At 35.4% G+C, this 72,089-nt stretch overlaps 3 pseudogenes across 1 annotated transcript; 1 reads left to right on the forward strand and 2 right to left on the reverse strand.

Moving 5' to 3' along the window:
* Positions 1-18,211: 18,211 nt before the first annotated feature.
* On the reverse strand, positions 18,212-19,514 carry LOC149572163 (ethylene-responsive transcription factor ERF017 pseudogene; annotated as a pseudogene).
* Positions 19,515-21,756: 2,242 nt separating this feature from the next.
* LOC149572164 (uncharacterized) lies at positions 21,757-26,364 on the forward strand (annotated as a pseudogene).
* Positions 26,365-58,251: 31,887 nt separating this feature from the next.
* Positions 58,252-59,239, reverse strand: LOC149572165 (ethylene-responsive transcription factor ERF018 pseudogene; annotated as a pseudogene). Its single transcript, XR_016358948.1, has one exon. The product of XR_016358948.1 is annotated as an ethylene-responsive transcription factor ERF018 pseudogene (transcript).
* Between the last annotated feature and the right edge of the window lie 12,850 nt (positions 59,240-72,089).

A 72,089-nucleotide genomic window follows, 5' to 3' on the forward strand; every position in this document is an offset into this window, starting at 1 on the left:
TTGGATTTGAAAATTTTGTTGGTTAATTCTAACTGACTCAAGGGATGATTTTGTTTTTGAAAGTGTATTCAAGCTGACTTGACAAGGTAGATCATATAAATATAAGGTCAATTTGAGGATTGAATTAGAAGAAGCATGGGATTAAAAAAAGATAAGTTAAGGAAGTGAATTGGAAGGATATCAGAGTATTGGAGCTGATCGAGTTGCAAAGAACATTTTGATCAAGGAGGATCAAGTATTCAAGCTAGAACAAAGATATGAAATCAACAAAAATAGTTGCATCTTCAATTAGGTCAAGTCATTGTTACTATCTAATAATTGTAGCAGTGAATCAAATCTCCTAACAGAGTTAGCCTAATGACTATTTTCCAAATCCTCTAGCAAGGTGGCATTTCTAGATTGAATTGTCTAAAGACCTCTAGCACAACCACTTCTAATAGGGTGAATTAAATCCTTTAACAGGGTCACACCTAATAGTGTGTTTTGTAACCTTTAACAAAGTTGGCTCCTTATAGGGATCACTTCAGAAGAGTGAAAAATAGTAAGTAGTTGTAATTGGTAAGTTTCCCAAATTGGGTTTCCACATTAAATCTTGATGTCTCTTGTGTTCATGTTATTTTATTTGTGTTTCTACAACTAAGTTAACTAAGGTTAAATACAATAAAAATCTTAAGAATTTAATTATTTCAATGATTACTGAGTGACAGTAATTCTTAGTGTAAATCGAATGTTCCTATTTTAACCGAGTTACAACAGTATTTCAGTTTCAACAGAGTTTTGGTTTTATATTGTATTGACATCTCCAAGGACCTTGGATTTGTTTTTGGAATAACTAATTCACCCATCCCCTCTCAGTTAATACTTTTATATTTCCAACAATTGGTATCAGAGCTTTTGGTGCTTTCATAGAAGGTTTCAAGGACCTAAGCTAAAGATCAAGATGCCTTACAGAAGGGAGATTCCTAAGCTGGATAGAGATAACTTCCAAGCATGGCAAGAACTCATTAAGTTCCATTTGGCAACCATTGGTGACATAGGCCTGAAATATCTAGAGAAAAAATATGTGGCACCTATAGGAACTTTAAATATGGATCAGATTGTGGAAAAGAAGAATCATAACATAATGATGAGTGACATTGTGTCTACTCTCAACTATGTTGAATTTGATGGAGTCAAAGATTGTGCTACTGCTCATGAAATATGAAACAAGATGAAAGATATCTATGGAGGTGATGAAAATGTAAGGAGAGCTAAGGTAGAAAGTCTTAGAGGTTAGTTTGATCAAATGAAAATGAAAGAAGATGAGAACATTGTACAGTACAGTGAAAGAATCAAAGCTAGTTTGAGTGCAATTAGAGCCTCAAGTGGGAAAATTGATGATGTAACAGTGGTCAGCAAAGTACTCAAAACTCTTCTTCCTATTTATGCAATTAGAGTTTCAAATATTCAAGAAATGAGATGTGATCCTAAGAATGATATAACTTTGGATGCACTAATGGTAAGATTCATAGCCTTTGAGTTAGATAACTTTGATAACTATGTTCCAAACTCTGGTAACATTGAGTCTGCATTTCAAGATAAATTATCACTCAAAAACAAAGCTACAAAATATAAAAGTAAAGAGTCTCATAGTGAATAGGAAGATGGTTTTGATGATGATCTTGAAGTCATTGATGTTAGGATAAACCACAGACAGAAATAAAAAAAACTACATGCAAATATAACCAATAACAGAAAATGATAGAACACACAGAAATGAACACAAGGCACCAAGATTTAACGTGGTTCACCCAATCCCTGGGCTACGTCCACCAAACAGCAAGTTCGATCTTATTACAATCCAGTGATTACAACCTGATTACAATCTGTAATCCCTTACAACTCAATATCGCCGCAAGAACCAATTTCGTATCACCACACATAAAAATACCCAACCCTAAGCCCTTTTTATACAAGTATTAAACTGCTTTAGGGTTATAACATGTCGGCCATATGTTGGCCATAATATGTCGGCTACCATGTTGGCTACTTCCCAAAAAAAAAAAAAATTTATTTATGAAGTATGTATAGTACTTTCCTGATCAGTCACCACAATCTAACAATTGAAGTATTGCTTGCAAGAATATTTCCAAAAGGAAAAGGAAAGTACAAAGGCAAAATACCCTTTATCTATTTTTCTTATGAAGAAGTTGGTCACATTGCTGCTATGTGTCCAAACAAAGAAGGCAAAGAAGAAAAGAAGCGTAACAAATATAATGACAAGAAAAAATTCAAAAGCTACTAAGACTACATGGATAAACATAATAAATCTTGTTACATGGCTAAAGATTCTGATAGTAGTGATGAAGATGAAATGGTTTACATTGCCATTAAGGATGAATTAGACGATGAAAATACTAAGATGTCCCTCATTTCTCATGTTAGCAAGAGTGATACATGGATCATAGATAGTGGTTGTTCTTACTATATGACTAGTGATAAATGTAAATTTGAGCACTTGGAACATTATGATGGTGGGAGTGTCGGATTTAGAAATGATGAACCTTGTTATGTGAAAGGAAAAGGTTGTATTGCACTATGCAATGAACTCAAATGTGACAATGCTTATTGGGTTGAAGGACTGAAACATAATGTACTTAGTGTGGCACAATTTAATAACATCAGATTCAAGGTAGAATTAATGAATAGGAAATCCAAGCTGCTGGGTTGAAAAGGAAATCTAGTTGGGACTGGCAATCAAACAAGAGGTTATCTATTTTACCTAGATCTAACTAAAAATTCATGTTTCATAGCTCGAGTAGAAGAAAGTTGGTTATGGCATAAAAGGTTGTGTCATGTGAATTTTGATAACTTGGTCAACATAAGCAAGAATAAAATGGTTAGAGGCATTCCAAGCCTAAAGAAACTTGATATGGGCATGTGCAAAAATTGTCAAATTGGAAAGATGGGAAAGACAAGTTTCAAAAGAAAGAATTATCATTCTGAAGAAGTTTTGGAGATGGTTCATACAGACCTTTGTGGAGCTATTGGCATACAAAGATAATTTAGAGATAAGTACTTTATTTTTCTCTTGATGATTATTCTAGGATGATGAAAATTATGTATTTGTGAGATAAATTAGAAGCTTTTCAAAAGTTCAAGTGGTAGTTGGCTAGAGTTGAGAAAGAAATGAGAAAGAAACTAAAATTTTTAAGGTCAGATAGAGGAGGTGAACTCACCTCAAATAAATTCAATGAATTATGCAATGAAAGAGGAATCAAAAGATAGGTATCTGCACCTGGTACACCTCAGTAGAATGGCATAATAGAGAGGATGAATGGATCAATTATCGATTGTGTAAGGACACTGATGATAGACATGTTGCTATCAAATACTGGAAGAAAGAAATCAACACAACAATTCATACCTTAAACCCAGTTCAATTGAAGAAGGACTCAGATCAAACATCTTATCAATTATGGTATGGCTATAAACCTAATGCTTGTTATTTCAAAGTATTTGGAAGCAAATGTTATATCTTGAAGGAGTCAAGAAAAGGAAAATTTGATGTTAAAAGTGATGAAGGCATATTCCTAGAGTACTCCAACAAGAGCAAAGCATACAAGTGTTTGAATTTTTCTACTCACAAAGTTATAGAAAGTGCACATGTAAAGATTGATGAATTTGTAGAAGAATGTGAAGAACAAAGCATAAAAAAACCTAAAAAAGACAGAAAAATTATCTATTGTAAACCTGATACCTTATTGGATACAACTAGAAATTAATAGTCTTCACCACTCGAGTCCCCAAAATCTCTAGTTCAACCCGTGTTGCAACTAGTGCAACCTGAGTCATAGTTTGAAGGACCCAAGTCTCAATTAGAAGGACTTGAGTTTTAGCTAGTGCAAACCAAGTCATCTGTTGGACCCGAGTAACAGATAGTGGGACTTGACATGATTCAGAAGAACATTTTAAGAGAGGTGGACCGAGTGAAACAAATCCAAAATCCAAAAAGGAGCCTAGACTTGTTGGATATGTCAGAAGGCATCATTCACCTAAGAAAATTATTGGAGATCAGTCAGAAGGAACAATGACAAAGTACATGTTTTCTTACTAAGTTTGAACCTAGAATTGTTAAAGATGCATTAGAAAATGAAAGTTGGATTGAGGAAATGATTGAAGAGATTGATCAAATTGAAAGGAAGAAAACCTAGATTCTTGTTCCTAAACTGAAGGACAAAAATGTAATTGGCACAAAATGGGTATTCAGAAACAAGTTGAATGAGAATGGAGAAGTTTTAAGAAACAAAGAAAGGTTAGTATGCAAGGGTTATGCTCAAGAAGAAGGTATTGATTATGGAGAGACTTTTGCTTCTGTTGCTAGATTAGAAGATGTTAGAACACTACTTGCATATGCAAAAAACAAAGGATTCAAAGTATATCAATTGGATGTGAAATCAACATTCTTGAATGGAATCTTAGAAGAGGAAGTTTACATTGAGGAACCAGAAGCTTTTATCGATCCTAATAAAAGGGATATGGTTTGCAGATTATACAAAGCCTTGTATGGTCTCAAACAAGCCCCTAGAGCCTGGTGTGAAAGATTACATAATTATCTCATAAAGATTGGTTTTCAAAGGACTAATGATAACAACAACCTATACATCAAAGAAGGACTAGATAAGAAGATAGTGTTGGCATAAATATTTGTCGATGATACATTATTTACTAAAAATGATCACTTGTGTAAATCTTTTCCTATGGAAATGAGTAAATAATTTGAAATGTCAATGTTTGGAGAGATTAAATTCTTTGTTGTCTTGTAAATTCAACAGATGAAGGATGGTATCTACATTACTCAATCAAAATACAACAAGAAGATATTGAAGAAATTTGGAACGGAAGATTCTAGACTAGTTGGAACACTTATGTCTACTGGGCATAAGCTTTCCAAAAATGTCGATTCCAAGGAGGTAGACTAGACTACATATAGATTAATGATTGGAAAACTTCAATATTTGGTGCATACAAGACCTGATATTGCATTAGCAGTTGGTATGGTGGATAGATTCTCTTCTAATCCTAAAGAAAATCATATGATGGCAATCAAAAATATATAAAGATATATGAAAGCTACTGAAGAGTATGGTTTGTGGTATAAGAAAGGAGGTAACTTTGAATTGAAAGCATTCACTAATGCTGATTAGGTAGGAAGTGTTGATGACAGGAAGAGCACTAGTGGTGGAGCATTATTTCTTAGAAAGAGGCTAGTATCTTGGACAAGTAAGAAGCATAATTTTATCTCTTAGTCTACAACAAAAGCATAATATTTTACAACGACAATCAGTTGTTCCAACATTGTTTGGTTCAAACAACTATTGTCAGGTATGAAGGAGGAGATCAAGGACCCAGTTGTTATCATCTGTGATAACACTAGTGCAATCAACATATCCAAGAATCCAGTGATACATACCAAGAGCAAGCACATTGCAATAAAATATCATTTCTTGAGAGGATTGGTGCAAGATAAGGAAGTGAGATTGCAATATGTGAATACAAAAGAATAAAATGCAAACATATTTACCAAGCCATTACCTAAGGATGCATTTTTGTATCTAAGAGGTAAGCTAGGGTTCATTCCCCTATTTGAAGCTCACTAAATAATTTTTAGTGATGCATCAACAAAGAATTTTGAAGATAAGTCAAATTGATGTGGTATTGACAGAGAAGATTGCATATGAATCAGTACATTAGGTACATGGAAAATACATTGATTGTTGTCTTTGGCATAAGATGTCAAAGAGGGAGAGTTTTTCATATCAGAAATCAAAAATTTTGAGTTAGATGTCAAAAAGAAGAGTTTTTTGTCAAAGGGAGAAATTGTAGTCAGAGAAATCAGAGAAATAAGAGAGATTAATGTCAGAGAGAGTTCACACTGATAGAGGGAGTTCTCATGGATGAGAATCAGAATGAAACCAAGGATATTATCTTTACTTTTTTATTGCTCTAAAAATTTCTTTGTATCATGACACGTTGTGTTGCCATCAATGCCAAAGAGGGAGATTGTTGAATACAATTATTTAATTATATCTTGTCTCTAATGTTACACAAATGTCAAGTCTTTACCGAGAAATTAGTGACATTCGAGCTCACTCGAGCATTGAAGGAAATTTCCTATGTATGTCAAGTGTTCCAAGAAAGACAACATAAAACTAGTGTTAACCAAGTTCATTCGGTTACCAAAGGAAAGTTGGCATGGAACCAGTGTTAACAGAGCTCAATCAATTACCAAAGGAAGTCTAAAGAAAAGTCTTTTTTGATTTAGTGTTGACCAAGTTGGGTCAGCTAACGAAGGATTTTCCTATATCAACATATTGGATCTGACAGTTTTGTTGGTTAATTCTAGCCGACTGAAGGGATGAATATTATTTGTTTGAAAGTGTATTCAAGTTGACTTGAAGGAAAATCATACAAATATAAGGTCAAGTTGAGGATTGAATTGGAAGAAGCATGGGATTAAAAAAAGATAAATTAAGGAATTGAATTGGAAGGATATCAGAGTATCCAAGTTGATCGAGCTGCAAAACATTCTAATCAAGGAGGATCAAGTATTCAAGCTAGAATAGAGATCTAAAATCAAAAAAAAATAGTTGCATCTTCAATCAGGTCAAGTCATTGTTACTCTTTAATAATTTTAGCAGTGAATAAAATCTCCTAACAGAGTTAGCCTAACAACTATTTTCCAAATCCTCTAATAAGGTGGCATTTCTAGATTGAAGTGCCTGAAGACCTATAAAAAGGACACTCCTAATAGGGTGAATTAATTTTTTTAACAGGGTCACACCTAACAGTTTTTTTTGTAACTGTTAATAGGGTTGGCTCCTAATATGGCTCACTTCATAAAAGTGAGAAATAGTAACTAGTTGCAATTGGTGGTTTACCCAAATTGGGTTTCTATGTTAAATCTTGGTGTCTCTTGTGTTCATGTTATTTTCTTTATGTTTGTACAACTAAGTTAATTAAGGTTAAACACACTAAACATCTTAAGAAGTGATTACCGAGTGATAGTAATTCTTAGTGTAAACTGAGTGTTCCTATGTTAACCAAGTTACAACAGTATTTTAGTTTCAATAGAGTTTTAGTTTTGTATTGTATTGACATCTTAAGGGATCTTGGATTTTTTTTTTGGGGTAACAAATTCACCCCTCCCTCTTAGTTACTCCTCTTATATTTCCAACAACTGCAGCAATTGTCAACTAATCATTTAGTTCATTTTTAACATAATACAATGAAAATTGAATGTAGTTTCATAAATATATTGTTAATACAAAAGACCATGACTTGCCTTGATGTAGGTATGCCAATCATGTGTTTTTAACCCTTTCCCAAATTCAATTTTCTTTGATATGATATTTGCTTATATTCACAGTAAATCCTATAGGAAATCAATTTTTTCATATGACTTCTTTTATGGCATTAGTTTGTTGCTCCATTAATAACCAAGGAAGGACACTTGTATTAATCTAGTCTCCATTTCTATTTGATTTAATGATATTTTTCATTCCATGATTGGAATCATGAATGTTACTACAAATTTTGGCAAGTTTTTTCTTGTCACGCCTTCCATCCAATATTTTCCACAGTGTCTTTGTTACATTCTTTCCATTATGCATAGTATCAAACAAATGCACAATTTGCAACTACTCATAGTAGAGAAGCCTACTAAATTATTTGGGATAACATTATAGTCCCTTTGGAAGATGGTCAATGATGCATTGATGAACTTCATGATCATTAATTACATAATTAGCCAACAAAACACAATCAAAATATATAATTTTCAAACATAAATCATTAGGTGGAGCAATACTACCTCAAATTTTATTATATTCCAACTGCCATATGTGAGGTGTCATTCTTTGTGGCTTTGATGTAGTCTCTTCTTTCCCATTGAAAAGATGTTTTTCAGCACTTCAAAACTTATGATTTATGTGGAGGAAGTGTCTATTCTCATCAAACACCTACTTTCTTAAACTTTTGGAATGATGAGATTTCATCCTTGGAGCACACATTGGACATGAAAACTTTCCCTTTGTTTGAAGACCTACAAGATAATGATACGATTGGATTAAATATGTTCATTTTTGGAATTAGTATTATTGTGTACAACTAGATTTCAACTTAATATACCACAAAAATGTTTCAACCATGGGGCATCATGAATTGTCCACACAAGTATTGCATGGAATTGAAATTATTTTTGTCCAATTGGTCTAGAGATATCATACATAGTGAAACCATTCCATAACACTAGCAACTCATCAATAAGAGGTGCAATATATATGTTCATATCTTTCACTTGGTACTTACCAAGTTGAATGAACAACATCAGATGATTATTGTGGTCATTTCACTCCAAGACTTTAATTACATGTAGATAAAAATAAAATAATAAAATACCTAGAACAGTCATTGCCAACATAATGTGGTCCCTCTTTATTGACATCCATGGTGGAAGGTTATTGTTGATAACAAAAACATGCCACACCAAGTAAACAGATCTCATATCTCCAAATGGATTGGCACCATTAGTTGCCAGAGAAAGCCTAATATTTCAAGGTTCTTCTTTAAAGTGTGGCACTTTTCCTCTATGTCCATAAATATTGAACCGTCTATAGGCATTCAAATAATATCATCTTGACTTCTATTATGTGCATGGTAATCCATAAATTGTACCAAGCTATTGCACCTAAATAATCGTTTAAGACGTGGAATAATGGGGATGTAACGAAGAACCTTGTGAGGCACCTTTTTTGTCACTTGATCATCTCGATAGCTTCTCATATGACATTTGGGGCATTCTATTGCATTTTTGTGTTCTTTATGATAAATAACACGATCTTCAGGACATGCATCTATTGCTTGATACTCCATTCCAATATGTTTCATAGTGACACATAATTCTTGGTATGATGAGGGAGAACATTTGATGGTGGTGACAAATAGTCACCTATCAATCTACAACAAAAAAAATATAATTCGTTAGCATAAACAATCTTAACGGTACATATTTCACCTTTTATAGACTATAATGACGTATATGACAAACCTTAGCATACGTGACATTGTTATGTTGGATAAACCATTCATAACCTTCAAATTCACCAACAACAATACAACAGAGAGAAGAGTTGATTGGGATCCTTCATAAAGGGTCATGTTTGCCTTCTCAAGTAGAGGTATATCATAGATGACCTCAATGTCATCCTCATCATAATCATCATCATCATCAGCAGTAGCACCAGTACCAAATGTGTCATGGATCAATGCATTTGTACCATCATCTTCAAATGTGTTTTCTAGCACATGATCATCATCTTCCATGGGATCATGATATTCTCCTTCAATACTCATACCTCCATGTTCCTCTGAGATGTGGTGGTCCATATCATGTACTACCCTGGGTAGATCGACCTATATAAAAATGATGATAATTAAAAAATCTCATTTCGTGTGTGTGTGTGTGTGTGTGTGTGTGTGTGTGTGTGTGTGTCTCTGTGTGTCTCTGTGTGTCTGTGTGTGTGTGTGTGTGTGTGTGTGTGTGTGTGTGTGTGTGTGTGTGTGTGTGTGTGTGTGAAAACAATATAACAAACAACTTACCAATGGATGATAATCAAACCCCCCTTCAGTGTGACCATTCTCTCTACAATGTCTCTTAGCTATTTTGATTTTGATTCTTCTTGTCTTTAAGTTGTTACAACTCTTGTAAGGACAATAACATTTCTCATCATCTTCTCTTTGAAAGTTAGACAACAATCTAGCGATTGTCTCCCTATTTTGATCAAATTCCCTTGTATTATCTGACATGGTCCTTTTTCATGGGAATAACTTATTCTTGTACCCTTATTGAGTTGGTTGTACTCAATGTTTATATTTGCACATATCAGTTTGAAAGAAAAATTTGGTGTAATTAATGTGTGTATCTACAAAAATATTGGAGATGTTGTACTTAATGTTTATATCTGCGCATATAGTTTTGAAAGATAAATTTGGTGTAAGTATGTGCATATCTATAAAAATATTGGATATGTTGTGCTTAATGTTTATATCTATACATATGGTTTTGAAATAAAAAATTGGTCTAATTAATGTGTATATCTGCAAAAATATTGGAGATGTTGTACTTAATGTTTATATCTACACATATGGTTTTGAAAGAAAAATTTGGTCTAATTAATGTGTATATCTAGAAAAATATTGGACATGTTGTATGTAATGTTTATATCTACACATATGGTTTTGAAAGAAAAAATTACTGTAATTAATGTGTATATCTGCAAAAATATTGGACATGTTGTACTTAATGTTTATCTTTACGGATATGGTTTTGAAAAAAAAATTTGGTGTAATTAATGTGTAAATCTGCAAAAATATTGGACATGTTGTACTTAATGTTTATATTTGCGCATATGGTTTTGAAAGAAAAATTTGGTCACCTCGGTCAAATTCACCATTATTCCTTTTCAACATCCCACCTTTGCATTTCATCCCTATTCATCACATTTCTCACCCAATGATCAACCCATCTTACTCCTATAAATATGCTCCATCTACCACATCAACACAACTCCCATTTACAATTGTTCAAAAAAATTAATGTTTTACAAGAAAATGCACCTGAAGAACTGTTAGCTCATAAGCAAGAACATAGTGTTTATTTCCCTAATTAGGTCCAACGTAGACGCCATGACAATGATCTCATATTTTACTAGCCTATCATATTAAAATATTGGGCATCCTACACAACTTTTATACGCTTTCAATCTTCAATTTCTTTATTAAAATATTCATGAAATCATAATATACATAATTAAAATATAATGTCACATTAAGTAACAAGGGACAAAATGCGTCAAAGTTCCTGCCAATAGTTAGAAATAAAGGAAAATATAGATATATGGATAAAAATGCCAAAGGATAGAGGCCTAGTAAACATACAACTTTTGAAAAGAGATAAAGAAGCTTTAATGCTTTGAAATTTCTCTGTTACAGATAAATTAGTATTGTAAGTCTAAAATGTGATTTGACTAGGCATATTTTTGAGATATAAACAAGTGTAAGACACTAGAATCTGGAACTGTGTTACATCTAAGAGTCTCTTGTTCACTACAAATTAGAAGGAGGTCTATGTCTAAATATATGTTAGCAAGAAATTCCCAACTATTGAAAAATAGTGGAAGATGATAAGAGAACTTTTGATCTTGTGAAGCCTACTACCAATCTATGGATTATTACAAGAAAAATGCAAACGAGATGACAATAACATAAGATTTTCCAATTGTTTAAGCCAGGCACAAATGAATCTACATCCTCATATTCCAATTTAAGTGACTCCAAATATTGTATGTCCTGAAGAAAGTGGTATCTAAATTTTGTTTAAGATAATGGTAGGAAATGAAACTAATCCATTAGTTGATGGAGAGACTTTCCATGTTAATGAAATGGTAATTTTCAAATCATATGGAAAAGTTTTGTATACTTGACTTTCAAGCATGTTTGGCATGTTCCTGACATGAACAAAAAGATCTTATCTATTTAGGAGTAACAAAATGAAATCATCACACTTTAGTAAACTTTCACAACAACCAACATCTGATCAAAAATCTTCATTGTAAAAATATGATTGTACTTGTTTGGGAAAACAATTATACAAACTTGCTAATCCAAATTAGCTAACCACATGCACTAGTAGGGAATTGTTGTTAAATATAAAACAAAAAGAATAAGATAATGAACATTTTTAACTAATAAAAGATGGTGTGCCAATGAAGTCTTTACATGTGGATTCATCCATTGTGTTTCTTATATTAACATTCCTGTTTTTAAGAAAACTAAATTTTGGATTGTTGCTTTGGCTAATATAGCCATTAAAAGATCTATAAAATAAATATCTAGGTTAGATTCAAATTACACTAATATCAATATTCTATAAACAATATTAACATTCTAATTAAGCTTGTTTTATCAAACATAAGTAAATCATGGAAGAGAAAGGATTATAAGTTATAATAAAATGCATATGGAACATATTATATCATTATAATTTTCTTACAAGCAAATCCATGAGAATGACTCAAGATTTACACTTTAATTGAAACAAAAATATTTTGTGGTATCTTATGATGTAGTCCTCTATTGGACACATTTTCATGTTGATGCTTCAAATAGCCAAATATTCAAAATAAAAATAGAAGATTAATAGTCAATTAAACTTCAAAAGATAATTACAAACAATTGCCTTAACTGCTACAAAAATGTCTCCAAAACATGAAGATTCAACCATAACTCTCTAGGTTTATATGTATGGAGCAACACAAATTTCTATGCTAAGAAAAGACAACATTAAAGTTTTCATCCAGAGAACAAAATTGATGAATCTATTACAAACCTTGATAATCATTATACAGTAGTTTTCATTTGGGTGAAATGCAAATGAAGTGAAATGTGAAGATCTGAAATACATGGATGTTGACAATGGATTTTATATTGGAAATAACAATGACTGTAGAGACCAAGTTAGCATTCACCAATAAAAATAACCTTGTTATGGGCTCCTACCATATTTCTCTCTAGTTAATCTTTTGGTTGGCACAACCATCTGCATGCAACACTTAATTTTTCCTCCCCTAGTATACTTTAGTGAAGGTGATGATATCCTCTTCCGTTTATCACATTGCTTTGAGTATGAAGCTACAACACCTCAATTATGGGTTTTCTTAACAATTGAATTGCTAATCTAATTTTATTTTTCCATTATTTTGAATGTCAAACACATTTCAATTGACATACTAAGACCTAACCATTACACCTCAAAGCCTAAATTCGACATGAAAGGGAAAAGGAGAAAACTATCCTTGCAAGAATAGAAGAAATAAACTAGCATACCTAAAAAGTTAATTAATTTTTTTTGTAAATCAAGCTGAGAGATATCTAATTTGAAGATATCTAAAACTCATAAATACTATATAAAAACACAAGGGGAAAGAAAAAGTTAAGTGATGTTAGGTGTGGAATATTTTTTCAAATAACTTACAAGTTACACTTCAAAACGTGAGCTTCATTTGTAAGCTTGGAAAAAAGAGAAGAAAGATAGAAGAAGCTAAGTAATTTAAGGTGGAATAAATTTTCAAATAGATATATTGGGTGAAGTATTTTGATTTTTTGAACCATGTCTTAAGATCTACCCTTAGAATGAATGAAAATACTCTAAGAAAGAACAAATCAAGAAACATTTAACAATTGACTCTAAGATTTTGTACTAGTGATAAATCAACGATATTTAACATTCTGGCCATGCTATTGATAAATCTTCATCCAATATGCAAGTTCCCTACCCCAACATTTCTCAACCACAAGCTATCTCATTTGTAGAAAACCATTAATACACAAGCTAAGGATATATTCAATGCTGTAGGAAAATTATTTGCAAGCATTGAAGAGATGCAATATTCTTTGAAATAGATGCAGAACACGAGATTTTTATCAAAGCTTGTGGCTGGATATTTCGAGCCAATTTCTGAATCTTCATGCTACAACAACACCTAGTTTGATAGAAGGTTTGAAGTCCATCAAACCATATACATACTATGGTTTTTCATATGTAAGAAAATATTATAGATCCAAGACAAAGTCATGAATTAGGCTCTCTCATTTGAGAATGCAAACAAGTACTATGAGTGATGCTATGTTGCACATTTTTACATATCATTCATTGAAAAAGTTGAATCCTGTAATTGAAAAATATGGCCTTTTTTCAGCTTCTAGATGCTCTAGAAACAATAGAGACTTCACCAAAATTTCTCCCAATGAATAGCATATGGTTTGGGAAGTCATTTGGAGGTAATAATCATTATTACCGACTCATTCTTAGTCACAAAAAATTGCTTGAATTATTTGCATGGAATAGATTTCTTCTGGTTGGTTTATGGCATGCAGAAATTTGCATGAATCTTCATCCAATCTGCACAATGACCATTGTGGGCAGTGAAACAAAGTATTCACCACTACCATGCCTATTCCTCTTTGTGATGATGCAACATGGAAGGGTGCATGAAAATTCTATTGATCTTTTTCCTCATTGTTTGGAGTCAGAGTTGCAGCATGAATCACTTGTAGACTCATGAAATCTCGTTATGAGAAAACAATAGCTACAACACTGGAATTGTAACAAATGTGAAAAGGCCCCATACACCAACATTATCTCTATTTCTAAATCTAAGTCATTTTCTATCGCTTTCTTTATATGGATATTGTTACCCTTGGCATTTCCACGAATCCCAACAACACTATGGAGGCCAATAATATTATGGAGGTTATCGATAATAATTTCCTTCATCCTCCCTCTTTCTAATGTAAAAAGTTGAAGTGATTCATTACAAAGAAACCATTGGCTCATGTGGTATGTTCCAACATAACGCTCAACTAACTACTTTTGGCAGATGTAAGGTTGAGTAAAACATTACGAGTGTGCTCCATTTTATGGAATAAAATGTTACAATCCTACGGGGCTCTTTTAATAATTTTTAGTCAAATAGTTTGAAATCGAAACAACTATGAATAAAATCAAGAATAGAATTAGATCTCTCATTATAGAATTAGAATAGAATGAGTTGAATACCTAATAAACACAAAAATACCTAATATAGTAGGCAAGGGCATGGGCACGGCAAGGTAATGGCAAAGTAAGACCTTCAAGGGCATGGACACAACAAGACCTTCAAGTGCATGGGCATGAAAAATGGAGTTGTACTCTTCACAGCTCTCTATTCTTCATAGCTTGTAGCTCTCCACTCTTCGCAATTGATCAAATGCATATGATTTATGTCATTTTATTTTATTTTATAATCATGTGGGCATTGCAATTGCGACACCAACGTCAATATTGTGACGGTGTCGGGGACAATTGCAAAAAAAAATGAAAATTACCCTTTTGTCGCAATTTGACCCCAAATGTTGTAGTGTGGTTATGAATTAGTGATTACAAGAGTATATTGCCTATGGTAAATACAATAACATGTTTAAATTATACAAACTTTATCTCAAGTGAGAACAATATAAGAGCTTTCAACATGATTGGAAGTTAGACCAAGGCTAGAGATGGATATATTTTAGGCTAAGTAGCTAATGCTTAGAAGGGAGTAGAAATAGAGGGGGGTGGGGGGGGGGGCTCGGTTAAGATAAGTGATTGTAAGACAAGGTGGAGGAGGACGAAGAGGATAAGGAAAGTCAAATTTCAATAGGGGGAATGGTGTAAAAGGAGGGGAGTTCAAGTTGTACTAATATTTGACAAGGGGTACAACTTTCTTATAGTGTTCTATATTCTTGAGGTTGTAGTGGGAGTTCTAGAGAGGGTATTCGCTTAGAATTTTTGGACCTAGATGTGGCTAAAAATTTATGATAAGCACATGTTGTTTACATATTGAGAATTCTAATGGATTTGATTATGAGTCATGAAAGCTTAAAAGAGATGATTTCTTAGGGTCCAAAGATATCAATAGGAAATTGTGACATCAAATATAAGACAAACATTATCTTGATGAAGATTAGACAAAGATGGGAAAATGTGGATAATGAATCATATAGTGGTGCCTTGTGGTATATTATCTTGAACACCATAATATATGCTACCAAATTGAGTTCAATACTTATAAGGAAAATAGTCAAATTTATCAAGGAGTCTAATAAATAGAAAAAAATCACATTTCTTGAAAAAAGTAGGCTATAGTTAAAAATTTAAATGCTTTTAATCTATTTTTTTGAGTCAACTAAGTAGCATTTTAGTTTAATTGTAATGAGGAGGATATGTCCATTTTGATAATTTCCACTTTACTTTGGCATATTGAATTGTTCCCGACGAGATAAACTGGTGTTGTTGGATCTCCGGCTCGGAGTAGATTGAATTGTTCTCAAGTGTAGGTTCCAAATCAATGTCACTATTGTTATTTTATATAAGGAAAAGAACTAGACACATTAAAGAAAGATGCTCTAGGCTCTGGTATGTGATAATGCTTTAGTGTCAGGAAATGTAGGAGGTTTAAGTTTATGGACATTTCATTTAGGACTAGGCTATTGTAGTAATGATAACAAATTAGTTTGCTATTAATTTTTTATTCAAAAATTGGAATTTTATAAATTGATTTAGGGTTTAAGAATAAATTATTTATGAAGTGTAATGTTTAACTTTATAGTTATGAGAGTTCATATTTATGAGTAAAAAGAGGTTTTAAAGATTATGATGATACGATTTTGAGTATGTTTTCATTTAATCTTAGGGAGAAGGTATTTGATTGTTAGTGTAAGCATTTATTTGGTATTGAACTATGACAAATTATTATAATAGATTAGAAGTTAAAAGATAATATTTTCACATCTTTAAAAGGAAGCCAAATGTAGATTAATAGTTTCAAATACTAAATCTAAGAGGAGAGAGAAAATGTTGCAAACCTTTAAACTAATTCAAACTAGATAAACACCTGCAAAATCATATTTAAGCTAATGAACTTACAACATTAAATATACATGGGAAAACCTTTTTCGAAAAAAAATGACATTCCAAAAACTATCAGCAACAACAAAAGCTACAATATAATGTCTAGAGCCAATGCCCATCAGAAGTAGACACAACAAGAGCAATTCTAAAAAATATTCTACAAACAAATGCTCCTTAGAAGATAATCTAACCTATCACCATAAAATACACTAAGAAGCTACATATTTATAGAGCTCAATAGGTGGAAATAGCCCATTGTTTCCAAAACTATCCCTAATGATAGAGGTATGTGATGTCAACTTGTTAAGCCAATGACATGTTGTACATCCTTGATTCTCTTTCAATAAAATGATCAAGGTCTTCTCAAGCATCACTTGGTGGAAGAAAAACCTCAAAACTTAAGAGAGGGGTTGCTCTCACTATGTTCAAGAAATTAGAGGGGAGAGGGGGTAGGAGGAGGTCAGGGAGAATAGCAAAGTCCAATGCTAAGAGGAAATTGAAAGTTGGGGCCTCGCAAGAGGAGGAGTCGAATTCGAAAGACACGGGTCGTTCCAAATAGAGGATGAAAGAGAAGGCATTGAATTTTGGGGAGGGGAGAATGGAGGAGGAGGAAGAGGAGGTTTCATATTCTTCTAGGTCTAGCTCGAGAGAGGGGATGAAGGAGAAAAAGGAGGTGTCGCATGTTTCGACCACCATTGGGTTGGGGTGTGTGGATTTAACTCGGGACCAGTTCCCCGAAATAGTGGATAGAGTGCTCTCCCTTATAACGATTTCCTTCCCTGTTAGGGCTTTTTCCAAAGATAACACTAACCCCCCGATTGTGCAAGATGTTACTATGGTGCAGGCAGACGGCTTTCCTAGCAACATGCAGGAGGTCAACGTGGAGATCAAGAAGAAGGCTGGCAATGAGGTGTGGGAAAAAATTCATGTGTTGGAAGAACGAATGCTCCTGTTGACAAAGTTCACTGTCAAAGCGACACATGTTGTTGCCACCACACTTAACCTGCTAAAAGACGCACACAAAGATTTGCCAAAGGAGGACTCCAAAATGTTGTTCGACTTCCTTGCGGAAGATTAGACAAACATCCTCCTGGGGAGGAAGGAGACTAAGAAGCCTTAATGGCTCTCCCCTTCTGGTTTTCCATGTCATTTTTTTGTTGGTTGTTGAACTAGGATGGGTTTAAGGCTGTTATGCCTTTGTTCATATATTTCTGTAGCTTTTCTAATTTTAATAGAGGCAGTATGTATGTCAAGCCTGTTGATACTCTTTTAATTATGTTTTCGAACTATGTTTTTTGTTTTATTAAGTGATAGGGGGTAGTTTTGGTTGTTGGTATTCTACTGGTAGTTGACCAGTTTGACTATTTAAGGGCTAGCGCCCTAGTTTTCGCTGCTTTTAATTCAAAAACACTCTCGTAAAATGTTTTGCTTGTCTATATAGGATTGCCATTTCAAATCAGGAATAGTCCATTATTTTTGAAATTGATATTTGTTGAAGGTTTTGTAAATAGAATTGTAAGCAAACTAAACTTAATCTGTAAAGAAAGAAATTATGTTATTAAAGATATTTAAGTTGGAGTAGTATTATGATAGATGCTAGATAGGAGGAATGCTAATTAAGCCAAGAGGCTTTCTATAGTGGCAACAATCTTCAATGTAAACATTTTCTATTTTGAAAATAAATTGACTTTCATTTACATGTCAGAGAAAGAAAATAAAAATAGACTAAATATAATTAAAATTGTGAAAATTACAGAGAGGAAAATGAAGTAAAAATGAGGCAGATCAAGAGTTTCAAATCATTTCCTCTCGCCTCTTAGACTCGCATAAATATGGGATGATGAAAATTATGGAATTATAAAAATAGACGCCTGGAGAAGGATATCTCTCGACTTATTTTATATATAAAAATATATATATAAACTAGTTATTACATTTATTCTTATACTAAGTTTGTTTTGGAAAACACTCTTCGGAAAATATAGCTCCTGAATATCAGTGAAAAAGTGCACAGTTAAATTCTGATGAATAAAGAATTGGAATTTAGTAGAAGAGCGGCATAAAACCCCCGCTATTTCGTACGCTAGAATTAACCCAGTCCGTTCAGTTCTAGCTGTTAGAGGGAACCCCAAGCACTCCGAATATTGAGCACAACACTGTATATTTACAAGAGAATCCCAATTAATTTTGACAGAGGCTGCCATTAAAGCTACTCTTGGGCAACCTGAAGGAAAGGAAACCAGATGCGCCAGCCTTCCCAAGGCATATAAAAGGGCCTCCCTGTTTTTTCACTCAAGCAAAACAAAATCAAAATCCCGAAATGAAGGGAATTTCTCTAAATTTGATGAAGACAGCCCGCTCTCAACTTCTTCAAGGAGTGAATCCAACAATATCCAATTCTGCTCCTCTACACTCTCTTCGCTTTCTACGCACAACTGCGATTCAGAAGCAGAAAATGTGTTGCTGTACTCCACTGGCTGCCGAAATTCTTCTACGGCAAATTTGGCTGCAACAGCTTGAATCTGAGCGGGAGAGAGCGAAGAGGCCGATGGAATTTCCGGCAAAGATTCGGGGAAATTGAAATCTGCATTCGATCCTCTCAGACAATACACCGCACAGTCGAAAGCTCGGGCTGCCTGCTCCGCCGTATCGTAAGATCCCAACCAAATTCTGGTTCTTGAATTGGGCATTCTCACTTCAGAAACCCATTTCCCCCATTTTCTCATCCTCGCTCCCTTGAATTGAGGTTGCATCTTCTCTACGCTGTTCTGGGGATCCTGCTTTGCCAAGGATTTAACCATGTTCGATTGCAAGAAAAGCAGAGAATCGAAGGTTGTAATGGGAAGGAAGCCTTGCAATTGTAAAGCAGTGTGGCTACAGGGGCAGTCAGTAGCTGGTGAGATTCGAACTCGTGATGAGCTGAACTTGGATTTGTAGTAAAGAATGAGGAACGGAAAGATGGGATGTATGTAAACTTGCGATGAGCTGAGGTGAGATTTGTTGTGATGAATCAATGCGCAAAATGGGGTATTTATAGACTGAAACCTCATCCGCTGCTACACCACGCACCATGAGCTGTATAAGGAAACCTCTGCGCGGGAAGAAGAACAAAATATCTCAAATGAGGTTGAGACACGTGGGGATGATTGATAGGTTCAGCTAGTAAAGTAAAATGAGGCGTTTCTACTTGCTAGCGTTTCTATACATAAAATATCTTTTAGTGGGATATATTATTTTAAGATACTAAATATGAAATTCTAGACGAAATATCTCTGTTGCTTTCAAGATAGTGATAAGTAATTTGCCATTTCTTTCCAAAACAAGAGTTCTAAAAGAGCCGGAGTCCCCGCCTTTTACAAGGAAAAGATTTTTATTTTTTTAAGGGATATTGATTGAATAGGATAGAGAAACAAAGGCAAAATGACAATTTATCAGAAAAATATTAAACTCATTTGTAAATATATAAATGCATTATGTCCAAAGTTAGATTAGCAAACAAATATTAAAAGATTTATAATTTACTACTTACCACACAAATCATTTTCATCCAATGAGATCTCTTAATGTTTAGCAACATTCCAAAGGGAGGAGGAAGGGAGCCACTGAAACTATTTAGTGCCAAATTGAAGACCTCAACTGGTTCAATTTGTTGATCTGTCAAACCTTTCATTTAAAATTTTCCTTTAGTTTATATTATGCGTCAAATTGAAGTCTCAAACACTTCACTTGCACATTTACAAGTAGAGATAACCTTAATATAGTGTCTAGTTCAATTAAATTCTCCATTATGAACCTTGCACCTTTTAAAATGCTAATGAGCCACAAAAATGTAGAAGTTTCATCTAAGAGTGGGAAGTAAAAAATCAACTTCAGTTAAAGAGAGCAAAAAGAGAGCTTCATAATATATCCATCCTTTTTAGGTATCATCTAAGTTTGTGGGAACTAACTCTTACGTGCACGATTAATGCTTTTTCTCTCCATTAAGTAGGTTTTTCTATTGATACGTACATGCCATTAACTTCCAATTGGTCCTCGTTTATACTCTTCCCCTTAATTTACAATTGGTTACATTTCTTTTGATTTGGATAATGTCTAGGGGTATCCATGAGGAGAGAAAAAAATAAATTCGTTGAGGATGAAGAAAATATAACAAAATATTTATCACAATGTTTTTGAAAGGAAAAAGACTGAAAATTATTTAAATAGAAAACAAATGGATATTTTGAATAGATCTTTTTTATTTGAATTAATAAATTAAATAATTAGTTATATTTGTGATTTTAGCTATATGATTAATTTAAACAAATTTGTAAGTTGTACTAGTTAATGCTCTTCTTGATTTTGTAATGGTAAATATAATTTTTTTTTACTATGTTTGTCTCCATCTTTCTAGTCACTCTACAACTCTATGAGTTCAAACTATCTTGTGATGCATAAAACAACTGTGGGCTCCCATCGTATTATCCTCTTCAACCCCTCTCTAAACCATTGGTTCTGAATCCCCTTACCTTTATAGTGGAGAAAACATAGCACTTTCCAATTCACTCCATCGTCTCTTTTCCAACCCTGTGTAGTGGGTGGTAGATTGTTCCTCTTGTCCAACTCTATTCATTTCGGGGGATGTAGAAGATACCACATCTTAACTCGTTGCTAAATAATGTGACCTCAAATCTTGCTAGCAAACCAATCTCGCCAACTCAAACAATCTCGGATATTTGGTTGTGCTAACCATAAACATGAAAGAGTCAAAATGGAGTGCTAATAAAAACACTCACACATGCTTTTCACACTTGACCTAACTCAATAACTAACACACACCTTTTAATAGCTTCCTTACAAACCATTTCCGTGATAGCAGCCAACACCCCCTCCCCCACCCCAAAAAAAAAACATGGAAAAGGATAGGGGAAAAACCATTAAAAAGATCAAAAAATAAGCAGGCACTAGAGAAGTATCACACACAACAACTTTTAACTCATCATACATGAGATGGGTCAAAACTATGATTTCATACTTGACACCCTTGGTTTCCTCGCCTTCTCAATCAAACTACTTCTTTGCCCCCTCATTTCTATATTTATACACCAATCATTTCTCCCCCAATTCCTATAAAGAAATTAGAATAATAAAAACCCCACAAAAAAAGAGGGCTTCTAGGTTTTGCCCAATTTCTTCCCATTAGGTTTACCCCCATTTATTCCCCCACTTCCTTGTGAACTATCATTAGCATGGTGTTAACCTTTCACAATTTGGCTCAAAGAAGCATTTGGAATGCGTTTATGGCCATTCTACTTCTTTGTAGAGGAATGGCTCTTCTTCTTCTCATCTATTTGGTGTTGGCTTGGTACACCTCTGCTTCTCACCATAACAATGGTCATGGGGCTCCAAATGATATAAACACTAGCAACACAAAGGGTGGCCATGGGCTCTCTAAATCTAATATCTAGAAGCTTCCCATTGTGGTATGCATCTATACACATCACAAGAATGGTAATGGGGTTGATGAGGAGAAGGACTTTAATGAACTTTGTAGCACTAATGATTTGGAGTGTGTTGTTTCTTTGGAGCAATTTCAGGATGGAGATAGACATCTGTTGATGTTAGTGTAATTTTTTATTTTGATAGGTTTTTCCTACACTTTTAATAATCTCGCTTAGGTTAATAAAGCATGTCTTATTAGGTGAATGGTTGTGAGGTGTCACCTTCCTACATGTGAGCATCCATTAGCTATCTTGGGAAGATACTTTGCTATCTTTAGTCCAATAGATGGTTGCTCCTCATTGGTTGGTGTTGCCACCTCCTCCCTCTTCCTAGCCTATATAAGCATGCTACCTGGCATGTATTTGCATCTCTTGTTTTTGCACCCTCTTAATGCTATTTTGCTTCTAGCATTTGCATTACTCTCTTGGAGACTAAGCATTTGCATTACTCTCTTGGAGACTAACTCTATGATGTTATTTTGATTTTGTATCATCTGCATTCATAGTTTAGATATTTACTCTTTGCACTAGTTTTCTGGGTTATTAATCTTATCAGATTCTAACATGGTATCAGAGCTTTTCTATGTGCAAGAGTAGATTTTAGTTTCCGTATTTGAGAGATTCGGGGGGGGGCTAATAAACTTTATTGTAGTTTTTTGAAAAATGAAGTATGCTCTTCTCTTGCATCTTTGGATGATCCTGAGAATCAGAAAAGTTTTGACAAAAACGGTTTTTCTCTGGGGTTTCAATCTCAAATCTGACAACCAATTTGCATATTTGGAGTTTTCAATCAATATTGCAGGTTTCAGCATGCCATTGATGGACTTAGAAAGCTGATCTAGCATTTGCATGTCATATTCTGGTTGTTGGGGTCATTTTTTGATTTTTGGAGCCATTTTTTACTGTTAAAGGCGTCTGATTTACACTACCGCAACATCTTCTGTACATCAGCAAGAAAAACGCTTTCTGGGTTTTCTTTGCAGCCCCGAAAAACCATTTGGGTATCTTTTAGATTTTGCATGCAAGCTGTATATTTTGCAGAATCGAGCATGCAAAGCTACAACCATACCCCTCTCCATTGGCAGTTGTAGATTTGAACGCAGTTTTCAAATATCTCGTTCTTGCTCATACGGACTCCGATTTTGATGATTCTTGTTATGAACTTGGCTATTTTTTTGTGCTCTATCCACTAGTGGAGTTGTTTTTTTATTTTCATGCATGAATTCTTCAGAAATTGCAGACTCTCAGTCGTGATTGTGCACAGTTCTCGTTTTGGAAACTTCGGAGGATCATAACTTTCTCATACGACCTCGTATCGAGGCGATTCTTTTTTTGAAAGTGCATGATTTTTTGAGTAGATCGCAGTGGTGCTATTTGTTTCTTTGATTATTGTGCCCAAGTTTCACTTCTAGCATATGCTCTTCATGAGGGTTTGTAATGCATTAAAATCAAGACCAATAAGTATTTCTTTCTAATGGTAGTTGTAAATGCACTAGAATAAAGTGCCAAATTATATTTCTTTAGAGGGGGGTTCTTTGATTGAGTAAAAAGGGGGGGGCATTGTCGTGGTTGGGTTCTCTTCTTTCTAGCATTTCTTCTCTGCATTTCTTTATCATGGATCAAACAAATATGCCCATCCTAACTCCATACAATTATTTTGAGTGGAAATCACACATGACAATTCACTTAAAGAAAGATGGATTAAATAGGATAACTATGGGACTTGAAATTGAACCTACTAAAGATGAAGATAAGCCTAAGTGGTTTAACAAATGTGATGAGGCATTTGGAACATTGTGTTTGTCTATTTCTCCTGACTTGCTATTTCACATTGAGTCTTTGGATACACCAAATGAAGTATGGACAAAGCTAGAAACACTATTTGGCACACAAGATTCAATGAGGGGTCATATGTTGAAAAATGAATTAATAAGTTTGAGTCCAGGCAATTTCAACACAATCCAAGATTTCTTCACCAAATTGAAATCACTAAGGCTACAGTTAAAACAATGTGGAATTGAAAAGAAAGATGAACAACTGATTCTTAGTATTCTCTCTAAGCTAAGTTCAGAATATTCTGTGTTTGTCTCTACCTTCTATGCTACTAAGGGTGCACTTGGTACTCAATTCACCATGCCATCTTTAGATGATTTTGCTGTCAATCTCACTCGAGAACAGGACAAGCTAATCCAGATGGGCATTCTTAAGTCCTCTAAGTCACATGCCTTGGCTGTCAACCAAGGCACAAAAGAACAACAAGGAAAAAGTAGTAAAAACAATAGTAAGGACAAGAAACAAAAGAATAGCGAGGAGAAGAAGGATCAGATGTCGATTTCTTCAAAAGCAACTATTGATACACCATCTTCCAAGGGTGATAAGCCTAAGAAAGAAAAGGTCAAATGTGCTTATTGTAAAAGACCTGGTCATGATGAACATAAATGTTTGCAGAAACAACTTGATCACTTGACATACATTCTTGAGAAGAATAATATCAGTGTTCCTGAGTCTATCAAACAAAGTTCTAATGAAGGGTCTAACAAGGAAAAAGAAAACACCAAGGGGAAAGGAAAGGGCAAGGCCCTTTTTTCAGTTGCTTCCTCACCATCCACTTGGGTTCTTGATTCGGGTGCTTCACACCAAATGGCTTCATCTAAGGAAGAACTTGCATCCTTGGAGCCATGTACTATGCCTTCTATTTTGATGGGTGATAACACTCTTGTTGAGGTGTGTGGGAGAGGGTCTGTTGATGTGGGGGATGGTACATTCCATGATGTTCCTTATGTACCCTCATTGTCAACTAATCTCCAATCGGTACACCAGATCACTCACACAGGTTTAGGCAAGTGGGTTGAGTTCACTCCTAGTTCAATGGAGATATGTGAGTTGCACAATGATTCTACAATTGTAGTTGGGAGAACAGATCATCAGTCATGACTCTATATGTTTTCTCACTTTGTTCCTGAACCTCCTTTGATTGTTTCACTCACTCACTTTAATGATGTGAGCAGATTATGGCATGAGCGGTTTGGCCATCTTAACTTCCACTACTTGCATCAGCTTAACCAGCAGAGCATGGTCACAGGGTTGCCTTCTACTTTGACATTGGAGTCACTTGGAATACATGATAGATCTTCTGATGGGTCAGATTCATTTGAGCAGTCTTCTACCTCCACTTTTGATGCAGAGAGTGATTCAAAGGACTCACCTCCTTCCTCTCCTAGTCATCATTCACAAGTTGATGAGTCTCCTGTAGATTCTCCATCTTTTGGTCCACTTTGGGCTAGACAGACCTTGCAGTTTGCAGGTGATTGGGTTGGGGATCCATCAGACACCAAGCAGACTCGTTTACAATTCCAAGATGCTCTACATGTCTTCATTGCTACTGCCTCAAATCCACAATCCTTTTATGAGGCTTCTGGTATTTTTAAGTGGGATACAGCTATGCAGGAAGAGTATAGTTCCTTGATGAGGAACCACACTTGGGATCTTGTCCCTTTTCCTAAGGGAAGAAAACTTGTTCGATGTAAGTGGATCAACCGGACAAAATTTGCAAGCTTTGCTGGAGGTGCGGGATGCTTCATCTTTTGGGGGGGTCTCTTCCTCTCACTTGGAGTCCTAATTTTCTTTGGGGAGTCTCTTTTCTCTGTCTTTTGGGGGAATTTTATGTACATGGGTACCTCATCAAGCTTGACTTGCCGGGACCCATTTCTACATCCACCTAAGCTTCGCTTATGGGGGGGTGTTAGTGTAGTTTTTTTATTTTGATAGGTTTTTCCTACACTTTTAATAATCTCGCTTAGGTTAATAAAGCATGTCTTATTAGGTGAATGGTTGTGAGGTGTCACCTTCCTACATGTGAGCATCCATTAGCTATCTTGGGAAGATACTTTGCTATCTTTAGTCCAATAGATGGTTGCTCCTCATTGGTTGGTGTTGCCACCTCCTCCCTCTTCCTAGCCTATATAAGCATGCTACCTAGCTTGTATTTGCATCTCTTGTTTTTGCACCCTCTTAATGCTATTTTGCTTCTAGCATTTGCATTACTCTCTTGGAGACTAACTCTATGATGTTATTTTGATTTTGTATCATCTGCATTCATAGTTTAGATATTTACTCTTTGCACTAGTTTTATGGGTTATTAATCTTATCAGATTCTAACAGTTGATGCCCTCATGCAAACATTTTTTTTATGTTGATCGTACGGGTGCATGGCCCACCAAGTGCCCCATCTGCCTTGTTTGTAGGTGCAGTGCCCTTCCCAAACATGATGATGAGGATCGTCAAGAGCATCAAGAACAAGAACCCAATTGTTCTAATCATCTTCCTGATGGTGCAGTCATTAATATGCCTTCTTAGATTTGTGAGTTGTTGTTGAATGGGTATCCTAGCCTTGTGTTAGCAAGTTGGAAGTGGATTTTTTTTTTTTTGTATTGATCTCCCTTGCCATGTAATTGTTGTTATTTCTTGTGATGACTATTCTTTCTTCTTCATTGTTTCTTCTCAGTAGTGGCCACGATCCTAATTTTTAGACATCTTTGGAGGTTTTTGATTCCATGAATGTGGGTATGTTTCTTGGTCTTGTGTGGGTGACATTTGATATAGATTAGATAGTGATGGTTCAGTAGGGCAAATTTTTATAGCTGAAAACAATTAGGTGGTTTGGTTTTTTCACTTTTGGTTTAAACTATGTCATAGATTGTTTAAAACGGTAGTGAAAAAACTAATGGACTTTAGAAATTACACAATTCAAACTTGATGGATTACAATATATTTCTAGGATAAATCTGATTCAGGAAGATTTGATTCTTTCTAGATGACATAGTCAAAACACATGTCACCATCTTTGTTAACTTATATGAATCTTAACTTAGATGATTTTTCTATCGATTTACAAATATTATGGCTTTGAAGCAGTCATGTTTGGAGCCTGCTATAGCCATGAAAACTATTGTTCAATGTAAAATGGGTCGTTTTTGTTTTATTTAGTGTTTTACACTATATTGGATCAAAGTTCTGATCAAACACCTGATTTAAACAGAACACAGCTCTGAAGTTTTTGTTTTAGAAGCTATGTGTTCAAATGAAATGGACTATCAAAACATCATAAAATTAGGAAGTTTGAAATGCAGAATATGCAGTAAGATTCATGGAATGATAGTTTTTTACAAAGAGTATACTATAAAAAAATCGGTGGTATTTCTGATGTGTAATTACTGAAGTCTCTAGTGGGAAGAGATGTGCATGAATATTGGATTCTTAAAGAAGCTTCTTCAAAACTGATCCGTAGGTTATACCTCTTGATAACCAAATATTGCCTTGTTTATTTCTTAATCACTGCTTTAGGTGCTTTGCATATTTTGTCTTTATGAAATGAGACAACCTTTGAGAATGGTCATAACCTTTCTTAATGAAGCTTCTTCAAAATTGATCCCTTGATGATATTTCTTGATAGCCAAATGTTGCCGTGTTTATTTCTCAATGACTGCTTTAGGTGCTTTGAATATTTTGATCCCTACAATTTATTAATCATGACCTACCACATAACATGGGTGTTTTTTGTAAATGAAATTGACACTGTTGTTTATAGAATTATTGTTGACAATGTACTACAATATTACTGCCCCTTAACATTGATTGTTGCCAGCCACTACTTTATTGTACAACTTACTTATCAACATCGTTCACTCAAATGAAAATGACCCTTGTAGGATATATTTATTTCATGGTTTGATTCATACTTAATTTACTTTTTAATTCCTTCGTTCTTAAAAAAATGGTATATGGGGTTTTAGGTTGGATTATGACATGGAAGAAGCTGCAACACATTACAACTTCATTCCCTTTTTTTTGGAGCCTTCTACATAACTAAAACTATTTAATAGTATCTTTTCACATTTGTTTTATTAAAATGAATTCCTTTGAATATTAGGTTAGTACTTAAAATGAATAAATTTGATAAATGATTTATTTCATTATAGAAGGGTTGGTTCTTGGGTGTGCCTTCCATTATCATTCAACATGCAGGTTGTTAACTAATTTTTTAGTTTAGTTGCAACAAGGTGCCGAACTCAGTTCTTCTTCTTTTGTGAGATCGTTGTAGTCCCAGTAGCATTGATCGACTTGTAAAAGACTGAATATAGTCAGTTCTTTGCCTACCTTGCTTCATTTCTATTTCAGTCTTTTCCAAAATTTCTTATGTTTATCAAACTTGAAATTAGTCATTTTGTAAAGCTCATTTAAACTATGTAGTGTTACTTTTTATAACATGAGTAATTAATTTTATATTTAGCATCATATCATGCATCCAAATTCTCTTTTATAACATGAGAAGTTAATTTTATATTTAGCATCATATCATGCATCCAAATTCTCTTTTATAACATGAGAAGTTAATTTTATATTTAGAATCATAGCATGCATTCAAATTGTTATTGGATACACACATTTGTTTTTTATTGATTGTTTGTCATTCATACATGATACTATGTTGACAGAATCAAGCATTGAAAAATCCAACCACGATCAGACCAAAGCTTCGAATAATGAAGGGAAGATAACTACTATGAGTTAGCATTCCTCCTTCAAATTATCAGCCTGTCCCAATTAGAATATCATGCATTCAAATTCTTGTTGGATAAGCACACTTGATTTTTATTGATTGTCTATTATTCATACAAGATACTATGTTGACAGAATCAAGTTTTGAAAAATCCAACCATCAACAAACCAAGGTTTCCAATGATGAAGGGAACACAACTGTTGTAAGTTATCTTGCCATGCCTCCTTCAAATTATTTGCTTGTCCCAATGAGAAAATATTTTACACCTATTCAAATTTTAGCTTTCATGTTTTTGTATGGAATGCATGCACGCACACAAACAAACTTAATATAGTATTTTTTACTTGATAAACACATTTTCTATGTAACTAACACCTTGTCTATACAAATATGTATCCAAAAAATGACAGAACACCATGCCAAAGGAAATGGGGTCAACATGTTCAAACCAACAATAGAGCATTGATGAAGTAAATTATCATTCATTACATTTTGAAGAATTCATTTTAATCCTTCAACAAATGTACCTCATGCATGCAAAATGTTGCTTATATCACAAAAAAAATGGTTGTATTTATAAGTCTTTATTTTGCAGTTAATTATCTTACCATCATTCTTTGATATATGTGTTTGTCCATACATGCATGAGATAGTATTGAACAATATGTAACTAGATATTAATTTATACATTTATTAAGCTAATAAATTTAAAACTTCACACCTTAACAAAAAGTATATAAGTGAAACTTCTTGTTTTAGGAAGCTATAATGGAAGCATCATTGACTACAAATGCAATTATGTCAATGAATGGTGGCCATCTTGTTACAAATCCAATCCTACAAATATTAGCATTCAAAGGATTCCTATCCTTGAAGATCAAAGTGAATTATACAAGATTGTCTTATCTAATGGAAAACAAATGCAATTAGCAATTTTTCCAGAGAAATCCAATCATCTATTGTTCTCTAACACGCTGAAAAAAAAATGTATAGTAACATTGACAAATTATGTTTGTTGAACCACATGAGATTCCAAGTAGCCAATCCCATACTAAATCTTCATTGATAAACATATCTTTATTTATTTAAATATAATTAATTATGTGTCATGGCAACCTCTTTATATAGGACCATAAACATCTTCAGCATACAAACTATGTAGCAAGACAATTAGATCATTGAAAAACCAAAATATCTATATAAGTCTCAAGAGGAACAAATGTTGCAAGACAACACAAATTTTTTGCCCAACAAAAGGACCAAATTTGGCATCCATACACCTCACAGGGACCTACCACTATTTGAGAGTATTAGCCCTATAAAATATTTAAATCTATATCAAATAAGATGGAAAATCAAAGGGAGGGTGAAAACAAAGAAGTAACTTAGATAATTTAGTAACAATCGAGGTAGTGGCCAGGTTTTCAGCTTTGACATATTGGACCATGAAGGCACAAAAAATATAATAGTTTGCTTCAATGACATTGCAGAATTAAACTATGACTGAGTCCAAATAGGTGGCTACTATCAAGTTTCAAAAGGTTCAGTTAAAGAGGCAAACAAGAAATACAACAAATTGAATAGCCACATGGAAATCACTCTTGACCATTCTTCAATATTGAAACATTGTGATGATGAGTTAGCTGTTGAGAGTGTTCAATACAATTTTAGGCTAATTAATGATATTGAAAACATCAACAACAATACCTTGGTTGATATTATTGGGATTGTAATCAGCATTACAGATATCTGAACAATTCAATAGAAGGATACAAGTAAGGTTCACCATAGAATTTTCATGTTAATGGACGTGTCACTAGCATCAATAGATGTGAACTTGTGGGGACCAATTTCAATAAATGATTGGGAACATATTCATTCATTGAAATATTCTAAAAATATTGTTTCCCTTTGATGCAGTGCAAGGTAGGAGAATCCCCAAAGGATATGTCCTAGACCCCAACAAATAATCACACAGTGAAAGAATAAATAATAACACATATGATTAGATCCAAAATAATGCCAATTCTTATAATATAATCATAATATTTACATCCAACATGCCTGACTGTAAAGCCTTCTGAGTTACGACCAAATACATAAGCAATTACAATAGTAATTCTGCAAGATTCCTCAAGATCCAATCTCAACTAGATAGCTAGTCTAGACCCACACTCTGCTAGAAACCTCCAAGAAAGATCTCAACTTGTGCTCGCAAGCCCACCAAGCAATCTCCTTGGTTTCCAAGCCATAGCTACTAGCCCTTCTCAAACTTAATCCAAGATTGAAGTGTAAACTACCTCACATTCAGCGCTCTATCCACACACTCTGGAAAACTTTGCTCACTTAGCTACTCCATCTTCCACACTCTTCTCCAAGCTAGATCCCACACTCTCTATGACTCACACCACTAAATGAATGCCTAAAAGACTCCACAAGACTCCCTACATATACCCAACTAAGCCACAAGTCAACCTAGTTGATTACAAATTTAAATAAACCCTTACATGCATAAGCCACAAGTCAGCCTAGCAAGTCACATTAAATAAACCCTCAAGCCACAAGTTACATTTAATAATGTCAGCTATTAAATGCATTTTCCCTCTTTTCTCCATTTTTTTTTATTTTTATTATTCTTCTAATTTTCGTTACTTTCTCTCTCCATTTTTTTTAAAAATAATTTGTTTTCTCTTTTGTTTTTTTGTTTTTTGAAAAAAGAACAAAAACAAAATTATTTCCCCCCTTTATTTTCTAATCCAAGATGTTCCTGCATCATCCTTGCTATAAGAAATGGGCGTGTTTCTAAAATCAAGGGAAAGGTAATCAATATCGTAGTCGCAACCATATTAACAATAAATCCATCTATACCAAAAGCTAAAGCCCTATGGTCCAAGATGGGAGAAGTAGAACTCACCATACCATCATTGCCAATATTATTGGCAGACAATAATACAACAAGTTCACTCACAATTGCAAGTGTCTTGGAAAAATGCAATCAAATGAAATAGCCCCTAGAAATGATGATAAAAGCCATTGTCAAATACATTAGGCAAGATACATTTTTCTACCCATCTTGCCCAATAGTTGTGAGTGGTAAAGAATTTAAAAAACAAGTCATTGAAAATACAGATAAGACATGGTAGTATTATAAATGTGAGAAGATAATTCTAGACTGCAAGTATAGATACCTCTTATATGTAAAACTCCAAGACCAAACAACTTGTATTTGGGTTGTTGCTTTTGATGAAGTAGCATAAAATCTATTACACGTCTGCCACTAAGTTGTATATACATTACAATATCACACTAAAGTGAATACACATGTTGAAGGCGTCATCAAAGATGTGTTTCTTAATAAGTTTAGATTCACCATATCAATAACAAATGAAGTCTACAACTTTGAAGCAAGATTTAAAACTACCATCACAAAGGCTACAAAATTGGACTTCAATAGTGAAAGAAAATGTTTTCTTTATGATATTTCTTTTTTTTTTGCTTAGAAATAGAGCATATTATGGACCAGCAATGATCATAGGCTACAACTCTTCATACAAATAAATATTTTAGGATGCTTCTACCCATTTCTATTATAACCTATATTTCGAGAACTATATAATCCAACTTTATCTTAAACTATATTTATTCTTGTGAACTCTGCTTTATCAAGGTAACATTACTTGATTAATTTTGTACATAGTTTATATTAGCTTTTTGTTGGCCAAAGGTGCCCTCCCACCAAAGGATTGAATTCAAATATTTAAACCCACCCAACAGTCACAAGATTCAAAGATCCAACACTCAAATAATACACGAAGTGCACATTATAACCTTAGGATTATAACAAAGATCCAATCTAATCTGCATGTGGCTATTGGATTAAAACAAGTCTGAATCTTTATATCTTTGGATTGTTATGATAATTGTATTGTACATGTATGGGTAGATATTGGTCTAAACATTCTATTTTGGTGCATCACCTACTTAGAATAGATTAGGTAGTTTTCTTTTATTCATTCCTCCTCCCTTTTCCTCTCCAGGTGTAGTCTAGGTGCATCCTAATAGCAAAGGAAGTTGGCTTTCTCTGGAGACTCAGCGTCATTGTTCAAGTCCCATAACTTGGAGGTTGTTTCTATGTTTCACAAGGTTGTCCTTAAGTAAAAACTTTGGATCAGGGTGTAAACTTTTATGAAAACATTTTTTGGCACGCCTAATGGGACCCTCATATTAAACATTCTAAGTTCACTGGCGCTCAAGAAAGATTTAATGTTCATGCTAAGGAGATAGTATTGCCTTCAGTATTAAAGCCTTCAAGAGGCTCATTTATTCAAAGTATTTGGTGACTCCAAGATTCAAGCACATCTAGTTTCCAGACCAAATTTTTTGTGATTCATGCCCAAAACACACACAAGGGCATCTTCTACAGGTAATTTTCAATATTCAGAGCTCTTAATTTCAAATCCTAGAAGAAAGAGGGGGGTTGTCTTTATCACCAGTTAGGAGTAAAGAGGAAGTCAATACACCTATAAGATCCATCTCTATCCCTCATGCTGATAGATTCAAACCAAAGATACCATCTACTCATATCAATAGATCACTCATTTATATGGCTAGAGTGCATGCATTTTCCACCTTCAATGGTGGAAGTCCTCTCCTCTTGGCTCAAAGACATGATATTCTAGTGTCATCCCTCAAAGCATACCTAAGTTTACTGCTGAAACCTCCATTTCCCCTATTGAGCATACTCAAGAGGTGCTTAACATCTACAATATTCATGACATCACCGAAGATGATGTAGCAGTCAGGCTTATAGCCCCATCCTTAAAAGGAAAGGCATTACAATGGTATAGAGGGTTGCCTCGTAACTCTATAGTTGATTGGGATTGGTTAGGAGTGGCCCGATGCAAACATTTTGAGGATAAAAGTGACTATCTTTCACTTTTAGAGAAGTTGACAACCATCAAGAGGGTACCCCATGAATGTATGACTAATTTTAATTATTTATTTCAAAAGACATGGGATAAAATACCTACTATAGTAAAGCCCTCCCCTTGTGAAGTATTCTTGTATTACCTTAGGGCCTTCAACATTGATATTGCTACCACTCTGTAGTCTATGGGAGGGGATACTTTACCAAATGCATATGAGGTAGCTATAAGGGAAGAAAATATTTGATACAGGGAGAGAAGTTGGCTCCAAGGCCCCCAATGCTCTTCTTTCCTGACATGCCTAATCATCAACCTATTGTATCCCCCATTCCCACCTCCTCTGTGAGCCAGCCCCTTGTTGTGATCCCAATAGCCTCCACATCCTCTAATGGATTTGATAGGATTGAGGCCATGGTGCAAACATTCATGCAAAATATAGACAAGAGGTTGTAGGATCAAGAAAAGAAGATGGAGGACAGTAGTTCAGTAATGCATAAGGTGGGTAATTAGTTGGTGACTCTGAAGAGGCAACAAGCTCAAATTAATAAGCCTCCCCAACTCCAGTATCAAGGTCCCATTCATTATAGATCCCCAAACTAAAGTCATGCCCCTTACAATTAGAATCGACCTATCGATAGTTCCCATGCTATGAATACCAACCTAAATGGGGGTTACAATCAGAATAGACCTATCGATAACCCCCCTCCCCATGCTACAAATACCAACCTAAATAGTGCTTTAGTCCCTTAGAACAATCTTGCTCAAGATCAATATTTCTACCCTTCTTGTAACTACTCCTATGGATATTGTATGCATTAGAAGGCATAATCTTACTTGGCATTAATTGTACTAGAGCAAGCAGTTGACTAGAAACACAATGCTAATCAACCAATTGATGCTTCCCTGCAAGGCAATTTCTCCTTCATGAACCATTAGGTGGAAGTGCCTTGTAATGTAAACCAAGATTCTTGTGCTTACAATACTAGGAGCAAAAGAAGAGTTGTAGAAGATGCTACCCCTCCTCCTCCTAATCAAACCTCAACATTAAACACAATACCTCATGTAGAGGTAGTCAAGCAACAACACAATGTTTCTCAACCTACTAATGCTTCTCAACAACAAAGGAAAAATGATAGAAGGAGAGATGTGGGTGTTCCTCAAGCCGTTCCATCTTAACCTTCTACACATGCAGCTCCTCTGGTTTCAACCAAGGCACCTAACACATCTTTTAGTGTGGAAGATCAAATGAAGAAGACCAATGTGAACATTTCTATTGGGATTTTGTCACTACCATACCATCATGGAAGAGGCTATTGTAGCAAAAGTTGGAAAGAATTGAACTTAGAGATCAACTACCTAGAAAAGAGAGTGTGACAAGCCTAGTGCAACCAAGAAAAGAAGGAGAAACAAGTAAGAAAACCTATGTCTCTTTAATTATAGGAGATAAACTAGTCCACAATTGCATGATAGATTCAAGGGCTAGTAGTTCAGTAATGCCTAGGTGTGTTGTCAATATCCTAGAAATGAAATATGAGCCTATTGTTAATGATGTATTGTTGCTAGATGGTAGTACTATCAAGACTGTGGGGATCCTTAGGAATGTTGAAATGTCCCCACATGCATGCCCTAGTTTTACTATAGTTCAAGATATATTAGTTGTTGAGGTCAAACCACACTTTTCTATCCATCTTTCTAGGGACTTTACTGCCCAAATAAGTGGATATATCTCCTCTAATTAGTCATACATGTTTTCTAGAACAAGATATGGAACTAAAGCTTCGATCAAAGCAGAGCCTTTATCCCTCCATCATATTGAGCCATATACCCCTAGTCCCATCAATATGAATTGCACCATTTATGAAGAAGAGGATGGAGACATAGTATATGAGCCCGCTACTTTCCTAACAAAGATACCTAATTTCCTCTTAGGTGAATGGGCCAGTGCATATCAGGTCGACCCTATATCATAAGCCATTAAGATAGGCCTTGGCACATATTGTATATCAAAAAAGGATGCTCTTGTTCCCAACCTAATGAAAATCAAAGAAAATACTAGTGGATTATGGAGCATGTATTTTGATGGATCTAGGAATAAGAATAAATCAGGGCTAGTGTGATGGTTGTTTCTCCCACACTAGAAAAGTATTACTTCACATTTAGGCTTCAAATCAGTTGTACTAATAACATAGTAGAGTATGAGGCACTAATTTAGGGTCTCCTACTTGCTTAAAAAAGAGGAATTCAAGCCTTAAGTGTATATGGAGATAGTGAGCTGATTGTTCATCAAGTGAGAAATCAAAATGTCACTAAGAATCATTTGCTCAAGTCGTATAAGCATAGAGTGTGGGATTTACTTGAAAGTTTTAATGCATTTAATATTCAAAATATACCTAGGAAAGAAAATAGACATGTTGATAGACTTGTTGCAGCTGATGCATCTAATGATGTACGAAGTAGTGTTGAAGATGAGAAAAGGCTGCAGATTAAGATGCTGGTTAGACTTGATATTTTTGATAATAATGTCAATTGGTAGGTGTTTGAGTCTAATGCACAAATTGCAAGTTTCTTGTAGGATGAAGAAAAATTATCGAAGAGAAATAATTCAAGGCTTCATGATCAATTTGGGGATCAAATCATCAAGCTTAACTCCAACAAGTTGCCTAAGGGTCTAATTACCTTAGAGAGTGTTTTCACTCCTGATTATCAAACAAGAGATAGAGGTATGAACCTTGCTGCAAGAAAGGATGATTATATTCCTGTCACTGTTGTTGATGGGAGAACTCTTAGATATGGGAAAGGTATGTTATGAAACTAAGCAAGAAATTTTTATTCACCTATGTCAAGAATTTGACGATATATTTTCTTGGATATGATGATTTATAGAGTTTTGACCCAAGTTTGTTTCAACATACCATAGATTTAATTGATAATGTCAAACTAGTTAGGCAAAAATAGAGACCAATTAATCCCAAGATTGAGCCATTAATGAGAAAAGAACTATCCAAATTTATTGAGGCTAAAATCATTTTCCCCATCAAGCACTCATCATGGGTAGCTAACCTTGTCCCTTTTAGGAAGAAGAGTGTAGAAATAAGACTATGTGTAGACTTTAGGGATCTTAACCAAGCCTCCCTTAAGGATCATCAACCTCTCCCTTCCATGGAACATATATTGTCTAAGGTCAGTGGTTTAGAGAGATTCTCCTTCTTGGATGGATTCTCTAGTTACAACCAGGTGCTAGTCAAAGAGTTTGATAAATATAAAACTACATTCACCACCAAGTGGGGCACCTATGCCTATAGTAGAATGCCTTTTGCACTAACTAATGTAGGTGCCACATTTCACAAAGCAATGGAGATGGCCTTCAAGAACATGATTGAAAGGTTTGTGTTGGTCTACCTTGATGATATCACCGTGTATTCAAAGAATGTAGCAGATCATTTTGGCCACCTCAGAAAAGTATTCATAAGATGTAGAGAGTATAGAGTATCCTTGAATCTCAGAAAGTGTGTCTTTTCCACTAATCAAGGGAAATTTTTAGGACACATTGTATCCAAAAATGTCTGACCATTTATCCAAAGAGGACAAAGGAAATACTTGCTCTCTCTCCTCCTTGTCACAAGAAGGGGTTACAAAGTTTCATTGGTAGGATTAATTTTGCAAGAAGATTTATTCCTAATCTTGCTACCATGGTGAAACCTCTTACAACTATGCTTAAGAAGAATATGGTCTTTACATGGACCAATGAAAGGAAAGTGAGTTTTGAAGATATCAAAGTAACCATAGCCTCAACACCCACTCTTATCAATCTAAATTTTGAGAAAGACTTCATTATTTACAGCTTGGGAGGTGAGTCAAGCATCTCTACTATTTTGACTCAATTGAATGATAAGAATGAAGAACAGCCCATTGCCTTCTTTAGTGAAGGGCTTAAAGAGTATGAAGAAATACAATTATGTGGAGAAACATGCCCTTATAGTCATCAAAGCTTTAATGAAATTTAGGCACCTTCTATCTCATAACAAGATCCATTTGCTAGTGCTTCATGCCAGTGTGAAGGACTTCCTTTTGAGCAAAGGTATTAGTGAGAAGAGAGTTGGATGGGTCACTAAGGTAATGGAGTATGGTGTGGATATCTAGATCATTGAATTGGTAAGAGGGAAAGGATTGTGTAAACAAATGATCTCATCTTAGGAGGCAAATGAAGAAATTGCCATGGTATTGATAAACAAATAGGAAGTAAGAAATGATAATCCTAGGAGCTGGATAGATGACACGAAGACTTTCTTGTTAGATAATGGATACCCTTAGGGTTTGGATAAAGAAAAAAGAAGGTAGTTTAGATTGTAGTCAATCCCCTATGTCATAGTTGATGGTATTCACTTTAAGAGGGATCTCAATGGGGCATTGTTGAGATGTATTGATGCAAATCAGGCTGAAAGGATGATTAACGAGCTTCATAATGCTCCTAATGGTGGCCACTTTTAACCAAGAACCACTGCAATGAAGATCATGAGAACTAATTACCACTAGCCATCCTTATGCCATGATTGCCACAGACATGTAAGGAAGTGTGAAAAGTGTGCTTTCTTTTCAACTAAATAGAGACTTGCAACCATTCCACTTTATCCCATCCAAGTTGATCAACCCTTTGCTCAGTGAGGATTATATTTCATCGGTATAATTAATCCACCTTCTAGATCTGGTCATAGGTAGATTTTGGTTGCAATAGATTACTTTACAAGGTGGACAGAGTCAGTAGCCTTGAAAGATTCCATAGAGGCTTCAGTAGTGGAATTCCTTAATGGAATTGTTACTAGGTTTGGTGCTCCTTCCACCATAGTATTAGATAATGCCAAGTCATTTATAGGAGCTCAGATATGTGCATGGGTAGTAGATTTTGGTATTTACTTGAGCACATATTCTAATTACTAGCCTCGAGGTAATGGTTTGGCTGAGTCCTCCAACAAAAATTGATCAAAATCATTAAGAGGACTACTAAGGATAATCAAAGGTGTTGGAAGTAGAAATTTAGAACAACCTTGTGGGCTGATAGAATAATGCCTAAGAGGGCTATTAGAAATTCTCCATTCATGTTAAGGTATGGCAAGGAATCTAGACTTCCTATTTTATAGGAGTTTCCATCCCTAGAGCTAGGTCATTAGTTGGAGCTAATTGAAAATGATGTTATGTCTGTAAGAATAACAGAGTTGATGGAGCTAGAGGAGAAAAGAAATCAGGTTGTGTAGACCTTGGAGACACATCAACAAGAGATGGAGAAGAACTTTGATAAGAAAGCTAAGTTCATAAATTTCAAAGAAGGTGAACTTTATGGGACATAGATAGAGAAAAAGAAGGGAGACATTCAAAATTTTATGCCTTATGGAGTGGTCCCTATGTGATTATCAATTGTAAATAGGCCAATGCTTTCCAGTTAAGCAAGCATGATGGTGAAATTGTGTTAGGATAAACCATAGACAGAAATAAAAAACTACATGCAAATATAACCAATAACAGAAAATAATAGATCACATAGAAATGAAGACAAGGCACCAAGATTTAACGTGGTTCACCCAATCCCTGGGCTACATCCACCAAACAGCAAGTCTGATCTTATTACAATCCAATGATTACAACCTGATTATAGTCTGTAATCCCTTACAACTCAATACCGCCGCAAGAAGCAATTTCACATCACAACATAATGAAAATACCTAACCCTAAACCCTTTTATACAAGTATTTTATCTGTTTTAGGGTTATAACATGTCGTCCATAATATGTCGGCCCACTAATTATGAAGTATGTACAGTATGTTCCTGATCAGTCACCATAATCTAACAAATTCTGCCTATTCTAGTAAATGGAATATATCTTAAACCCTATTTCTGAGAAAAGATGTTGTTCCATGTATATAGTTAGATTAGTTTTCTTTCAGTTCCTCCTATTTTCCAAGAAGTGTCGGGTGCACATTGTGTTGTTCCTCTAGAATGACAACTTTGAGGAGTTTTGTAGAGTTGAAAAGGTGAAATGAGGTTATTTTGTGGATCGAAATGCAACATAAGCGATGAAATTGATGAGTTTTCATGGTTTCAGAGACTCCATAGCCTAGTGGATCTTTTAATAGTCATTGATCATATACCAAACAAGCTTGCATTCCCCTTGAGTCACCAAAATTGTTGGCCAAAGGTGCCCTCCCACTAAAGGATTGAATTCAATATTTAAACCCACCCAACGATCACAAGATTCAAAGATCCAACATTTGAATAATGCACAAAGTGCACATTATAACCTTAGGTTATCTTTTACCCTAAGTTCTAATCCATTTCATGTTATATTTCAAGTCCCGAAGCCACAACAAAATAATATGGTCCTGATCTTATGATAACCCATGTATCAGAGGATCATCGGGTGAATCGAGTAGTGATAAGCTGCTACAGGGCTCTTGTTGGTCAAGTTGTTTGGTTTTCATAACATCAAAAATATTCAAAGAATTGTAAGCCAAAGAAAATTCTTGCTTGATGTTATGACAATAAATGATCATGAGATCATAGGTGTTGTAAGGATCTCTTCCAAGGACATGAGGTATAGCATTGGTGTAGTGTCGGGTTGTCATGGTATCAGAGATCTCATAGGATCATGAGCAAAAAGGATATGTGTTTTGATGCCATGAAAGTTCAACGATCGTAGGGTCATGGGGTTGACTTCCTAGGTTTTTGATGCTATGAAGAGGAAGGTTAGTCATATGATCTTAGAGTCATAAGATCGTAAGGTAAGAAAGGGGTGGAGGCTAGTTTTAGATGGATGTTGAGTGTTCCAATCTTACGATATTCCTCTATCATAAGGTTGCAAGTACAAGTAAGGATGTCTCCTAAAGTCACAGCAGAAATATAGTTAAATTATGATCGTAGGATCGTAAGGGTTATTGCCATAGTTGTCGATGTTACAATGGACTACAATTATAAGATCATGAAGGTCAAATCAACTGTGCTTGCAACATCGCAAGGGGAGATTGATGGTATCGCAACCTTACACCAGGGGTGTTATCATGCCATCATTCTATTGTGAGATCTTAGGTCTTGTTACTATTGAAGGATTGTAAAGAGAATGAAGGATGGGCTCAATGCTACAAGGTATAGGTGATCATAAGATCATAGAAGTCAGGGTTGTGAAAAAAAGGTGACATGAAGGGTTTTGACCATTGTTGACAATCATAGGATTGTGAGTTCCAGTGTTCGCCAACATATATAAGGAGCTTCACCCACCGAGCTGGAAAAAGAGTAGTCCCCGACCAATCAAGTAGTAGGAAAGGTACATAGTGACAGTTGAATATGGTTGACCTACATTTTTTATTTTACTCAGCATGTCGGTAATAAGGAATAGATAACTCTCTAATGGAAAATCTAATCTTTCGATCTCCTACAACCACTTTCATCGTTCCTCGGGCCTGATAAGTATGAGGAATGCTTCATCGTCACCTATTGATCTATCTACTTAGTCAAAAGATTAATGGTCGACGTTCCTGTCCTCTTAGAGATTGTTTGGTGGATAAGTGATCTTCTTGCATCTCGATTTGCATTGTGATTAGATCTTTTCCATTTTTGTAGTAATTATTCTCTGCAAATTTGAATGTAGTTATTGAGTTTTATCTTAGAGTGGAAGCTATCTAAGTTATGCTTAAACTATAAAAGAAAATTTTGTAATCTTTCTTAGGGTTAGATCTTTTCTGTTTCTTTGGTATTGCTTTGGCATACTACTATAAATTCTCTTTTTTGCCTCTCAATTATAAGACACCATGTCTTATCTCTTTCATCCATTGATGTATTGCGCAAGCTTTATTTGCCTCTCTTCAATCTACTGTAGATATGTATAACCTACATGTCTATAGCTCTTTTGGCCTATGAATGATAAGAAGTGAATATCTTCTTCCTTGTGTTACTCATTTGTTGTCTGATCTACATGTGACTATTGGATTAAAACAAGTCTGAATCCATATATCTTTGGATTGTTATGATAATTATAATGTGCATGTATGGGTAGAGATTGGTCTAAACACTCTATTTTCGTGCATCACCTAATTAGAATAGATTAGGTAGTTTTCTTTTATGCATTCCTCCTCCCTTTTCCTCTCCAAGTATAGTCTAGGGGCATCCTAATAGCAAAGGAAGCTAGCCTTCTCTGAAGACTCAGCCTCATTGTTCAATTCCCACAACTTGGAGGTTGTTTCCATGTTTCACAAGGTTGTCCTTAGGTAAAAAAATTGGACTAGGGTGCAAAATTTTGTGAGAAAAAATTCCTTTTAAAAATTTCAAAAAAAAATGATGTCTTATGTTTATATGGTTGTTTTTTATAAGAAAAATAGGTTTTACAAGGACCTTGAAACCCAAGAGTTAAAACAACAACAAAGGCTGATAATAAGCATAAAAAGCCCATCCAAACATAGACAAGTCACAAGGTTGATAATAAGCATGAAAGCCCAGCCAAAACAAAGGCCAACAAAAAGGCCAGTTCAACTTACATCGAAAAAGCTAGAACAAGAAAAAGCCAACTTAACAAAAAACAACAACAAAAGATAGGAAAAAGTAAACCATGATTATTCTTCTATCTTTCACTCAAGATCCTGCATTGTCTGAGCTAATTCATAGACTTTGAGAGTCCCCTCCACAATCTTGACTCTTCTAGGCTTCCCAATCAAGGCTGCTGAAAGTTATTTCAGTCATCGCATCCTCCTCCACCCTGGCTCTTTCTCTGTCCTTTTCCTCACTCTCATCCAGCAGGCCTCTGGCTTTTAGCATTCTAGTAAGGGACCATATGTTATCATTGATAGAATTGAGGATGGAGATCATCTAATTCACCAGATTATGATTATAGTTTTCCAGGTTCAAGATTCTCTTCTCAGTTAAATCCTGATATTCACATCACAATTTGACTAGCTGTGGAAATCATCTCCTACTTATCAATTGATGAGCTTAAGGGGCTTTCTAATGAATGGTTCATAAGGCACAACACTTGGTGAAGGTTTTGCAAATGGGGTTGCAAGCTTTGGGTTTAACTATGGAGGAAACTCCGTAGTTAAGCGCGCTCAGGCTGGAGTAGTACTGGGATGGGTGACCTCCCGGGAAGTCCCGGTGCTTCACCCCTGTGAGCATCACCTAGATCTAATGAGTGCTAAGTGTTCCATTTATTCTCATGAGAGATGGATTCATGTTGAATCACTACTCATGAAACATGGGTCATCGAGTTTGACTCAAAATCACACAGTTAAATCCTGATATTCACATCACAATTTGACTAGCTGTGGAAATCATCTCCTACTTATCAATTGATGAGCTTAAGGGGCTTTCTAATGAATGGTTCATAAGACACAACACTTGGTGAAGGTTTTGCAAATGGGGTTGCAAGCTTTGGGTTTAACTGTGGAGGAAACTCCGTAGTTAAGCGCGCTCAGGCTGGAGTAGTACTGGGATGGGTGACCTCCCGGGAAGTCCCGGTGCTTCACCCCTGTGAGCATCACCTAGATCTAATGAGTGCTAAGTGTTCCATTTATTCTCATGAGAGATGGATTCATGTTGAATCACTACTCATGAAACATGGGTCATCGAGTTTGACTCAAAATCACACAGTTAAATCCTGATATTCACATCACAATTTGACTAGCTGTGGAAATCATCTCCTACTTATCAATTGATGAGCTTAAGGGGCTTTCTAATGAATGGTTCATAAGGCACAACACTTGGTGAAAGTTTTGCAAATGGGGTTGCAAGCTTTGGGTTTAACTGTGGAGGAAACTCCGTAGTTAAGCGCGCTCAGGCTGGAGTAGTACTGGGATGGGTGACCTCCCGGGAAGTCCCGGTGCTTCACCCCTGTGAGCATCACCTAGATCTAATGAGTGCTAAGTGTTCCATTTATTCTCATGAGAGATGGATTCATGTTGAATCACTACTCATGAAACATGGGTCATCGAGTTTGACTCAAAATCACATAGTTAAATCCTGATATTCACATCACAATTTGACTAGCTGTGGAAATCATCTCCTACTTATCAATTGATGACCTTAAGGGGCTTTCTAATGAATGGTTCATAAGGCACAACACTTGGTGAAGGTTTTGCAAATGGGGTTGCAAGCTTTGGGTTTAACTGTGGAGGAAACTTCGTAGTTAAGCGCGCTCAGGCTGGAGTAGTACTGGGATGGGTGACCTCCCGGGAAGTCCCGGTGCTTCACCCCTGTGAGCATCACCTAGATCTAATGAGTGCTAAGTGTTCCATTTATTCTCATGAGAGATGGATTCATGTTGAATCACTACTCATGAAACATGGGTCATCGAGTTTGACTCAAAATCACACAGTTAAATCCTGATATTCACATCACAATTTGACTAGCTGTGGAAATCATCTCCTACTTATCAATTGATGAGCTTAAGGGGCTTTCTAATGAATGGTTCATAAGGCACAACACTTGGTGAAGGTTTTGCAAATGGGGTTGCAAGCTTTGGGTTTAACTGTGGAGGAAACTCCGTACTTAAGCGCGCTCAAGCTGGAGTAGTACTGGGATGGGTGACCTCCCGGGAAGTCCCGGTGCTTCACCCCTGTGAGCATCACCTAGATCTAATGAGTGCTAAGTGTTCCATTTATTCTCATGAGAGATGGATTCATGTTGAATCACTACTCATGAAACATGGGTCATCGAGTTTGACTCAAAATCACACAGTTAAATCCTGATATTCACATCATAAATTGATTCTATCCTCCTTATTCTTCTGATTTCCCAGACCTAGCTCCTTCCTATTGTTTTTCATTTGGCGAATTTTTTCCCTGACCTCTTCTAGTTCATGGTAAAGCCATTTGATTGATTTGAAGTTATCAATCATGGTATTGCGAGCATTATTCAACATATTCATGCTTGTTTCCCTAGCATTGTCTGTTATTGCCACCATAGCAGGATCGATAAGATTTTTGAACTGGAGTTGGCCCTATTATGTTTATATGGTTTTTATTCATATATCATGTTATTAATAATACTAACATTACATCAATAAAATTTTCATTCACATGCATAAGCTTTAAGCTTTAATAACATTAAAGGGTAAAACCCAGACTATCATGGTTTTTTGATTTCATGAGATTTTGTATTTATAACTTAATTGTTTGTATTCTTTGCACTACTTTATTGGGTTATCATCTATTCATCATATTATGATTCTCAATCATCATATGTCATAATGTTGTTCAACATACTCCATGTAAAATCGATCCCTGCATTTTTTCTCAATTCTATTTTTACACTTTTTAAGTATTCTAAATCTCATTTACATCTATTTACCATCAATCAAAAATTGATGAGAGCTTGGTGGTATTTTCTACCTAGGAGAGAATCAAATTTTTTTTAATATGCAGAATTTACACAGGTCAAATTAAAAGTTTCAAATGGCCAATTTTTACCAAGTCCGATTTTTATACACTTACTTTTAATTAGTTATAGAATGGTAAAAGCATAATAAATATATCAAAGGAGTGTGCCATGTATATAATGCACATACTAATAAACATATTTGTTACCTTCTAATGCTAATATCTCTCATACATTTCATTCTCTAATGAATGTTCATTTCTGATTTATTAGTAATATTGTTTTTTCTGCATATAATTTATCTATATGAGATTCTCTTAGTGTAGTACATTGTACCCAAATGAAGGATAAAATGTTCAAGGCTCAAATGTATTTAAAACACCCAATTAAAAGCTTTTGATTTCTCTATTAAGCATAATATTTTTTTCCTTCAACTCCACAATAATAAACAACTCATCAAGGACTTTATGAACCCCATGGTGACATGTGGTAATCATAGCCATCTACATGGATTAGAATAATGGTTGTCACTTATTTTTACATAGATTATAACATCATCTTTTGCATTATAAGTTGTGGGATTTCTATCTTTAAAAAAAAAATCATAGGCACTTGGTGACAATGTGAATTGTCACCTGATGTATTCTCCTTCAAACCTGAAAACATGATATGAAGCATAGATGTTATAAAGTGGGGTAGAAAAAATAGTAAACCAAAACCATATATAAAGGGTTTTACATAATGGATTTAGTGGGTATGGAGCCTCTGGCTTCTCAAGTTTCAATATTGACTAGCTAAGATACCTAGTTGTGAGTTGCAACAAATCTCCAATTTCTTATACTCGTGATTTTCTACTCATGTCTTAGAGTTGTACTATCACCTGATATTCCAATCATTCGAAAAATTTACAAAAGACACATCACTTCACTATTGTTGTGCAATCATCCAATCTACTAATTTTTTTTTTAAAAAGCCAATGTTACCAAGGAAAACATTTCTGGCATATTTTGACCTATCCTAAAAAAGGGGACATCCTAGAAACTCATAAACTTCTGGAAACCTGTCACCTAGCTTCCCATTAAATTAATGCTTGAATTTTAAATATGTGCTTGATTTCCAGTCATGTGAACTTTCAATTTAAATTACTTCACACAAATATTATATGTTAATATTCCATAATGTGCAAAAGCATGCTTTATCTTTGTTTTCATTAGAAATGTCAAACTTCCCTATATATTTTAAATTTCCCTATTTTTTAGGTAGTTGTCCCCATTGTTGTTCCCCTTGATCCCCTACTCCAGAAAACAAAATCTGTCCTAGAAACACATTTCCAACCCCCATCCCCCCCTTCCAGAAACTTGGGGTATCATAGAAAAAAAAAATTCTTCTGAATTTCTTTTGTAAATTCATAAAAGAACCATATAACTTCTAAAGTTTAGGAAATCCTAACAAAATATTTTTATGCTTAGAAAACTTATTTTCAAGATCTTAATCATTCAAACTTTTCTCTAGAAAGGCATCAAACTCTGTAATTATTGATTCCTTTTTCTTTACATTTTCTAAATCTTTTAGAATGTTAAACTATACTCTTGATTGTTGTCTGAATCCTTTTTTCCTGCATGCTAGAATCAATAAAATAGGCTTAAAAAAAACTATATTGCAAAGTTTCATGGAGATTTCTAATATAATATCTTGGCATAAACACCACCGAGAAAAAGATTCCACAACTCAAATGTGATATCCCTGAGAGAATGCATGAAAGATTTAAAAAATCTTATGTTTAACAAATGCCACAATTTATATGATATAATTTCAAATAAACTAGAAAATTGTGGGAAATTACTAGAAAAAATGTAAACATTTGTTCTCCAAATAAAACTATTCTAATAGAAAATTGTAAACTCCATAACCTTCAACAAGATCGATCTACAAGCTTAGGTCCCTCAAAACATAGTCCTCATCTCAAAGCCAAGGCTCTTAAGAATTCATAGAGAGGATTGGCAAGGCTTGGCTTACTTCCAAACTTTGTCACTTGGAAAAAAGTAAAGAGGGGGAAATGTTAAAATACATGTAATAAATAGGAGCTCTAGAATCATTGAGTCAAGGCACAATGCCTTGAAGGTTTTTGAAATTAGGTAGCTAGCTAAGAGAATTTAAATGCTGGGGAAACACCATTGCTAAGTGCAATTAGTAAAATTGTATGAGGAAAATATAACTCCTACAAAATCTCAATGCTTCAAACCTTCAAGCATCATCTAAATATAATGAGTGCTAAGTGGACCTAGGTTGTTCTGAAACACTAGTCATGAAATTTGGCTTGATATCAACAATCATCTGATTCTTAGAAACCAAAACTACATAAATTGTAAGCTTCCCTTGTTCCCACTAGGGGTCTCAAATGCCAAGTAATTGTGCAGCAAAAAGGCTCCTTTAACCATTTTACCTTTACTTGGGCGTCATTAACAAAGGAGGTAAAATACTAAAACATCTTCATAAAGTTTTCCCCATATAATGGAGAACAAATATCCTCTAAACCACATAAAGAAGTACATATATCCAAATGACTTGATAAAGAGGACCCAAAATTTTATTTAAATCACAAAATGCAACATTCTAAGTAGACAATTTATAGTGCACTTCTACTGAAACCCAATAACAGGTGAAATTTTTTCCACATTAGATGCTAACCTGAGGAGATTTTTCAAGTGCATGTTTTAAGTCATTGACCACTCCCTCCTAGTCTTCAATTAGAAGCTTGGCTTCACCTCTCTACAACAATATTAATCAAAATTTCATTAACCACAACAAATGGTGGTAACTATCAGAAGTTAAAATAATCTACAAAAGAAAAGTACAATAATTTTTTGATTAAAAAATCCAATTGAGGAAGATTAAATAGTACTCTCGGGCTATAAGGGTGATAACCAATGTTTTAAATCCTCCTTAAGAAAGAAAATTATCTTAGAGCATTAAAAAATAAAGGTTATCCATGAAAAGTTGTTTCCCTTGAGAGATGAACAATAATGCTTTTGAGTGTGTAAAAAGTGACTATGTCAATCTTACATCCAAGATTGACAACGATTTTGTGGGTGGCAGTAGAATTGACTAGAAATTGAAGCATTGATTTTCTATAGTTTATCAAAAACCAATAAGTTAACCTGTTGTTGGGGTCAAAATCTTTCATTCTCTGTAGATGCAAGATAAATATTTTCAAAAAGCAAACAAACCTAAACTAAAGCCTCAATGAGCTCTTCTTCAATTTCCAAACTTGTTGTACAACTCTCCAAAGCATCTTTGCCTCTTCCAAGCTTGACCAAAACCTTGCACAAACCTAAATATAGATTCACATTTTGTGTTGTATGACTAGGATCCACTTGAAGACCTTCTTTGAAATCTTCAGTTGCTATTCACAATTTTCCCTTTTCCAGATTCTCCTCAACCTGCGTCAGGAGGTTAAAAAGTCTCAAATTTATGAGAACCTAAGAAAAATAGCTTAATATTTTGGGTGATTTACCATCTAGATAAAGAAAAATGATCACAAGAGACTGTTTGTCACTCACACTCTTAGTCTTCTTCAAAATATTCGTAAGCTTAAAGTACTCTTTCTTGAGTTCACTATGCTTAGGATCTAAATGCAAGCCTTTTTTATATTGCCTAAAAGAATCAAAAGAATAATCTACTCAAAGCAATTAGATATGAACCATACAAGCCAATGACTGGAAGAGCCAAATGTCATAAAAAATAAAGTCCCGCTATCACAAGACCCATTTAATTGTCACATTATAAAACATTTGAAAATTCTAAAATAAAAACATTAAACAAAACCATGCATATATATTGTTCCCCACCTGATAAGAAGGTAATGCATAATTGTTACCATAATTATTTTTGTTGGAACAACAGAATTCTTCCAGCAATCAATAGTGCAAAGGAAAAAGAAGTATGAACATTTATTCTATATCAGAGATCTTTTGAACTCATCATGACAGAATATAGTACACAACGATCTCAATTACAATAGATCAGTCAATACAAGGAAATCTAAAGTAGATTACATCATTTCTTTTGATTTAGGAGTAATTTATTGACAGAGGAAGTTCCAATGTGCAATGCTCATATTTTACTTAAGCATCATGCAACCATCAATACAACTTATGAGACAATGTGGTTATCAACGATATTGATTGATCTTCAAGTTCAAATTGAACTAACCCAACCTCAGCATTCTACAGCAATGAGAGTATTTTCAAGATGGTGATGAATCAAGTCTATCATACCAAAACTAAGTGTTTTAAAGTTCATCATCCTTACATCTATCAATTGATAAAAACACTTGTTTACCTGTCCTACACAACACAAATCTATGACATAATGCCCAAATCACTTGCTAAAGAAAAAGTTTGTCAAGTTTAATGATAAACTTGGAGTTATGTACCGTTTAATTGTTAGGGGTGCAATGACATTATTGTTGAGATATGATTGAAAAGATCATTGTTGAGAGAGATTATTGAAAGAGGGAGATTGTTGAAGAAAACTATGTGTTTCAATCATTGTTTTGTCATTGATGCAAAACCTTCTATTTGCCGATAAGACAACTACTTATAAGATTCAAGTACAATCACTTAGTTGATTGATGAAGAGGATTTGATCAATAAGATGTAACAAAAGCACCTAGAGGAAAGGTTGAGTTATGATTATGTAATGAAGTACAAGGATCAGTTAAGATAGTGATGACATGATGTATTGATAATCTACTTAAGGTTACAAATGTTGTCTACACTTAGAAAGTTTAGAAGAAAAAGTTACACAAAGTTTTTTTACCAAGCTTGACTGAGTGGACAATAGGTGCCAATCAAAGTCAATGCAAGCTGAGCAGAAAGTTAGTTGGAGCCAAGTAAAAGTAAATTCTAGTGTATGCTGAACAAAATAGTTGATGACAAGTAAAGTTTAGTTGATGTCCAACATCAGTAAACTTTAGTTGATACTAAGTGATTTTATAGAGGATGTTGAGCAATGCAGTATGTGTCAAGCATCAGAAGGTTGATAATGCCAAGTTGTTGCATTATTTTAAAAATCGTGGATTCACTGAATCTGAGCCAACAAGTCTATTTTCTTGAATTTTGTGAACCAGATGGAAGATAAGGATGATGAGCTAGTGGCACAAAATTTGAGGCAAACCATTTTTAGGAGAATTCAAATGGATTCTAGAAGAAGTTTCTAGAAGAGATATGAGATATGGGGTAGATACATTGTATCCTACCTAATCCATCCAAACCCTAAATTTGGACAATGGAAAATGAGTGGGAAAGTATCCTAATTTCCTATTTATAGGAATGTCTAGTCATGGAGCAAAGTTGTCATGTGCAAGAACCTAAGAAAGAGAAGGAGTTAAGGGTTTTGCTTCATCAAGTGACCTAAGAAAAGAGTCCACAATGGCATGTTAAGCAAGAAGGATTAAGTGGATGAATGCTTAAAGGGTGGACAAGCTATCAGAATTGCAAAGTATGTAGGCCAAACAGAATTGAGGACTGAACAAAGATCTATAATCTGCAAGAGAAGTTGTAAGTTGTATCAGATCAAAGCTCTACTGCTACTCTCTAACAATTGTATCAGTCTAGGGTAAATCTTTTGGATTAAGGTTGACTGAATAGTCATTTGTAAATCCTTTAACTGGGTGGCATTCCAAGTGAATGGCCTAAAGTCCTCTAGCAAGGCTCACTCCTTACAAGGTGATTGAAATCCTTTAATAGGGTCACATTTAACAGTGTTTATTGTAACCTTTAATAGGGTTGGCCTTTCATAGGGCATCACTTCAGAAGGATAAAAAGGAGTAGAATATTACTAGTGGTTTTTCCCAAATTGGCTTTCCATGCAAATCATTGTGTCAAGTGTGTTGATGAATCTATTATGCTTCATGCTTTACATTTTTGCAAGTTGATTTGATAGTAACTTACAAGTTTTAGTGATTGCATAATCTAATGGATGCATGCATGTATATGAATGTTTTATGGGTTCACTAAGTTATGAAAAGTATTATTTATACATCTGGACCTTGGATAACTAATTCAAACCCCCCCCCCCCCCCCCCCCCCCCCCCCCCTCTTAATTATTCTAAAGAATTCCAACAATTACATTATTAAAGTGGTTCTAGAATAATGTCAACAAAGACTTGTTGTCAGTTTTCCTAGCATAGTGTGATTGTGCTAACAATAGCATATTGCTACACAAGTATTTTTTTTGCACTAATATAGGTGCACTCATTAATTTTATATGGCTTATATAATGAGCCACAACACATACAATTCTTAGACATAGCTTAGTCAATCTTTTAGAGATACCTTGGAAATTCCAAGCACAAGCATTTGTATTTTGTCTATTCATTTTCTCTATTTTGTTATTTTATGGGAACGGTTCATAATACTTACAATGAATAGATTTAGAGTCAAGATCATCAGATATGTGTGGCTATATATTTCTTAGTTATAAGTGCTTTCTTTAAAGTTTAAATGGGTCAAAAATCTATTGCCTGGTTATCTATGTCTCATCCTTCCTTGAAACAAGAACAAGTGGATTACAATGAGGTTTAGATAAATGAGAGTTTATTAAGGTTTTGAATGCAAATGAACCATTTTGGTGATATGAAAACTTACCAACTGATATGTTGAGAATCATTGAATTATGTTATATATGCATTGGTTGGTATGTTGATAATAAAATGTATCGCATCATAGATGTTCTATGGTATGTTATACCCTTGCAAAGCTGTTAAAGGAATATCGATAGAGGAACGAAATTTCTTGTTGTTCTTTTCTATCTACTGCTTCATTACAAATATTATACATCATTATGTACTCCTCTATTACTATCTTAATAAATAATTTGATTATTATATTATCCACAATGTACCACATATGAAAGTCTACTTTGCTAACTTTTGTAGTAGGTGTGTTAATTTTGCCCATTACCATAGTTACTTTGTTAAATTAAGGTTTGCATTATTGAAAGCATTAAAAATTTTGTATACTTATGACATAAAACTAATATTTTATTACTTTCTGAAACTTTCAACAATGCAACAACAACTTAAGGATTCTAAAATCATCAAATAGAAGAGGGGACAATATAATCAAAATTATTATGATGAAAACAAAAAAGAAATTTCTGCAAGATGCACCCTCAAAAGAACACATCAAAAGTCAACTACAAACAAAGAAACACCACTTCACATTTCATTAACCACAACAATAGTTCAAATGAAGAAATAGAGTTCACACAATGCCAAACCCCTACCTTTGGATATTATAGTGCCTTTGCAATAAACTAACACAAATTAAACGAACTCAAAATACAACACCAAAATGAAGTGGTACCATTCTCATCAAAATTAGACAACATTGAAATATTCATCAACCAACAACAAGAAACAACACCTACTATTATGCAACATCAAAAATTCATAGCAGAGTTTTACAAATCAATGAAACAATTTCGAGAGTGCATTGATGTTTTATCAAGAGTTAAAACATGTAGCATTTGTAAAGAAAGGTACACAGGTATGTCAATAAAAAATAATATTTTAGACATTATATGCTCAAGATGCTTCTCAGAAAAAGAAATACATCATTTCTCTCTAGCAAATAACTTGGACCCTAGTAAATAGCCAAATATTCTAAAAAATCTCACTCAAGTAGAGGAAATGCTAATTGCTATAGTAACCCATATATTACAAGTTACACATGTAATAGGAGGACAATATAAATATAGTGTACATGCTATAAGTTTCCCCCAAGATATTTCAACCATTGCATGTCTTCTACCAAGAAGCTTAGAAGATCTTGAACTAGTAATTATACGCCAAACAAATCTACTAGGAAATAGTTATGATTTCTATGTCAATAAAAGCAATATTTTAAATGCATTACATTACAAAATAAAAAATTACCCATACTAAGAATATGTAGAAATTGATATTGATGCGCTCATCTTATTACCTGAAACAACCACAGATATATCAAACAAGTTGCACTCCTATCAGACTAAGTCTAAAGCCATTGAAACAACCAATGACATTGAAACATCATTTAACACTGAAAATGAATTACAACATACATCATCATTCATTCCATAATTACCTAATGGTGAACATGAGTTACAAACTATTAAGTCATTCCCAGGTTTGAACACTAATGAACCAAACATTGTACCTTGGCCAAAAATATATGCCTCACCAATAAGTGAATACAACATTGAGGGCCTATTGAGCATGACTTTCCCCACACTGTTTCCAACTAGATGCACACTCCCACTTCAACCAAGAGCCAAACAAGTTCACATGTATGAATATGCAATGCATTTAGTGAGGTTCTATGACTACAAGTTTGGAATACATGTGCACTTCTGATATTCCATTTATAATTTGATTATGAGACATCGCAACCAACAAACAACCATTGTTTTGCTCAAATCAAACATTCAAGAAAAAGTACCAAAAACAATTGAAACACTCTGCCACCACCTGCAAAACATCACAAATAATCAATTGGGTAATCAACTAATGTGCTTTGGAACTTCATTAAGAGGAACAAGGGCTTATTGGAATAAAGGTCAACTAGACTTGACAACTATGATACACCAACTAGGGACACCTACACTTTTCTTCACCTTGAACCCAACAGACACAAAGTGGGCAGATTTACATACTTTGTTCCCACATTATACAAACCCAACAATAAAAATGTCAAGAAAACGCTTGATAGAAAATATTGTTAAAAACCCACATATTACATCATTATATATAAACTTGTGATGGGCTAAAGGGAGAACTATTGTAAAGAATGAGTGTGCAAAATGGGGGATTTATAGACAAAAAATTTATCTGTTGCTACGGACACCCAGTGTGAGCTATATATAAGGAAACTTCTGCACATTGAAAAGAAAAAAATATCTCAAATTAAGATTGGGACACGTGGGAATGATTGATAGGCTCATCTAATAAAGTTAAAAGAGGCATTTCTAGGTCCTATCTTTTCTATTATTTAAATATCTTTTAATGAAAACATTTTTTTTATAAAGATATTACGTATGAAACCTCTACACAATATCTTTTTTGCTTTGGAGAGTTGCAATAAGCAAGGTGCAATAATTATGCCAATAGGCATATACATATTCAAAATATCTCTGATTTATAAATTGTAAATGTTTATGTGTAATTGTGTTGGAGTTTCTTGTATAACTTTTCTCATCACAATTTAGAATCTATTATTAGAATGATAAAAGAGTTTTCAAAAAATGTATTGTAAACTAGGAACACACTTAAAAGGGAGAGAGGGGAGAGACTATACTAAGTCTTTTGGGGGCTCCCAATAACCTTATCTAGGAAGGGTTTAATCCTATTGACCAACACCTTGGAAAACACTTTATAGATGGTATTACATAGGTTGATCGGCCTAAAATCACTTAAAGTTTTAGGGGATTGAATTGTAGGCACAAGAACTAAGAAGGTTTTATCGATCCTTTTAGCAATTTCCCATTTCTAATTATGTCTCTAGTGGCCCAAATTAGCTCACTGTTTATTACTTCCCAAAAATGCTAGAAGAAGGCTGGCGGGAATCCATCTGGGTCCGGGGCCTTGAAGGCTTTCAAATTGAACACAACATTCTTCACTTCCTCTTCTGATACTTTCTCCTTTAACTCATTATTTTCCTCCATCCCCAACACTTTTGGGATATTATTAAGCATACTTCTCCTTATTACATTGTTGCACCTTTTGTCATCTTTTTTATAAGCATTCGTAAAGAAGTCCATAGCATGCCTACCAATTTCCTCTTGCTCTGAAAAAGTCCTTCCACCATCCTCCACCAGGGAGGTGATAGTGTTTCATTTTTTTTATGTTTTGAAGCAGATCTATGGGAAAAAGAGGTGTTTCAGTCACCTTCAGTCAACCAAGCAATATGAGACCTTTGTTTCCAAAAAATCTCCTCCTTGAGATTAGTTTCCTTCCACTTCCTCCTACAACTCTCTTCCTCCAACGTGGTTGCTTCAGTGTCATCCCCTCCTGCCATGGAAGTTTGTAGCGTTTCGAGCTCCTCCTCAATATCTTGCTTTATTTTAAACACATCCCCAAAGAATCTTTTTGCCCATTCCCTAGCATTCTTTCTTACATTATCCAGTTTCTATGTCAAGCAGAACATAGCCATCCCATCCACTCTTATATTCCACCATTCCTCCACTTTATTTTTAAAGTCCGAGTGAGATTGCCACATAATTTCATACCTAAAGGGTTTAGGTCCACTCACCAGATCATTCACCCAGTTAAACAAGATCAAGGAGTGGTCTGAAACAGTCCTTGAGAGATTCACTAGGGAGGAGGGGATGATATGAGGCCAGTCTCTCGAGACAAGTTGCTGGTCCAACCTAAATTGAATCAAGTCCCAACCCTTCCTATTGTTGGACCAAGTAAAAGGATTGCCCTGTAGGTCAACATCCAAGAGGTCATTGGTGTTTATGAACTCCAAGAGGCCCTGTATACTTTTCGAGAAGTCGATTATCCCCCCAAGCTTTTTCGACAGGTAAAAGGGGGTGTTAAAGTCTCCCATACACATAAGACTTTTGTTCTTTAGAACTCCCATCCCTCTTCCAATCTTGTCCCATAGTTCACCTCTCTCCACCGTGGTATTTGGGGCATAAATGTTTACTAGATTCCACACCATTCTATCATTACTAAACTTAGAAACCACGAAGTTCTTCTCTTTAAGGACTTCCCTACCCATCAAGACACTAGGGTTCCACATGATTGCAAGGCCCCCTGAGGCCCCATTAGCTTCCGAATAGGAAAAAGTTTCCCAAGGCCAAAGCTTCTCAACCACCTTAGTAAAATTTTGGTCTGTCATCTTTGTTTTCTGGATGAGGATACAATCGATCTTTTCCACCAGAATACATTGTCTAAGAGCATACTATTTCTAGGCATTGTTAGCCCCCTAACATTCCATGAGAGGAATTTCATTTTTTACCTTTCATGGTTGTCTCCAGTGTAAGTTGTCTTCCACTAGCCACTTACCTTGTTGCTTGTTTAGTACTAGTTGTTCTGCTGTTTAGGCGGCCTTTGATAGTTGTCACCCCCACATCTGGTTTCTTGCCTCCCTAGTTTTCCTCTTGGGGTACTCTCATTCTCCCATAAAACTCGTTTAAGGGGAGGATGGGGCCGAGAGGGCCAAACTTCCCCCAGCCTCCTCAAATCTTCTCATGGCCTTAGCCACAACCTCCTCTGGAGACCCCAATTTAAGTCTTCAGGGTAAACATCCCCCATTGGCTCAACTTATCAGGGTTCTTTGTTTTAGAACTCCCCCCTACCCCCATTTCCAGTATTGGGTTCTTTATAGGTGTTACCAACACCATGGTCTATCTCCTAGCGATTGAGCTCAAGGACACCAACGGTATCACTATTGAAATCACTTGGCCTCCTGAATTATCCTTACCTAAAGGTATCACTCCCTGGGTGGCTGTCTCAAAGGGACTAATTTTACCCTCCTCCAACACCTAGTTCGGGTTAACTTCTCCCACTACTAGGGATTTCAAGAGGTCATCAATCTCTCTCCTAAATGGTTATTCCTCCATCTCTACTCCTTCCTTTGCTTCCACAGTCATCACCTCAAGTGTCTTAAGAGTTGCTTCCACTTACCTTCGCTCTTGTCCTCCTCAACTTTCTTACTACCAGGATAGTCTTCCATAATTTCAACTGCTACTTTCTCAGGGGATGATGAAGGCTCCCAGACCAAGATGGATTCCTCAACAATGCCTGGCAAATCCACCTTCTATTTGTCCTTCATTGAAATGGAAGAGCAAGTTGACAATACATATCCAAAGCAACCATAATTTTGGCAATACAATCCTACGTTCTCATATTCTATCGACTAGACCCTTTTCCCCCATTTAGTGGACAACATGACCGTGGTCGGGAGAGTCTGATTAATGGTGATGTTCACACAGAATCTAGCAAGAACAAGTCTAAATTTAAGCAAAGTTACCTAGTCAATAGTGACGAAATGTCCAAAAGTGTTTCCATTGTATCTTAGGATCTTTTCATCCCAAAACTAAAGCAGTAGTCCAGGCAGGCGGACCCAAACCGAGGCTAGGCTCTGAAGCTCCTGTTTAACCTTGTTTTCAATATAAACAAATTTTAACTATTCTTCTCTTAAATTTCACCACATATTTTAAAATATTAAATTCAATAAATCTTCTCATTCTCATCATAATAGATCCAAAATATAATGAACATATATATTATTTACAAGAGTTTTTGCATTTAAATTTTTTTATTATTTCGATAAACATAACATATTATATATATTATCATTTATAAAAATTCTTGTTTTCTAATAAAAGTTTAAAATTTAGATATATCTAATATAATTATTGAGTATATCATGATCTCGAGTTCGACTCCCTACCGGTCATTAGCCCGCCACAAACACTTGGGAGACCTATTAGTTATCTTGTGGCCCTGTAAAGGGAACCCGCATTGGACTTGGATCGTTGAACCCTCTGAAACTAAAAATAAATAAATTATTGAGTATTATGATATAAAATTTGTTATATATTGTCACTAAAAAAAACACACAAACTTTCCAAAACATGTATTCAGAAAAATTAAATATATAAGCTTAAAATTAGAAAAACTTATTTTCTAATAAAACTTTAAATTTCACTAAATATTTAATTTACGATATAAAAAGAAAAAAATAGATTTTATTCTCATGTGAAATAATTTGTGGCAGTCTTGCATATCCAAAAGCAAAACTCATTCCTAGTGGGCTGGACTCTGGAAGGAGAAACAATTTCTAACGTTCAAATTTCAGCGCAAAATCTTGACGGTCTCCATTAACGAAAAACAAAAGCTAGATGGATTATTGCTGGGCCCACACCAGCCACCCAAGCGGTCAACGATTCGAGTGTGCTGGTTAAGCCCAGCCATGTCGAGTTGGAAATCCCACCATTTTTCTGGAGAAAAAATCCGTCTCTGACTTTATTACAGAAAAATTATCAACTTCCTCTGCAGCATCGGTTGGTGGAAGAAAATCCTCAAAAACTGCTGCTCTCACTATTTTGAATCCAACAGACTCTATTCAGGTCTGCCAACCCAAATCAGAAAATTCAGGAGTGCATGTTTTTAAGGTTGTGAGAACTACCTTAGTTGAGTATTCCTTCGGCTAAAGCCTAATCTGGGCATAATCTGTCACAAAACTTGGTCTCTGGTAGACCACGGACTCGCTGACAATTCGGGATTTAAAAAATTGACATATATGTAAATAAAATTGCAAAGAAATTAGATTTAATTTAAGTTTGTAAATACCATTCAGTATGCCAATTGTTCCACTCATTCTTATGGATCACGGCTCAGAAAATACAGAGTTAAATTCTGACGAATAAAGAATTGGAATTTATTAGAAGAGCGGCATAAAAACCCCGCTATTTCGTACGTTTGAACTAGCCCAATCCGTTCAGTCCCTAGCTGTTCAGAGGAAACCACAACTACTCCGAATATTTACAAAAAATCTCAATAAATTTGGACAGAGGCTGCCATTAAAGCTAATCTTGGGCAGCCTGAAGGAAAGGAAACCGGATGCACCAGGCTTCCCAAGGGATAGAAAAGGGACTTCCTGTTTATTTACTCAAGCAAAACAAAATCAAAATCCCCAAATGAAGGGAAGTTCTCTAAATTTGATGAAGACTGCCCGCTCTCGGCTTCTTCCAGAAGTGAATCCAACAATATCCAATTCTGCTCCTCCGTACTCTGTTCGCTTTCTACGCACAACTGCGATTTTAAACGAGAAAATGTGTTGCTGTAGTCCAGTGGCTGCCGCAAATCTTCCAGTGCAAATTTGGCTGCTACAGCTCGAATCTGAGGAGGAGATAACGAGGAGGCCGACTGAATTTCGGGCAGAGAATTGGGGAAATTGAAATTGGCATTGGATCCTCTGAGGCAAAACACTGCACAATCGAAAGCACGGGCTGCCTGCTCGGCTGTATCGTAAGATCCCAGCCAAATCTTGCCTTTGCCTTTGGAATGGGGCATTCTCACTTCGGATACCCATTTCCCCCATTTCCTCATTCGGGCTCCTTTGAAATGTGGCTGCATCTTCTCGATGCTGTTTAGGGGATTCTGCTTCGCCAAGGATTTCACCATGTTTGATTGCAGGAAAAGCGGGGAATCAAACTCTGGGGAGCCTTGCAATTGTACAGTAATATGGCTACAGGGGCAGCCAGTAGCTTGTGAGATTCGAACTTGTGATGAGCTGCCCTTTGATTTCTGTACTAATAAATGGGAATTTGCAAAATGGGATGTATATAAACTTGCGATGGGCTGAAGGGAGAACTGTTGTAAAGAATGAGTGTGCAAAATGGGGGATTTATAGACGAAAAATTCAACTGCTGCTACGCACGCGCAGTGTGAGCTGTATATAAGGAAACTTCTGCGCGTTGAAAAGAACAAAATATCTCAAATTAAGATTGGGACACGTGGGAATGATTGATAGGCTCGTCTAATAAAGTTAAAAGAGGCGTTTCTAGGTGCTAGCTTTTCTATTTCTATTATTTAAATATCTTTTAATGGAAACTTTTTTTTTTAAAGATATTACGTATGAAACCTCTACACAATATCTTTGTCGCTTTGGAGAGTTGCAATAAGCAAGGTGCAATAATTATGCCAATAGGCATATACATATTCAAAATATCTCCCATTTATAAATTGTAAATGTTTATTTGTAATTGTGTGGGAGTTTCTTAAACTTGTATAACTTTTCTCATCACACTTTAGAATCTATTATTAGAATGATAAAAGAGTTTTCAAAAAAATGTATTGTAAACTAAGAACAAACTTAAAAGGGCCAAGGGGAGAGACAATACTAAGTTTGAAATTTAAAGAGTGTCTAATTGATTATCATTTACCTAATATGATCATTTAGTAAAACATATTAGTTTAGAAGTTAATGATGCTTATTTGATTATCATATATCTAATATTCAAAGTTTTAATTAAAGACTATATAAAAGAATCAGTGATACACTTATGTGCACTCTTATCCTTTTATAAATTAGAAAAAATAGAGATTCTTAATCTTAAATTTGTAGTAGACTAAAACCTTCTTCCAATCTCCATTTAAACTTGTATCTTAATATAGCCTTTTAACCACCCATGTATCTTCTTTATATGTTCTCATTTCGATTTTTTATTATTATTTTACATATGAATTGAAATGCTAAAATATTTATTATTGTTATAGACTTAAATGATATAAAAAATAAATTGTAATCACACACGACATACTAATTAAAGATAAATTGATTTTAATTTTACAATTACTCTAATGATATATCCCCAATTCCAGTCCCATGGTTTAGATTCTTTCAATAACTTTTTTGAATATATTTAAAGGTGTATCAAAACTTTTTACATTTTTTTAATTATACAAGGTTAATAGATATATAAACTAAATTTTAGTATCAAAGCTTAATGGCATTCTTACCTTCGTTCTTAAAATTTTCAATAAGGTCAACTAGTAGTGCTCGAATTGACCCTCAAACTTTGACATGGATTAATATACTATTAAAAAAATGAATTTCTTTCATTGAAACCAAGAAAATTTTCATCTTTCATGGCCCAAGTGTATATATATATCTTTGATAAGCAAGAGGTCGAGGCCATTGATAAATTTGAAAACTAATACAACCCAACTCAAGGGACACTAAGAGGATAGAGTTGGGTAATAGTCCTTCAATTTGGCCTCAATAGATGCATTACAATATTTTCAAAGTTTATTTGAAATCCTCTAAGATTAGTAGAAAACCTTAGCCTCTTCATCTTGCAATATCTCATTTCCTTCATTCTGCCTTGGCACCAATCCAGTTTGAAAAATAATACTACATCCACTAGAATAGTCTATGCTAATTGCTTTTGAAATATAAAGCAACCAAAACAAGGGGGTCAACCATTACAAACAAAAAGCTAGTTAACAGTACACTACCAGCAAAAACCAGCAGAAGACATTACAACATCAAAGAGAAAAATTAATAGCCAAAAATAACTTGCAGTAACAGGTATGTGCAGGATCATGGTGTACCAAACTATGGCCTTAAGTGACAGTGAAAAATCAGCAAATCAGGGTTATGTCAACTTGACACATAATTTGAAAGTGGTTATGGAATTTATATCAAAAAGTTGTAAGAAAATAATTTGTAGGAAATTGAATCTAGTTTCTAAACTACTAGGCCTTATCAGGAGAAAAAATAATTGATTGGTCAAAAGTTTGAATGTTAATGCAGTACTAAAAAAATTTCAGGGCAAAAATAAAAAGTAGGTGTATGTCTGACCACCTTAATCAAAATCAAATGATAATTTTTTTAAATATAATTATAGATATGAAAAGTAGACTCATGCCCAGATGTGATGCATATTTTTTGGTATTTTTATTCCAAATAAATAATTAAATATGAATTTTCTACCATAACTTTTTCAGAAAAAAAAAGTCCCGTGTCTAACCACCTTAACTAATAGAAAATTTTACCAAATTAAAAAAAAATTTCTTATACTACGCGAAGCATAGAATGTAACGCAACTTTTAGATTTGAAAGTTATAGCTATTTTTCAATTAGTATGTCAATCAACACTTTACAATAATCTTCATTGATAATTAACTAATAAATACTTATCGAACTCAAAATTTGACAAAAATTATATCGATGGAATCTTGATAGTGATCTTTAAAAACCCTTTTCGTTTCATTCAATTTCGATCAAAATAACATTGTTAGATAGCTACCCGAAGTCTGAGTATCACTAAAACCCTCTTCAAACACGTCTTTTGGCTTGACCGTGTAGGCTTGGTAAATACCAAGCCTAATCGGATATCCGATTTCAAATCGGATATTTGATATGGCTCGGTGAATTTTGGTGCGAAATTTGAAATACCAACCCATTTTGGAGGGAAAACCAGATTTAAGAGTTATAGTTTATGATTTATAAATTACTTTTGTTATATTACTATCAGGGTAAACTTTAAGAAAGCCACCTTCAAAAAAAGATATAAAATATTGGCGAATCTTTCATTATTTTGAAAAAAAAAAATTATTTATATTAGTGAAACTCTCAATTTTTTATTCTAAATATGATTAATTTTGGCAATTATTTTTTAATCATAATTTTTTTTGTATAAAATATTGACGAATCTCAATAATAATAGGAAGTTCATTAATCACCATGGAATATTACAAATCAAAATTGAATTTTTTTTACCTTGTGGAATGTTAGGAGAATCGTTACATATACTTTAAATCAATAGTGAATAATAAATATTGGTGATATATCCGTAAATTAATTAATAATTATGATAATTATTGGTCAGTTCAATTTAATTTCTCCAATAATATATTATATTTAGGTAACTCAAATCTATTCATGTAACGAATATTGTGGCGAATATTTGAGTTTAAATTTTTCAATAAAATAAATTATTGGGCGATTTTAAATATTCTAGAACTGAATTTTATAAAACTGTGGCAATTTAGATTGTATCAAATCTTAAATTATTAGCCAAATTACTAGCCAAAAAATTCTAAAAATAGCCAATTTACGAATATTAGCCACTAAATTATACCCTAATTACTATATATATATATATATATATATATATATATATATATATATATATATATATATATATATATATATATATATATATATATATATAATGTTATTCTTATTATAATCTATAAATATAATTTATATTATTATTAGTTTTACTAAATATAATAACGTAATATATATATTATAGATAAGTATGTTATTATTATATATATAATTACGTAATATATATTATAACGTAATATTTTTATTAAATATAATAACGTAATATATATGTTATTAATATATATCTATATTATTAATATATATCAGTCCAAGGGGGTCATAGGTTGACCTATGACCCCCTTCGACCCATTACATAACGACATATGTCCCTAGGGGTCCTAAGACCCCTAGTAACAAATTAGAACCGTTCTTATGAGTCAAACAGGGTCATAGGTCAACCTATGACCCCCTTTGACACATTACATGATGACATATGTCCCTCGGGGTCCTAGGACCCCCAAGGACATATTAGAATCATTCTTATGGGTCAAAGGGGGTCATAGGTTGACCTATGACCCCCTTTGACTCATTAAATGAAAACATATGTCTCTAGGGGTCTAAGACCCCTAGGGACATATTAGAATTGTTCTTATGGGTCAAAGGGGGTCATAGGTTGACCTATGACCCTCTACGACCCATTAAATGATTACATATGTCCCTAGGGGTCCTAGGACCCTGAAGGGTCAAACGGCATCATAGGTTGACCTATGACCCCCTTCGACTCATTACATGATGACATATGTCCCTAGGGGTCCTAGCACCCCTAGGGACATATTCGAATGCTTCTTGTGGGTCAAAGGGGGTCATAGGTCAACCTATGACCCCCTTTGACCCATTATATGACAACATATGTCCAAAGGGGTCCTAGGACCCCTAGGGACATATTAGAATCATTCTTATGGGTCAAAGGGGGTCACAGGTTGACCTATGACCCCCTTTCACCCTTTACATGATGACATATGTCCCTAGGGGTCCTAGGACCCCTAAGGACATATTAGAATAATTCTTATGGGTCAAAGAGAGTCATAAGTCAACCTATGACCCCCTTCGACCCATTACATGATGACATATGTCCCTAGGGGTCATAGGACACCTAGGGACATATTAGAATTGTTCATATGGGTCAAAGGGGGTCATAGGTTGATATATGACCCCCTTTGACCCATTAAATGATGACATATGTCCTTAGGGGTCCTAGGACCCCTAGAGACATATTAGAATTGTTCATATGGGTCAAAGGGGGTCATAGGTTGACCTATGACCTCCTTTGACCCATTAAATGATGACATATGTCCCTATGGGTCCTAGGACCCCTAGGGACATATTAGAATTGTTCATATGGGTCAAAGTGGGTTATAGGTTGACCTATAACCCTCTTTGACCCATTACATGACGACATATGTCCCTAGGACCCCTACGGACATATGAGAATCATTCTTATGGGTCAAATGGAGTCATAGGTTGACCTATGACTCCATTTGACACATTACATGACGACATATGTCCCTACGAGTCCTAAGACCCCTAGGGACATATTAGAATCGTTCATATGGGTCGAAGGGGGTCATAGGTTGACCTATGATCCCCTTCGACACATTAAATGATGACATATGAGACATATTAGAATTGTTCATATGGGTCAAGGGGGTGATAGGTTGACCAATGATCCCCTTCGACCCATTAAATAATGACATATGTCCCTAGGGGTCTTAGGACCCCTGCAGATATTTAGAATTGTTTGTATGGGTCAAAGGGGGTCATAGGTTGACCTATGACCCCCTTTGACCCATTAAATGATGAAATATGTCCCTAGGACCCATAGGGACATATGAGAATCGTTCTTATGGGTCAAAGGTTCGACGCATTACATGACGACATATGTCCCTAGGGGTCTTAGGACCCCTAAGAAAATATTAGAATCATTCTTATGGGTCAAAGGTGGTCATATGTTGACCTATGACCTGCTTCGACCCATTACATGATGACATATGTCCCTAGTGGTCCTCGAAACCTTAGGGACATATTAGAATTGTTCTTATATGTCTAAAGGGGTCATAGGTTGACCTATGACCCCCTTTGACCCATTACATGATGACATATGTCCCTAAGGGTCCTAGAACCCCTAGGGACATATTTGAATGCTTCTTATGGGTCAAAGGGGGTCATAGGTTGACCTATGATCTCCTTCGACCCATTACATCATGACATATGTCCAAAAGGGTCCTAGTACCCCTAGGGACATATTAGAATCGTTCTTATGGGTCAAAGGGGGTCATAGGTTGACCTATGACCCCCTTTGACCCTTTACATGACAACATATGTCCTTAGGGGTCCTAGGACCCTTAAAGACATATTAGAATCGTTCTTATGGGTCAAAGGGGGTCATAGGGTGACCTATGACAACCTTCAACCCATTATATGATGACATACTAGAGGTATATTAGAATCATTCTTATGAGTCAAAGGAAGTCATAGGTCAACCTATGACCTCCTTCGACCCATTACATGACGACATATGTCCCTAGGGGTCATAGGACACCTAGGGACATATTAGAATTGTTCATATGCATCAAAGGGTGTCATAGGTTGACCTATGACCCCCTTCGACCCATTAAATGACGACATATGTCCCGAGGGGTCCTAAGAGCCCTAGAGACATATTAGAATTGTTCATATGGGTAAAAGGGGGGGAGGGGTCATAGGTTGACCTATGACCCCATTCAACCCATTAAATGATGACATATGTCCCTAGGGGTCCTAGGAGCCCTAGGGACATATTATAATTGTTCATATGGGTCAAAGGGGTCATAGGTTGACCTATGACCCCCTTTGACCCATTACATGATGACATATGTCCCTAGGACCCCTAGGGACATATGAAAATCATTCTTATGCATCAAATGGGGTCATAGGTTGACCTATGACCCCCTTCGACACATTACATGATGACATATGTCCTTAAGGGTTCTAAGACCCCTAAGAACATTTTAGAATCATTCATATGGGTGGAAGGTGGTCATAGGTTTACTTATGATCCCCTTCGACCCATTAAATGATGACATATGTCCCTAGGGGTCCTAGGACCCCTAGGGACATATTAGAATTATTCATATGGGTCAAAGCTGATAGGTTGACCTATGACCCCCTTTGACCCATTACATGACGACATATGTTCCTAGGACCCCTAGGGACATATGAGAATCGTTCTTATGGGTCAATGGTGGTCATAATTTGACCTATGATCCCTTTCGACACATTATATGATGACATATGTCCTTAGGGGTCCTAGGACCCCTAGGGAAATATTAGAATCATTCTTATGGGTCAAAGGTGGTCATAGGTTGACTTATGACCCGCTTCGACCCATTACATGATGACATATGTCCTTGGGAGTCCTTGAAACCCTAGGGACATATTAGAATTGTTCTTATTGGTCTAAGGGGCTCATAGGTTGACCTATGACCTCCTTTGACCCATTACATGATGACATATGTCCCAAGGGGTCCTAGGATCCCTAGGGACATTTTAGAATGCTTCTTATGGGTCAAAGCCTATGACCCCCTTTCGACCCATTACATGACGACATATGTCCAAAGGGGTCCTAGGACCCCTAAGGACATATTAGAATAATTCTTATGGGTCAAAGGGGGTCCTAGGTTGACCTATGACCCCCTTGGACCCATTACATGATGACATATCTCCCCAGGGGTCCTAGGATCCCTAAGGACATATTAGAATCATTCATACGGGTCAAATGGGGTCATAGGTTGACCTATGACCCCGTTCGACCCATTACATGATGACATATGTCTTCAGTGGTCCTAGGATCCCCAGGGACATATTAAAATCGTTCATATGGGTCAAAGGGGGTCATAGGTTGACGAATGACCCCCTTTGACCCATTAAATAAAGAAATATGTCCCGACAGGTCCTAGGACACCTAGGGACATATTAGAATCATGCTTATGTGTCAAAGGGGGGTCGTAGGTTGACTTATGACCCTGTTCAACCCATTAAATGATGACATATGTCCCTAGGGGTCCTAGGACCCTTAAGGACATATTAGAATCATTCGTATGCGTCAAAGGGGGGCATAAGATGACCTATGACCCCTTTCGACCCATTACATGATGACATATGTCCCTAGGGGTCCTAAGAGCCTTAAGGACATATTAGAATCCTTCTAATGGGTCCCTATGACCCCCTTCGACACATTACCTGACGACATATGTCCATAGAGGTCCTAAGAAATCTAGTGACATATTAGAATGCTTCATATGGGTCAAAGGGTGTCATAGGTTGACCTATGACCCCCTTCAACTCATTAAATGATGACATATGTCCCTAGGACCCCTAGGGACATATTAGAATTGTTCATATGGGTCAAAGGGGGTCATAGGTTGACCTATGACCCCCTTCGACCCACTAAATGATGACATATATCCCTAGGGGTCGTAGGACCCCTAGGACGTATTACAATCGTTCTTATGCGTCAAAGAGGGTCATGGGCTGACCTATGACCCCCTTCGACTCATTACATGATGACATATGTCCCTAGAGGTCCTCGGATTCATAGAGACATATTAGAATTGTGCATATGGGTCAAAGGGGGTCATAGGTTGACCTATGATGTCATTTGATCTATTACATAATGACATATGTCCCCAGGGGTCCTAGGATCCCTAGGGACATATTATAATCGTTCATATGGGTCAAAGGGGATCATAGGTTGACGTATGACACCCTTCAACCCATTACATGGTGACATATGTCCCTAGGGGTCCTAGGACTCCTAGGGACATATTAAAATTATTCTTATGGGTTAAAGGGGGTCATAGGTCAACCTATGACCCCCTTCGACCAAGTACATGACGACATATGTCCCTAGGGGTCATAGGACACCTAGGGACATAATAGAATTGTCCATATGGGTCAAAGGGGGTCATAAGTCAACCTATGACACCTTTTGACCCTTAAAAACATTTCTAATATGTCCTTAGAGGTCCTAGGACCCCTAGGGACATATGTCATCATGTAATGGGTCGAAGGGTGTCATACGTCAACCTATGATCCCCTTTAACCCATATGAATGATTCTAATATGTCCCTAGGGATCTTAGGACCCCTGGGGACATATGTCATCATGTAATGGGTTGAATGGAATCATAGGTCAACCTATGACCCCCTTTGACCCATATGAACAATTCTAATATGTCCCTAAGAATCTTAGGACCTCTGGGGACATATGTCATCATGTAATGAGTCGAAGGGGGTCATAGGTCAACCTATAACCCCCTTTGACCCATAAAAATGATTCTAATATGTCCCTAAGGGTCCTACGACCCCTAAGGATATATGTCATAATTTAGTGGGCTGAAGGGGGTCATAGGTCAACCTATTATCCCCTTTGACCCATATGAATGATTCTAATATGTCCCTAGGGGTCCCAGGACCTCTAGGGACATATGTCATCATTTAATGGGTCGAAGGGGGTCATACATCAACCTATGACCCCCTTTGACCCATATGAAATATTCTAATATGTCCCTAGGGTTCCTAGGACCCCTATGGACATATGTCGTCAGGTAATGTGTCGAAGGGGGTCATAGGTCACCCTATGACCTCTTTTGACCCATTAGAAGGATTCTAATATGTCCCTAGGGGTCTTAGGACCCCTAGGGACATATGTCATCATTTAATGCGTCGAAGGGGGTCATAGGTCATCTTATGACCCCCTTTGACCCATACAAACGATTCTAATATGTTCTTGAGGGTCTTAGGACCCCTAGGGACATATGTCATCATTTAATGGGTTAAACGGGGTCATAGGTCAATCTATGACCCCCTTTGATATATAAGAATGATTCTAATATGTCCCTAGGTGTCCTAGGACTTGTAGGGACACATGTCTTCATTTAATGGGTCAAAAGGGGTTATTGGTCAACCTATGACCCCCTTTGACCCATATGAATGATTCTAATATGTCCCTGGGGATCCTAGGACCCCTGGGGACATATGTTATTATGTAATGGATCGAACAGGGTCATAGGTCAACCTATGACTCCATTTGACCCATATGAATGATTCTAATATGTCCCTAGGGATCCTAGGACCCCTAGGGAGATATGTCATCATGTAATGGGTTGAAGGGGGTCGTAGGTCAACCTAGGACCCCCTTTGACCCATATGAACAATTTTATATGTCCCTAGGGGTCTTAGGACCCCTAGAGTTATATGTCATCATTTAATGGGTCGAAGGGGGTCATAGGTCAACCTATGACCCCCTTTGACCCATATGAAGCATTATAATATTTCCCTAGGGGTCCTAGGACCCTTAGGGACATATGTTGTCATGTAATGGGTTAGAGGGGGTTATAGGTCAATGTATGACCCCCTTTGACTCATAAGAACGATTCTAATATGTTCCTAGGGGTCCTAGGACCCCTTGGTACATATGTCATCATTTAATGGGTCAAAGGGGGTCATAGGTCAACCTATGAAACCCTTTGACCCATATGAAGCATTATAATATGTTCCTAGGGGTCCTAGGACCCTTATGGACATATGTCGTAATGTGATGTGTCGAAGTCGGTCATAAGTCAACCTATGACCCCCTTTGACCCATAAGAATGATTCTAATATGTCCCTAGGGGTCTTAGGACCCCTAGAGAGATATGTCATCATGTAATGGGTCAAAGGGGGTCATAGGTCACCCTATGAGCCCCTTTGACCCATAAGAATGATTCTAATATGTCCCTAGGGGTCCTAGGACCCCTAGGGACATGTGTCATCATTTAATAGGTCAAAGGGGCTCACAGGTCAACCTATGACCCCCTTTGACTCATCTGAAGTATTCTAATATGTCCCTAGGGGTCCTAAGAGCCTTAGGGACCTATGTCGTCATGTAATGTGTCGAAGGGGGTCATAGTTCACTCTATGACCCCCTTCAAACCATATGAAAGATTCTAATATGTCCCTAGGGGTCTTAGGATGCTTAGGGACATATGTCATCGTAGACTGTGTGGAAGGGGTCATATGTTAGCCTATGATCCCCTTCTTCCCATATTAATGATTCTAATATGTCCCTAGGGGTCTTAGTACCCCTAAGGACATATGTCATCGTGAAATGTGTCGAAGGTGGTCATAGGTGACCCTATGACCCCCTTCGACCCATATGAATGATTCTAATATGTCCCTAGGGGTCCTAGGACCCCTAGGGACATATGTCGTCTTGTAATATGTCGAAAGGGTTCATAAGTCATCCTGTGATCCCCTTCAACCCATATAAACTATTCTAATAAGTCCTTAGGGGTCCTAGGATCCCTTTTGGACATATGTCGTCATTGAATGTGTTGAAAAGGGTCATAGGTCATCCTGTGAGCCCTTTCGACCCATATAAACGACTCCAATAGAAATATAGTGAAAATAATATATATATATATATATATATATATATAATATTTATAGATTATAATAATAATATGTATTAATAACATATATATAATATATTACGTTATCATATTTAATAAAAATATAGTAATAATAATAATAATATATTATAATAATAAATATTATATTTATAGATAATAATAATAATAATAACATAATATATTATTATATATTAATAGATTATATATTATATCTTTACGGTACATTATATATATATATATATATAATTATATAATATATAGATTATATATTATTTTATATATAATAGTTATGTTATTGTATTATATATTTATAGATTATATATTATATCTTTACATATTTCATAACTCAAATTAGTTATATCACTTATAAATTCATTTTTCCCTCTAATTTTTGTGTCTTTTCCCTCCAATTTTTATGCCGTCGGTATTGGATATTAGATCTCATATCAAATATCCGTTATGAAATCGGATATCCGATCTCATATCAGATATCCAATCTCAAATTGGATATTCGATAAGGCTTGGGCCTTACTTTCCAGGTTTGGTACCTGGATAGATGAAAAAAAGTTAGAGCGGATTTTGAAGCGCTTTTAGACGTGTTCAAACTCTATTTTTCTCACATCGCCACTTTTTGGCACACCACGATCCTGCACATACCTTAACTTAACAGCTATAGTTCTAACCATACTATGAATGTTCAAAGTATTAACTAACTTTTTCCCATAAGAAAACCAACTCAACCTAGAAACAACACACTACCATATACAATAACATCTAATCTATAGTTGAGATCTATAGTACTAATAATACTACTTAAGTTTAGAATAAAAATTGTTTGCACAAACAAGCCAACCCAAGTCTGAGTAACAACTGTAGACCAACAAACCAAGTAGCAACAAACAAACAAAAAATTAACTAGGATCAAAAGATTCCCCAGAACTACCATCTTCTTTCTCATCCTTTTTCTTTCCTTTCCTAGCCAGTAGAAACTAAGCCCAATCATCAACTAGAAATTTATAGAGGAGCTTGTTATCCCCCATGCCCATTCCTGATTCATCCTTCTCCTATGCCAACAATTGGAGAGTGGTAGCAGCAGTGTGAGTGACCTTTAGTGCAAATGTAGAGAAGGAGTAGAATCCCTCCCCTAAGAATTTGACTCTTTGATCCAACTGAGTGGTCACATCCTTTCATTCCTTCTCCTTCCCCTTGTTTTTGTTAGGAATAAGGTGTCTCAACCTTGTATAATTCTTATTCTTATTATTTGTTTTGTAAAATGTATTTCTTGCAAATAATGTTGATGTGTCGACATCTTGAATTGTGTGTAAGGAGATCATGACTAAAACGGTTATGATGGATTCCTATGACACGTAAGAGCTATGTTAGGAAGATTCAATGATAGGTGAAGACATGTGGCAACTAAGATATTTGAGTACTGTACACTCTACCCCAATAGTGGGGTTCAAAAAAAATTTTTGGGTTCCTATTTTCTCGGAGAATGGTAAAACCCTAATACAGTTTACCTTTTGGGAGTAGCCCTAAAGTGAAGCGCATGTTATAAGCATTTTTAGGGTTGCGAAGAGATGCGATGCGAAAAAGGTGTATTGTTGGTACTGCGAGTAGCTACTGGAGTCTTATGTTGTTGATGTTGAACTTGCATTGCAAGTGTATTGTAACCTCGTGTTGAAGATAATACATTGTGCAGGTTCTGAAGGGGTGGGGTTGTTTTATCGAAAGGTTTTTCCCCACCAGCAAATCCTTGTGTTATGTGTTCCTTTCTCTGTCTATTTTTTGTATGCATGGTTGGATGCAATATTGTTGTTTACATGATATTGAATCTGTAAGTGTAGAAGATTTTAATAGGATTTGCATCATACTTTCCTTATGAAATTAGTGTAGGAAGTTGTTTCCACACTTGAGTTTCCTTACAGTTTTCTATGTCCACCTTCTTATCCCCTTCATTAGTTTTTGCCACCCGGTTGTCATCCTGCAAAACCTACGGGTTAGTAAAAACCTTAAATTTTTCCTTAACCGGAGAGGAAATGGTGATAGGGTAGGTATCCATTTTGCTACTATCCTCATAGAAGGTAATAGGTTGCAGGGTAAAGCTAGTCGACACATGAGTAGTCTCAGTTGTGATGGCATT

The sequence above is a fragment of the Cupressus sempervirens genome, chromosome 2 (assembly GCF_028749045.1).
Source record: "Cupressus sempervirens isolate cs-2001-9-10 chromosome 2, ASM2874904v1, whole genome shotgun sequence".
Classification (NCBI taxonomy): Eukaryota; Viridiplantae; Streptophyta; class Pinopsida; order Cupressales; family Cupressaceae; genus Cupressus; species Cupressus sempervirens.